The sequence below is a fragment of the Lissotriton helveticus genome, chromosome 3_1, assembly GCF_964261635.1.
Source record: "Lissotriton helveticus chromosome 3_1, aLisHel1.1, whole genome shotgun sequence".
Classification (NCBI taxonomy): Eukaryota; Metazoa; Chordata; class Amphibia; order Caudata; family Salamandridae; genus Lissotriton; species Lissotriton helveticus.
The window spans coordinates 515,403,777-515,475,865 of NC_136061.1; positions in this window are offsets into that span (position 1 = coordinate 515,403,777).

Genomic DNA, 72,089 nt, shown 5'->3' on the forward strand with positions numbered 1-72,089 from the left:
ATCTTTCTTCAATACGAGTTAACCTATCAAGGAAAGGAGAGAGAGATGACTCAATTATGGCCCACATTTTCACCCGTAGAACCTCAAGAGCTTCAGAGGGAACACCCAACCGGTCAAGATTCACAGTGCCATTAATAGATGTTATAGACTGTGGTTCTGCTATCAGTGGAGATGTCATAATCACTGTCCCGCTGTTCTTGTTGGTCTTCTGCACTTTTGCACTTTTTTGCCTTTGCAGCACCCCCTCCCCTCTTCCTCTTTGTGGATAGCTCCGGCATAGTTACCGTAGGTTCCTTAGTTTGAGGTTTAGATTTGGGCACAGACCTTGTAGCAACACGTTTTAGATGTACCTTCACGGCCAAATCATCAGCAGGGGCTCTATTTGGGACCTCCACTATTGCCGATAAATCCAGCGAGGCATGTGAAGACTGACTAACACCTTCGACTAAGCCACAAGAGTCAGAGCCTGGGACCATGAAGCATTCAGGCATACGTGCAGACTTCAGGCCGCCCAAAGATGAATGCTTAGTTTGTATAACATCTAAGGATAGATGACGCTCGGTCAGAGTGATCTCATGTGCAAGAATGGAGCTGGCCCCTATTAGAAATTGGTCCAGAGTCCCTGCGAAAGTGTAAGTATCCCAGGGAAACTGCATAAGATGGATTTCAAACAGACCAGCTGAACCGCTGGAGTTAGAGGGGGGGCCAGGCCCGGCCTCCTGCCGTCTCTAACGGGCTGAAACGGGCCCACCCATGGCCCGGGCACGGCCCGCACATGTTCCGTGTTGTGGTGGACCGGTGCAGGTTTATTGCTCCACCGTCGCCGTCTCCGTGTTACCCAGCGCCCGGTGTCCAGAGGCCAGTGGGAAATGTAGTCCGGTTGTTGGCCGTTCCCCTCACGGCTTTGTGGCAAAAGGCTATGTATTAGCCGCTGTTCCCCTCCTGGCTCGAAGAAAAGAAGTATTGCGGCGTTGCTCATACACCTCACGGCACCAATTTCCAATGATTAGGCGCGTCCTGCAGTGTGGAGGACAGGCGCTGCTTTATTGCTCTGTCGTCGGCATCTCCGCAACACCCAGTGCCCGGTGTCCAGGGGCCGCTGGGAAATACAGTCTGGTCGTTGGCCGTTCCCCTCACGGCTTCGTGGCAAAAGGCTATGGATTAGCCGCCGTTCTCCTCACGGCTCGAAGGAATGAAGGAGTATTGCGGCATTGCTCGTACCCGTCACAGCACCAATTTCCAATGATTAGGAACGTCCGCGTTGTTGAGGACCGGCGCGGCTTTATTGCTCCGCCGTCGCCATCTCCGCATCACCCAGTGCCTGGTGTCCAGGGGCCGCTAGGAAATGTAGTCCGGTCGTTAGCCATTCACCTCACGGCTTCGTGGCAAAAGGTTATAGATTAGCTGCTGTTCCCCTCATGGCTTGAAGAAAAGAAGGAGTATTGCGGCATTGCTCGTACCCCTCACGGCACCAATTTCCAATGATTAGGAGCATCACCTCGTCACAGCAGCATCTTCACCGCAAGGATTATGACCCTATTTGTGGTGATATACAGGTAAATCCTGTATTGTACCATATACCCATTGCATGGACTGCCTACATATGGGCCCGACTCCTGCAAGGGGTAGGTCGCATTTTCACACATTTATCATGCAAATGTGTGCATATGCCACATATGCAGTCAAAATGTTCAGACAGACATCAATACAAATGGAAAATTAATCACCACCATTGCAATATCTCTGTAGCCACACTGCCAGACTCGTAATACAGTGGTATGAAGACAGCCAGCGCTGTGGTCTCCTGGCATATACAAATTTGACATTCTGGCAGTCAGACCATCAAAATCAGGCCCTAAGGCTCTGGTTTGCAAATATGACACCTTCCAGAAGGTAAACAGACATAATACCGACTACAAAATATCGAATGGACAGAATACAGAAATCAAAAATATCGTTTTGAAGGTAAGTAATGTAATATCGAATGTTAAAAATATAGAAAGTTAAAATATCGAAGCATATAATATAGGTTATTAAAATTATCGAATTTTTTATAATATCGAATTTTTTATAGTGTTTTTTATGTTATCATATGTGTGAAAAGTGTGTATTTATGTTATAATTTATTTTAATTAATACATTTTGTTTTCTTAATTTTTGCGTAATTTAATTCCGTAGCGGGTTGTGGGTTTATAGGGGAATAGGGTGGGAAGTAATTTAATTATAATTAATTAAATATGTAAATTTATTTATTGGTAATCATTTTTAATTAATTGTTAAATAATTTATATTTGGTAATTAATTAAATTTTAATTGGCAATTAATTTTAATTAATTGATTAATTGCTAACTATGTTAATTTTACTAATTTATTTTCTGTAGTGGGTTGTGGGTTTATAGGGGAATTGGGTGGGAAGTAATTTGTTTATAATTAATTAAATATGTAAAGTTATTTATTGGTATTTATTTAGAATTAATTGTTAATTAATTTTTTATGGGTAATTAATTACATTTTAATTGCCAATTAATTATATTTAATTGATTAATAGCTAATTATGTTAATTTTACTAATTCATTTTCTGGAGCGGGTTGTGGGTTTATAGGGGAATAGGGTGGGAAGTAATTTATTTATAATTAATTAAATAATTCAATGTATTTAATTGTATTTATTTTGAATTCATTTTTAATTAATTTTAAATGGTTAATTAATTAATCGTTAATTTGTAATTAATTTGTATTAATAGGTAACTAATTGTAATAAATAACTTTAATTTGTAATTTTAATTGATTAATTATTATATTATATTAAATTGGCTATTACTTTTAATTAATTTTTTATAGATATTAATTTATATTTTTTTAAATAATATATGAAGTATTTGCTTTCCCTACTGTTGCACTCTCCGGAGTGGGAATAGTAATTTTAACCCCTACGCTATCCAATGCTTTCCCAACTGTTGCACTCTTTTGAGTGGGAATAGTAATTTTAACCCCTACGCTATCCAATGCTTTCCCTACTGTTGCACTCTTTGGAGTGGGAATATTAATTCTAACCCATACGCTATCCAACGCTTTCCCTACTGTTGCACTCTTTGGATTTGGAATAGTAATTTTTACCCCTACGCTATCCAACGCTCTCCCTACTGTTGCACCCACTGGAGTGAGAATAGTAATTTTTACCCCTACGCTATCCAACGCTTTCCCTACTGTTGCACTTACTGGAGTGGGAATAGTAATTTTTACCCCTACGCTATCCAACGCTTTCCCTACTGTTGCACTCACTGGAGTGGGAATAGTAATTTTTACCCCTATGCTATCCAACGCTTTCCCTACTGTTGCACTCTTTGGAGTGGGAATAGTCATTTTTACCCCTACGCTATCCAACGCTTTCCCTACTGTTGCACTCTTTGGAGTTGGAATTGTAATTTTTACCCCTATGCTATCCAACGCTTTCCCTACTGTTGCACCCACTGGAGTGGGAATAGTCATTTTTACCCCTATAGCTATCCAACGTTTTCCCTACTGTTGCACTCACTGAAGTGGGAATAGTAATTTTTACCCCTACGCTATCCAACGCTTTCCCTACTGTTGCACTCACTGGAGTGGGAATAGTAATTTTTACTCCTACGCTATCCAACGCTTTCCCTACTGTTGCACTCACTGGAGTGGGAATAGTAATTTTTACCCCTACGCTATCCAACGCTTTCCCTACTGTTGCACTTTTTGGAGTGGGAATAGTAATTTTGACAGTTCTGCTATCGTACGGTAATAATATTGGATATTATTTAATTATATTATGTTACTATATATATATGTTTTAACAAATATGATTATAATTTTTTTATAACTTTTATTAATTATTAAATTATTATAAGGTAATGTAAGTATTTATAAGTATATTTTAGTTATTAATTTTTAATATTAATTTAATTTAACATTGTTTTTAATAAAGTTGATATTTTTATAAACTATATTTTTGTAAACAATATTTTTTACTCGATATTTTTGTACTTACCTGTTTGTAGATACAAACTCGATATTCTGTCTGTCGATATTTTGTCACCGATATTTTTGCTAGTCAATATTATGTCCCTCGATATTATGTCAGTGATCCCTTCCAGAATTCCCCTTGCTGCATTTGTACCTCTTTTCCTTAGGTTTCCACCAGGAGTATAGATCTTCTTATGAGGGACAGGGCAATAATTTCTGTGATAAGGATGTACTTAGATGTCACACATCTATGAGAAATAGTTCTCTTACCCCAAGTTTTGTGTGGTTGAAATTGATTTAGAGGTTATGCTGGGAATGGCTCATTCAGGTGGATGGGGATGTGTCTTGTAATCTGCAAGAATGATTTCCTGCTTGTTGGGTCACCTTTTTTCTCAATCTATCCCTGGCTCTTTTGGAGGAGGCAATGGGCTTATTTTTCTCTTTTCTCAAAGGTCTGTGCTCACTCCTTTGGCTCTTTGACTTTCACGCTTGCTTGCTGGAATCTCATATGTGCAAGTCACACTTTTCTTGTGGATGGGGCTCTTTGACTTTGGTCAATGAGGCTAATGTTTCAGGGTGGAAATAGTTTGGAGCTTCATTTGTAAGACTGTCCACTAGGAACAATTGCATCATAGGGCCTGGCTATTTATTATTTAGACTTGTGTGGTCCTTGGAAATACATGTGCTCCCCGGCTAGGAAAAGATACCAGTCAGACATTCATGTACCTATGCACATTTTATGCACTTTGTTGGACCACAAAAGGAGAGGTGAGCTAAGGCTGACAGGTATGGAACCATAAAAGCCCTAGCAAATGTGAGGAGGACCAGATGTCATGTACAGGAAGCTGAATGACACTTACGCTCAATGGCCTCTTTGTGTGCTTGGTACTGGGCTTCGAATGTCTCTCTCAGTATATCACACAGCGTCACACAGCGTCGAGAATATTGGGATTTCATATATATCGTCAACACCGATATCAATGTCAAAAATACTCTTGTTTTATATATATATATATATATATATATATATATATATATATAAATGCAAGAAATACCAGTTTGGTAAATATCATTGGCTATAATATTGTTTTTAGAGGAAAATAATATGTAATGTATTTATTTTTATTTTTTGTAGTTATGTTTTTAATATGTTTTATTTTAGAATGTTTCTATTTATTACATTGTTTAAATTAGTAAGTTGTAATTGTTTCAATGATTTTTAAAATTATAGATTTTTTTCCAGTCGCAGGAAGATGGGTTAATAGGGGATTAGGGTGGGGAGATTTTTTTTAAAATGTGTATTTAATTGTTTTATTTAAAGGTTATACGTTTCATACGCAAATTGTTTTATTAATTTTAAAATGTTTTTGTTATATAAAAATGTTTGCCGCTCCATGTTTTCACATGAATGCGCATTCCCAATAATGGAGTGCATTGTCATTGTTTGCGCCCGGCAAACCTTTAAAAATGTGCTCCAGATGCAATGCGTAAGAAGGCCCCTGGTGTTCTCCTGAGCCCGCATCCCCATAATCATGCTTATCAATACCAAGCATAAATGCATGATGGGGCTGCATTTAACTAATTTTGACACCAGATCGGGACTGCCCTATGGGAGATATTCCTTGACTGCCCAGGCATCCTAGGACTGATGGCAAAGAGCATGAAGCCTGGGGAGACAATGACTGATATTTTAGACAGAATGAGAGAACGATGGGGGCAGGGAACAGGTCAGGCTTCGACTGGCAAGGCTTCCCAGGTTGCATTCTTCTACAACACCCTTAAGAGAAGCTACTCACCAAGATCCAGACTGGATTAGATAGTGTAGTAGTGTTAGACTCCAAACCTTGGTAGGAAATACTGGCCCACATACTACACTATTACCAGGAAAGACAGGAAAAGGACAGGGAAAGCAAGAGCAGGCCCAGAGAGACATCACCAAACTGATCCAACATAAGCTGAAGAAGACTGCCCTTGAGGGGGCTGCGCTATCCGTGAATTTTTAGATGGCACCCGTCTCAAACGGAGCTCTGCTTATGGATCCCAGAGGGTATCTGCCCAGCTCTGGTGGCCGAGGTCAGGGAGGCTGGGTCCACACCGGCCCCACAGAGAGCCACTATTGACACAGAATAGGCCACATGGTTTCCAGTGCTGCCTAAAAATGTAACATCATCAGAATGGATAGTACCCCACAGAAAAAACACCCCTAAGCCAAATGCAGAACAACAATCATGCATCACACAATCAGCTTTAAAGAATTCAGGCCACAGCCAGCTCATCTGGTGGTTGGCTGGGCACTGTGCAGTCACTTTAGCAAACACAGAGCTCAAACCTGCAGGTTACGGACCTAGCCACAGTAAGGTGGGTGAGCGTGTGGGGTGGCAGCATCCTAGCACAATCCCAAAGTACAAACACAGCATAGTCCATGGCCATCCACAAGATGACCCTATCCCCAACAGACAATTCTCAGTCACATTTCCTAACCTGCCAACACTGCCAGCTTTCAGGACAGCCATGCTATGTCGACTGGGAGTCCGCACTAGAATTCACCATCTGGGTTCCCACAGGGGGGCCAGGACCTCCACTGCTGCTGATCTCCCAGGGCAATGCTGGCTGAACACGCCCCACAGGGGGAGGACAGTCTGACATGGGAGCTGGGCAGGCCCCCCAGCCAGTGTATAAAACAGGCACCCAGGATCGCTCACCCAAGTCTAATTTTGGGCGGGTGATGTACATCTTCCCTGCCTCAGGGTTTACTGCCAATGGAGGCCCTTCTTTAGTTCCAAAACGAGGCGAATGCTTCAGAATCAGGGTCGCAAGCCAGGTTTCGCAACACACAGAGGGCAGCGATCACCACGATGACAGCAATATCACCAAAAACTCCGGGAAAATCCAATCACATGACCAAAGTCCATCACATCAATCACAACAAATTTATTAGCGTCACCACCATCAGGCCAAGCACAAAAAGTTTCAATGAGACCCCTGATTCTTGTTGAAAAAACACTGCAAACATACCCAGTCCCAGCCATTACCCTGCAGGTTCCCACTGGGGTCGACCTTCCAACTACGTCCAGTGTCTCTCTCAAAATTAAACCACGCCCAAAAACAGAGATAACCGCCTACAGGACAAGCACAAAGCAGCCCCAAAAAAATCCTATGCACTTTCTAATAACATAACTGCCATGTCATAGGTGACAATAATGTAGTTGATTAATCAAGTAGAGAGTGTTGGAACGAGTAAATACAATGCCAATGCGTACCATGATGTGTGCAGGTCCAACAATGGCAATACCAATAAATGCAATGCCAAAGTATGCCATAACCTGTGCCCATGAGACAATGCCAGCAATCCATTGTAGACTGTGTGTAATGTCACCAGACAGCACCTGACCCCGAAATACCATCAAACTACGTCACGCAAAGCAACACTGATAGCAGTGAGCAGCAAACTACCACGAACCAGCGCCGGAGCCCGGAATCCAGGAGTTCGGCCCAGGAAACCCGGAATACATCAGCAGCATTGGGGAAAATGTGAAGTAAAATAGAGAGCAATTGCCATGCCAAATTTGCAGCTGAGTGAGTCCAGAGGGGTTATTGACTGTAACCGCGTCAGTCTGCCTCAGGGTGCTGGCTCTGTGCGTAGTGTGTTGCAGTGCAACCTGGGCTCCAAGGGTCTAGCCGACAGCAAAGCAGCATATACTGACCCCTCACTTCTGGTTAGCTGCCAGTGATGCCAGAGCTGACTGTGGCCCGCTTGTCCCCTTTATTATGTTGAGGGCATAGACTGTTTACCTCCACCCAGGAGGTTAATTGAGGAAATCACAAGAGGACAGTGGTGAAGAGTCTACATCTAACACAAAAAGTGGACACTGGTGTTTTTTGTGGTCGTGGCAGCAGTCAGGTAAAAAATAAGTGAACATCAACATTCCATATTGCCCCCAGCAAGTCTTCAGGGGCCGGTGGGACAACAATTTTTTTTTTGTATTTTATTGATGAACTGCACGATTACTTAAAATCTTTACGGTATAAAAACTTGATGAACATTCCCACCCCCTCTCCCCCCCTCCCCGACGTGCCCCATCCACACATAAAAAGTAAATACCACTTTGGGTTAAAATGCTGACAGTTAAAACTGCGTAGTTGTCCAGAACAGAGTTCTTTTAAAAGGAGGAGAGTATTGGTTACTCCATTGTTCCACAACAGAAGAAGAGAGGCACGTGAAAGTTCGATAGAATCAGTTCATGCGCCAAAGCCGGTTGACGATAGATGGATACCTCGTTAGGCCCTTAAACCAACCCAGATTAGATGACTGGGGGGATGAATTCCAGTTGCTTTGCTGGCACCCTAAAGTAACTGTGGGCTGGCATCACTGGGGCCACAGGTAGAGCGCCGGCCCAATACTTAGAACCCTAGGGATTAGTGGCCATTAAGTGGGAGTCGAGTGCCATTTTTACCTGATGTATGAATTTCCCAACCCTGGCTATCAGACAGGTCGCAGAAATAGAGAGGCACCAGTCCGAGGCCTCTCTACAAGTTCTGTAGCCTAAGTTCCGTAAGGTCGGACGCAGCAAGCGATGACGGTCGCTGACCAACTTTGTGCAGCAACACAGCAAGTGTAGCCAGGATTCTCTGCGATAGTTGCATAGACGGCAGGCTAAGGCGCCATCCGTTCGTGCCCAGTTAGGGTTAAAGTCCGCGATCCTGAGGGCCAAGAGGCGAAAATACAGAATTTTCTTTCTCACATGGGCGGATACTGGGTCTTGCAGGTATGTTTGGGGTTTACCAGAAATATATGATTTATCCAGGGCCTGAGTTAGTGGGTTTTGCCGAAGGGATGCAAGGTCGAGCCCAAAAGAGATCGTCTGGACTTGGCGCTTAACGGCTTGGGCCCAGGCTGAAAATGGAATTTCGTGCAGGGGCAGGCTCCTCCTCTCGATTTTCAGTGCATCAATGGCTAGTTCCACCTTGGAGTGCCATGGGGAGCCCACTTCACCAAAGATTGTTTTTAGGGAATACTTTAAGGTGTGTTCTGGCGCTTTCGATACTCTAATATAGAATTTTAACAGGTCCCCCAGTAGTGCCAGCTCTGGTCGCTTAAGGCCTATTTCTAGCCTTAGCCCATTGTTCCTAGCATATCTGGGGGCCTGTAGCACCATCTTGTAGGCTTTCGCCTGGGCCGCATTGACCACTTTGTCAAATGCACCTGGGTAGGCTATATGCCCATACGAGATGGCGGGGATCAATTTTGCCCTGAGCACTGTCAGCATTGGTTCGACTGAGGGACTGGCCAAGCGAAGACTTAAGCGTCTTAACGACAGTATGGTTTTATCTGTTTTTGATTTAAGCTCCTTCAGGTGTTTGACTGCAGTGGCATTCTCGGAAACCCAGGTGCCCAGGTAGTTGTAGGATGAGGCGGTGACGATACGGTGCTCCCCCATGGACCATGAAGCTTCTTTTTTATGGGGGTATTTGCCAAAGATGACGATCTTAGTCTTGCCCACGTTGATCCGTAGGTCATTTGCCTTATTATATGTGGCAAGGCTGCTTAAGGCTCTTTGGAGCCCCACCCTGGTGTGATCCATGACCACCGTGTCGTCTGCATACTGGGGCGTACCCAAGACGAGCTTCTCCAATCTTGGGGGTGCTAAGTTGGCATCTTTCAGGGCTGTCCCCATGTCCGCAGTATACAAGTTGAAAAGCATGGGGGCCAAGACGCACCCCTGCTTAAGGCCAGCGTTGGTGTTGATTCTTGCAGTTGTTATTGTGGGACTTAGTTTCACCTTGACCCAGGTCCCCTCATAGAGCGCTTTTATTGCTTTTAGTAGGACTTGGGGTAGCTCCCAGGAATCAAGTTTTGCACAGAGCCGACCTCTGTTCACTCGATCAAAGGCTGTAGAGTAGTCTTTGAAACAGCAAAACAGAGGCGGCTTATTCCTCGTATTGGCCTTCTTCGCGAGGTAGGAAAGGGCTATGATGTTGTCGAGGGTGGAGCTATTGGCCCTAAAGCCGGTCTGTGTGGGCGGGAGAATGCCGTTCTTGTCCACCCAATCCTCCAGATCCCTTAGAAGAAGGCGAGCGTATATCTTTGCTTCTAAGTCGAGGAGAGCTATAAGCCTGTAATTGGCCGGGTTCGTGTGATCCCCCTTTTTGTGAATAGGGAATAGGATTGAGCCTTTCCAGGAGGTTGGCAGAATTGCGGTGGCAAAAGAGTGGTTGAATAAAGGAGTAAGTCTGGATACAAAAAAGGCTGAGGCTGCTTTGAAGACCTGGGCCGGAATCCCATTTGGGCCTGGAGCGCCATCGGTTCTAACGGCCTTGATGCACTTTAGGACTTCCGCCTCTGTGAACTTTCCGGGCCGGGTCGAGCTTTGGCATTCTGTCGGGGAGCTTTCGGGTTCAATTGTTGCAGCCGCCATCATGGACCACGCCAGGCTTCCGGGGATGGGCTGGTTTGGCTCACAGGTGTACGGCCCCTTGGCATACAGTTCCCACACTTTCCCAGCAACACTGTTTTCCTTGTGCACGCCTCTGGGGGTCAGACTATTGATAAAGCGCCAAAGCTTGCTGTTGTCGTTTCCCTTAATTAAGGAAAACACGGTCAGCCAATTTTGTTCGGTCTGCAGTCTTTTATGCTCCCAGACTTTCTTTTTGTAGTCAGTTCGCAAAGTGGCAATGGAGTGCCTCCCTGGCAAATGAGTGCCTTTCTTTTGTGCCCTAATTGCCTTGTTGAGAGCACGCTTACTCTGTATCAGGCACCGTGATTTTGAACGGCGAGACCCAGTATGGAATTGGCCGCTTCTTGGATGGTGATTGTTGCCCAGAGATTTCAATATGTCGGAGGTCAGTGTTTCCCAGAGGTGTGTGATGTTCACAGTGTGAGCTGGGTTTGGTTCTTCCTCCCTTCTGGCTACATAATCTGACAGTCTATGGCTGAGATTGGATGACCATTTTATTCTTTTAAGGACTTTATGATGTTCTTCGCCCGTGGTGGTTCCAATGACTTCTTGTAATTCCACTTGTTCCCCCACCAGATTGAATGTGGCGCGGAGGGGCCTTTGGTCGCTTTCATCTCTGTCATCCACTATGAAATTGCAAAGTTTGTGGGCCAGCCCTTCGTTGGTGAAAATGTAATCTATGGTGGAAATGTTTCTAAAGGTTGGATTGGCGGTCCATTCTGGGTGGCTCTTTTTTTGTGTTCTGTGGGTGGAGTGCAGATTGAAATTTGCGAGAAATTCAGTCAATAGGGCTGACTTCATGCTTGGTGGTGCCTCCGAGAATAGACCCAGGCCTCTGAAGTTGAAGTCGCCCGCGATTATTACATCTTGGTCCTCCCGGTTTATTAACAGGTCTTCCAATGTTGTGATAAGTGATTCCATGGCCTGATATTTAATTGGGTTCAGATAACAATTAATTAGTAGAAGGGGACGGGATTCTTGACTCGATGACAACTCCTCTATTGTGATGGCTTGAAGGTCAGGAGGCCCCAGTTTTAGTTCAGTTGTATAAATTTTACACGCATGACTTACGTAGATGGAAAGGCCCCCTGACGGGCGTCCAAAGATTGTCCTTTTAGTTGCTGGTTTAAAATGTTCATAAAAGCCACCAATGGCAGTCGTTGCCCTTCCCCAGGTTTCCTGAAAGCACAATATATCCCCCTGTGCAAGGTAATCAAGTGTAGCAGTGTCCCTAAAAATGTTGCTCAGCCCGGCGATATTCCATGAAATAATGGTTGGCTTGCGAACTAGTCCCCTGAGTGGGCTTGCACGGGCGTTGTTTACATTGCAGTTAGTTGGGTTAGGGACCCTGTCTCCGTGTGACCTCCGGAAGATCTGATACCTGCTGAGGCCGCTGCACTCTCCGTTGCCAGTCATTTTGCTGGATTTTGCTTTGGGACAACAAGGGAAGGAAAGCAAAAGTCCAGCTAAACTCTGTGGGCCTCATTTATGAGAAATGACGCCTCGCTGCATGAAAGCAGCGATGCATCACTTCTCAGTGCGAACTCCTTGCGTCATGATTGAAGCGTCATATTTATAATATGACGCATCATGGCGCAAGGAGTTACAGATACGTCAGTATTTCTGACGTATCTGTAGGCGCAAAAGTGACGCATTGCTGGAGTGTGTCACAAAAGTGACGCAACTCCAGCAATGTGTACTTTCACATGGGCAAGTCCCATGTTGTTAGTGCCTGCATCAGTCTTACGCCTGCCATGAAGCAGGCGTAAGATTTCGACGCATTAGCGGCCAAGAAATGGCGAAGTGAAATCTTATAGATTTCACTGCGTTACTTCCATGATCCTTTCTTGCGCCAAAACACCCCCTTGCATACATTATACCTGCGCAGGTATAATGTGGTGCAGGGGTTTACAAAGTGACACATCTACCTAGATGCGTCACTTTGTAAATATGGCGCAACAAGGCACATTTTTTACGCCACTGGTGCATCACAAAAAGTGACGCACCGGCGGCGTAAAAGTGACGCACAGCCTCATAAATGAGGCCCCCAGAGTATTGCTATGAAGAAATGTTCTGAATAAGCAAGTGTTATGGATGGTGCTCGGTAAACAGGAGCATCACCCCTAGCCAAATCAATTAAGGAATTTGTAGCAAAGCACTTTACGGGCATGCTGAGCAAAAAGGGGAGAGAAAACCCTCCCTCTGCTCCTTATGCCCTACCCCCAGCTCACAAGACATGAATAGAATAGAGTAAAACGAGTCTTGTTACCTTTTGGAAAAGGGGATTGCCCAGTTGGAGACAAGATTATGTTTGTCTCCTTCCTTACTCTTTAAGGGAACTGAGGAAGTAAACTCTAAAGAAGGGATCTTGGGGTTGCAGTGGAGCCAGGAATCACTTGAGTCTGCTATCAGTGATATAATACTGATGGCCTCAAAAGGTATGGGTGTAAGCCCACGCTATGAGCTAGGGGGGTCCTTGCTAAGTCCCATAATCACGATGGATGAGGATCCTCCACAGACGCTGCTATCTGACATTGTTGTCGGCTCATGCACTTCATCTTCGATGTTAAATACTGTGGCCCTAATGCAGAAAACCCTGCAGGGCATTTTTGAGGGAGTGGTATTGAACACAGTTGCGCTGAAACAACATAAAGTTGATTTACAATATATTGCCTCTGAACTGAAGCAGATAATGGCTGTATGCCTAAATTGGTGAGACCTGTTGGGGGGGGGGGGGACGTTGATTTTACCTGTCAGGGGGGTGGGGGGGGGGACTGGTTTATCTATGGTCACGACCCAAAGTGTATAAGGTATAAGTACAAATATCCGATGCTAATAAAGAAAATAGGCTGCCGTTATGGATATTTCTCCAGTCTGCGGTATCGAATACCGAACACATGTATAACAAAAGGAGCACAGGGTGTGACCACAAAAGGAGGGAATAAGAAAACTTCACGTGTAACGCAAACGTCCCTACCCATAGTCAGTAGTTCAGTGAGGAGGAACGGCTCGGGTATAGATACCTCTCAGGGTGAAGGTGAACTATTTGCCCTGCAGCTGGCCTATTCTAGCAAAAACATATATAAAAAACATATTTAAAAGAAAAATAAAGCGTCCTCTTGAACGGGCAAAGCGAGTTGGAGAGGCTCACAGGATCCCAGAGGGCCAGAAGGAGGTCACAGAGTTACAGTGGGGTCAGATTGTGGGAATAATTAGGGAAACTAAAAGAAGGGTGGAACCCCAATGGGGAAGAAAGGTATGTGAGCCCAAGGGTAGATTTGTCCCAGAAGAGGAACAATTGCTGAGTAAGGTGACGGAGGTGGGTGCTACCCACTACCTTGTGCCTAAGGAGGACTGGGGAAAGGAGGCAAACTCCTTATGTGTTTTTCTAGCACTAGATTTAGGAATCCAGCGAGGGAAGAGGTTAAAGAAGTTCAATATACTAAGTAGATCCTGCCTGCTCAAACTATTTTCCTCCTGCTCATGTTTATATGCAGTCTCCACAACTGATCTGAAACAAGTGGGCTTCCTGGAGAACAGAGACTGGAAGGGTGTTATGAAGATCTTGCTGTTTTCAGCGTTTGTTAAAGATACCCTTCCTAAACAGAAACTTAGTTGAAACTTCAGGGAGTAAAATTGTCTAGGGAAACACCCTTAGTCCAGGCTGCGCCCCAAAATCTAGGTTTTATGAAATGCCAGAGGAAATAAGACAAACCAAATTAGGAGGGTCACGTTTGCCATAGGCATAAAGTGGAAAATAGTGAAGGAGGACTCCAAGTATTCTTGCCCAAAGATGACGGATGCAGCTGAAGAGGAATTCCCTTTCGATTAAAATAGTTATGATTGTCTGGCTTGAGATGAGGATGTGGATAAATGAGCAAATCTAAGTAATGTGGATTAAGGATGGGGCCCCCACACAGCATTAGTTTGTTCTCCAGGAACTCCCATGGGTTTAACAATATCACGAAGCTATAAGTGTTTAGAGAAATAATTGAGCAGTCTACAATTTGGGTTTCCAGGAGCCATGGTAGTGCAGAGAACCAACGTATAGATGGCTTTCTAGTGGTCGATGCGAAGGCAGTAGATAGCTCCTTGGGATGACCATCAGGGGGTCTGGTAGAGTTGGTATCCACCAACATTGCCTCAAGCATATGGGACATACAGACACAAAGTTATTGGCTTATGGCTTGTGGGATGAAATTCACAAGTGCATGTAGGTGGGAAAAATGTATAATTATCCTGAACGTCTATATACATGTAAAACGTTTTTTCTAATTAAAGGAAATTATAGACGTGTTAGATGCACATTACCCTAAAGATCTGATCATTCTGACAGGAGATTTTATTCACAAACTGCTTTCTAAGACTGTGAAGGGAAAATATAAGGGTTGTTTAGCTGCTTTTAATACACGATGTGTCCATTCCGCACCCAGTGAGGCCTTATGGAGAGATGTAGCTTGTTAGATTGCCTTATATCAAAGGATTTTGTGAGTCTAAATGGTCGAGTGCCTGGGTACATCCCTGCAAGGAAAACGTTCCAGTATGGTCATCAGAATAACCCAACTGATTATGTGTTTGTTCAGCTAAGGGCATTCAAACTAATTAGAAATGCTGAGGATCTCCAGCTGTGGGGAGGGATCATTACCAATTAAGTACAATTTTTGACCTGGGTACTGTACCTAGGCAGACGAGGGGCCTCCCTCTAACGGTCAGATGGTCTAAGTGCCTGCGGACTAGGCTCTCGGAGAAGCATTTGAGCCATTTAACTTAAAGGCCCTGCAACTCAAATATGTATGACTAATATCTGGGACGGTATCTTCTGACCTGATATCCTGGTTTAATGAAATAATAAAAAGGTTGGCACTTGCTTAAAAATAGAAGTGTCGACCTTTAAAACCACACAAAATAAACGTAAATCCATGAAAAACGATAGGAACTGTTGGTTTTATAAAGGGTGCAGAATTTCTAAATGCAATATTCGTATGTCTCTGTAGTTTAAAGAATGGTTATACAAATCTGGTTGCTAGGAATAAACTCAAATTTGAGCTAAAAGGTTAGCATTCAGATAACAATCCTAATCACTTAAGTGGTGGACAAAATAATAAATGTGCTCTGTATATCTTAGTGCGTTTGTCTACTGTCTACAGGAATTTTCCCTTCAACGCTCCATCGACTAAGGGGCAATTTTTGATAAACTGTAATGACACCACGAACTCGTTATAAATATCTCGCTGCCATTTCCCTAATAAATGCGCCTTGTAGCAGAGTTTTCTGGCTTTTAAAAAATTATTTTGTCTACCACTTAAGTGATGAGCATTGTTATCTGAATGCTAACTTTTTAGCTCAAACTTGTGATTATACTTTGATTTTGTGTTGCTTTAGAGAAATGTTTTTTTTAGCATTACAGCGGGCCTGTTTGTGCCCTACATAAGTTCAAGTGTTGGTAAATAATTAATGTTCATTGCGTATTGTAGTTATTACGGTTTGCAGGTATGGTCACAATTGTGATTTTTGTATTGTGTTTATGTCTACATTTCAGAAATACCCTAATCTAAAAACATGAATAGAAACTAGATCCTCTTGGATCCAGAGGAGCAACACAAATCCACGTATTTGTGTTTTCGTAGTAAGTAAGTGTAATTATCAAATCTATTTTGAATAGGTTAGATTGAATGGAGTAATTAAAATCATATTTTTTTAATACCTCATTGACAACTTTTTGATACATATGTTAGAGATATGCTATTATGGACTTTTAAGTCTTGTGCTTTATATTATCATGTCTTAACGGGTGAGATCTTTTATCATTAGCTATGTACAATAACTTTAGTATTAGTAACTAGATCGAACATTCCTAAAATTGACAGCGGGATTAGTGCAAATATGAATGATATTCTGCGAATAAATCAAATACCACAATTGAATAATAAAATGTTTTATTAAGTAAGACCAGTTGAGAAGAATGCATTGCAGAGTAATAACTGAAGGTTAGCGCTATTCTTTACTCCTCTTTTTCAGATTGTCTTGTTTTAAAACTCAAATGGATCATATATAAGAATCCTTTAATTCAAATAAAGATATTAAAATGCTCCGTATTGTTTGAATTTTGTGAATATCTTGCCTATGTATTATTGTAGTATATTCCGATTTTTAACTGCAATTTTGGGTACACTCATGCAAAGATTTTGGCGCACAATGATGAAAATAATTTTTGTCTAATATGTCCATGTGCTTGGTTCTCAAGAAGGAAATTAGTCATTGTGAATAATGTAGGTCGTAGGTAGGTATCAAATGTTAAATTGTGCTCTATTCAAATTTCAACAGAACATCATTGGTCGGTTAAAACATTGAAAATAACATCAATTGGATCATCATGAATGTCACGAGCACCAGTATTTTGAAACATTCTATGTCTTGTCAATTGTAATATGGTTAGTGTGTTCAGTTGTCATTGCAGTATCATGTTGTTGTATTATATTTGTATCATGCTCTTCACAAATTATGTTGTAGAACATTAATGTTTCGATTGCACATTCTGTTTTGACGTTTGTTGCTTATTAGTATTGTGTGGTTCATGCATGTGTATAAGGAATTTATACTTATAATTAGGAAATAAAGTACATTTTTGTATACATTTTAGCCCTGAAGAAGACCATATGAGGACGAAATGCGTTGGCGATTGGCCATCATGAATTTTAAGAAATTGAGGACAGAATAAAGATTTTCATAACTACAATCAAAATCCATCAGTGTTTCTCTACTTTTTGGGAAGATCTTAATTTTACTGTTATCTGAATGTTAAGTCTTAAAATTTGTGGAGTATAAACAAGTTCCATTCACATTATTTAATAGTTGAGTGCTGGACCACCTCTTGTTCAATTTGTTCTAGTGGCACTTTTTTTGTGGAACATATGGAAGTCGTGTTCTGGGCCCCTGTGCACCATAGAATGCAACAATAGACCGAGCCTAGATAGGGTATTGCTGACTGGTGTGGAATCTTTAGACTTGACTCTCCTATTTCTTTGAAACTCTTTCTTTTAATTTTGCAGGACCTTCACAGGGATAATCTGGCCCAGGTCGCACTGGACAGTGAAGGCTCCCTTACCAAGAGGATTATTATAAAAAAATGGTTTTAGACAAGGGTGTGTATTGGCACCAACATAATTTTCCCTGTTCCTGCCCGAGCTCTCCAGAGTCCTCAGTTTCCCCAATGCATTTAGCCCCAAAATCAATGGCATGACTATTAGCTGTCTGTTATATGCAAAGTCGTTAGTGATTTTAGACTGAACAGGAATTGGGCTTCAGAGAAAATTTGATGTTTTGTGGAATATTGAAAGGAGAAAAAATGTAAAATAAACATGAAAAAGACCAAGGTAATCCTGATAGGGAAACAATTGAAAAACATGGCCTGGATAATAAATAAAGTCAAATTAGAAAGAGTTAAAAAATAGAAATATTTAGGAGTGTGGTTTTTCCCATGATTTAGAATGGAAGGACCACCTGGCCTTAACACAAGCTGTGCTATAATTGATCGTGGGACTAAAGAAATGTAATTATCACTACGGAGGGGCCTTCATTGCGACCAGTGCTGGAGTCCTATCAGTCCATGATACAGCCACAATTTCAGTAGGGGGCAGAGGTGATAGAATAGGGGGCAAAAAGAGTTGGCATATCGATGAAGGAGGGTGCATGAAAAAACAACCATATCTCCCCCTTCCTCTATGGTGCAGGCAGTTAGGGTGGAAACGGGCCTGATGGGGTGGAAGTGTCTATCACTGGCACAGATTATACCATTTTGGATATGAATAGTAAGTGTGGAAGTCCCGAAAATCGCCCTGTTATGTAAAATGGAGATATTACAAAGTGATCTAAACTGGGCCCTTGGAGTGAGAGGGAGGATTCAAAGCTTTTGTAGAGAAAAAAAAATAGAATTGGCAGATGGAACTAATTCAATAGGGCTGAACAAGGAGGGAGGAGTTGAAGAGAATAAAGGATCTTTTGTATCTGGGGAAGAAACATTCAGTCTCCTACTTGATAAGCTCATGGACGGGATGCAAGACCATTTCCAATCTAGAGAGACTCCCCAATACCAAGATGCATAGAAGCCTCCTAAGGTTTAGATGCATGATAAATCAATTTCTAATGTCAGAAAGAGGAGGTATTCTGTTAGGTGAGGAGAGAGTTTGTCAGCGTGGCCTAAATATAAAGGGAGATTTAATCCACATTTTAGTGGATTGTTTGGGGTTTTTGGTCCAATGGACTTCCTTTTTAAAACCTATTTTTATAAAATATGACAAAAAGGATAGGGAGCAAGTGATTAAATTATTGGTTGAAATGACATTTCTTGATGTGGCGTGTTCCATGTTTCGAATGTCATTACCTGTTGTTAACTTTTTACAGTTAAATTAAGAAAGCCTTATTGAATTTTGTGAAATCTTCCACTTGATTGTTAAGGACCATTTTAGTGAATGTAGATTTTATTGGTTGGATGAATTGACTTTTAAATATATTTTATACTGTGTTTTATATTGAACATTTTTGTTTTCGCATAGTATCTTGTTTTAAGAATCCTTGTGTAAAAGACTAAGGTCTAAACCAACATATGCTTTGAACTGAACTGCCTATAAATAAAAGAGTTATATGACAACATCAATGCTCATAAATTCAATGTCAATGTGTGTCATAATCTATGAGCACACAACTGTGATGATACTGGCTGTAGCAATGTCTATGTATGCCTTAATCCATATGCAAATGACAATGTTGTTACTAATAAAAGCGATGTCAATGTATATCTTGATCTAGGAATGCATAATTATGTCAATATCAATCAATAAATCAGTAGTTTATGACCCGCTACTCACCAGTGAGGGTCTCAAGGCGCTGGAGGGGGGGAGCAGATCCTCGTCAGTCGAAACGTTAGGCCTTGAGGTCCTTTCTGAACGTGTGAAGGGTTGGGCAGCATCTGATTGTGACTTGGAGCTTGTTCCAGGTCTTGGCTGCGATGTAGGAGAAAGCTCTACCACCGGATCTGTTTCTGCGGATACGGAGTTCCTCTGCCAGGGCGAGGTCGGCAGAGCGGAGGTTCCTCTTGGGTACTTGGAAACATACTCTGTCGTTGAGGTTTTTGGTTCCGATGTTGAAGAGGGATTTGTAGGCGTGGGTGAGGAGTTTGAAGGTGACCCTCTTCTCAATGGGAGCCAGTGGAGGCTTCGTAGGTGTTGGGTCATATGTTTGTGGTGCGGTGTCCCTAGGACGAGCCTGGCTGCGGTGTTCTGGATGGTTTGGAGTTTGTGTAGAAGAGTTTTGTTGATTCCGGCATAGAGGGCGTTGCCATAGTCTAGTCTGCTGGCTTTTAGTGCATGGTTGGGGGTCTTTCTGCAGTCGGGGGAATCCATTTGAAGGTCTTACGGAGGATGCGGAGGCAGTTGTAAGGTGGATGTGACAGAGTTTATCTGGAAGTTCATGGAGGGGGAGGAATCGAGGATTATGCAGAGGTTCTGAATGTGGTTTGTCGGGTGGGTGGCTTCCCGAGGGCAAAGGGCCACCGGGTGCTGTCCCAGGCAGAGGATCAGGGTCTGAGGATGAGGACTTCGGTCTTCTCAGAGTTGAGTTTCAGGCAGCTGTTCTTCATCCAGGCTGCTATGTTTCTCATTCCTTCCTGGAAGCAGAGCTTGGTGTCTTCTGGGTTCTTGATGAGGGAGAGGATGAGCTGGGTGTCATCGGCATAGGTTACAATCTTAAGTCGGTACTGTCTGACGATGGAGGCAATGGGGGCCATGTAGATGTTGAGGAGAGTCATGCTTAGTGAAGATCCTTGGGGTACTCCGCAGTTTATGTCAGTGGGATCGGAGAGGAAGGAGGGGAGTCTGATTCTCTGGGTTCTGACAGAGAGGAAGGAGTGGATCCATTTGAGGGCAGATCCCTTAATTCCTAAGCTGTTGATTCTGGCAGCCAACGTGCAATGTGAGACGGTGTTGAACGCTGCGGAGAGGTCTAGGAGGATGAGGGCAGTGGTGTGACCCTGGTCTAGCACCATGCGGATGTTGTCGGGGGTGGCTAGGAGGGCGGTCTCAGTGCTGTGGCTACTGCCGTAGCCAGACTGGGATGCATCTGGTATCGAGTTTTCTTCAATGAAGACGGTCAGCTGGGCGTTCACGAATCTTTCAGTGACTTTGGCTGTGAAGAGGAGAAGGGAGATGGGCCGGTAGTTTTTCAGGTCAGTTGGGTCAGCCGTTGGTTTCTTGAGGAGGGGGTTCACCTCTGCCTGCTTCCAGTTGTCTGGGCAGGTGCCAGAATTGAGGGAGGAGTTGAAAGTCCATTCTAGTTCTGGTGCAATGATGCCTGGGGCAGGAGTCCATGGGGGCTACTGAGTGTTTTTTTTTCATGGTTGAGGAGATGAGCTCAACGGACGCATGGGCCCAGGAGGTGATGGTCGGCTTCTCTGCAGTGGTGGGAGGTGGGTTGCTGTCTTCTGCTGGCTTGGTGAAGTTGTCATAGAGGGCCTTGATCTTCAGGTGGAAGTAGGAGCTAAGTTTGTCGCAGAGTTCCTGGGAGGGTGCGATGTTCGTGGCTTTGCAGGTAGGTTTAGCAAACTGCTGAATTACGTTGAACAGTTCTTTGATGTTGGATGCGTTGATCTTGACTTTGTCTCTGATGAAGGTCTTTTTGGTGTCTCTTATACATGGGTGGTAGTCCTTCAGAGTGCTTTTGTGATTGTTCTGTGCTCTCCTGGTTTTGCCAGGATGTTTCCGAATGTCTGCAGGTGTGCCTGGCTTTTTGGAGTTCAGTGGTGAACCAGGCAGCCTTCAGCGGGCATTCTTTGGCAGTGCGGCAGAGAGGTGCAGGCTTGTCGGAGCAGCAGGAGATCCAGCGGTGGAATTATCTGGCTGCAGAGTCGGTGTCGGTTGTGGCATTGGGGGGGTCTTGGAGGAGGGCGGAGTTCAGGTATTCCTCGATGACCTTACTCCATTTCCGTCACAGCAGAAAGGGGTTGGGTGCGGTGGTGGTGTTGAAATTGAAATTGACGCAGTGGTGTCTGTCCACAGGGACTGGTTGGTGTGGCTGAAGCAGATGTTTAATCCTCCCAGAAAGATGGGGTCGAGGGTGTGACCCGCTCTGTGGGTGGGAGTGCTGACGAGCTGTTTCATTCCTAGGTTGACGAAATTCTCGAGGAGTGTGGTAAAGTTGGGGTCCTGGCTGTTTTTGAGGTGGAAATTCAGGTCCCCGAGCAAAATTCAGTCTATGGAGGTGATGGCATGGAGTGCGATGAGCTTGGCGATTGTGGTTGCAGGCTGGGCACAGGGTTCTGGTGGTCTGTAGATGAGGGTGCCACGTAGTGTGGTCCTGGGGCTGGAATGGATCTGGAAATGAAAGTGTTCCTTGGTGGAGTGAGGGTTGTTCGTGCTTGATGTGGAGAGCCGGAGGGGGGTCTTGTGTGCGATGGCGAGGTCTTCTCCCAGGCGATGTGGGTAGTCCTCCCTCTGGATCTTGTAGCCGTCAGGACTAGCTGTGGCGATGTTGTGGCATGAGGTCCAAGTTTCCGTGAGGAATGCGATGTCCGGCGAGAGGGTGTCGATCAGGTCCCAGATCTCTACGGTGTGTTGATGTAGGGAGCGCATGTTGAGAAGGATGCAAGACAGGGTTTCAGAGGGACATTCAGTAGGTGGGCCTATGGCGGCTGTGGGCACCATGCCGACGGTGAAGGATCTTCGGCAGTGTCCGCACGAGAAATGCCCATGGTTCGTGGTGGGCGAGGATCTTAGTAAGTTATGGTGAGTGGTATCCCACCTAATCATGCACTGTTCACCTGGTGCGTTGCACTTTAAGCAATACTCAAAATATTATACCATGAATTCATAATGATAATTCTCACATTTATTCAACAAATACTTGAGGTGATTTATACAAGAAGCTTATGTATGTTATTGTATCATCATAACAATTCTCTCATATGCATATACAAAGCAATTGTGAAAGCAAAACAATCTATACAACATTTTCACTGTATTATGCATTTCAAATAATCAACATGAAGCCCAATGCATTTCGGCACGTTAGCTGTGCCTTCATCAGGGGCAGCTCTAAAAGGAAAATGAGAAAATAATATGTGTCAGTGTTTATATATTTGGAGACATGGGGGATGAAATAAGTTGTGATGTTTGGCGTACCTTAATGTCCAACTGCTAGTAACGAAATGTCCATGAGTACCAACACTACAAACCAAAAAGATTCTTATATAGTCAATAATGCTAATGTATGCTCATAGGTTGAATATTGAGCATTAAAAATGTCTATGTAACATACCTGATGATCTGAATGCTGAGGCTGTAATTACAAATAATGATTGTGGTTTAATATAAAAACCATAATATCATCAAGAATATTGCGTGAACCATGAAAACGAAAATGACCCTACCTTATCTTCATAAATATGTGAATTCTACACGAAAAAACGAAGACAATGTGTTATTCCCGACTGTGGAAATAAATTAAAGAAAAAACGTGCACTATGTAACGCGCAGTGATGGGTAACTGCCACTTTACCTTATACTGAATAGCGGGTCGTCTCTCTCAACGTTCACTACTGGCGTGTAAAGTCTTATGCGGAGTGCTCCCGAATCACTCCATTAAAATACATGAACATACACGTGGTGATGTGTATGTGGAAATCAAAAACGGACTGACCGCTTTACTAGGAGGAATTCATGCGCACCATCTTGTAATGGGAAAATTCACAAAGGCAATATATGATGCCCGACGATGTATACAACGTTCATTGTGTGTGTCAACATTCAATAATAACCTGTTGAATCTTGTGCTAAGTCTAGCCGTCTAGCTCTATTAAAATATCTTGAAATACACGCAATGATGTATATATAAGAATCAAGAACGGACTAGCCGCTTTTCAAGAAAGAATTCATGCGCTCCATCTTGAAATGGGGAAATTCACGAAGGCAATATTTATTTCCCAACTATAAAAATAAATGAATCAAAAACGTGCACAATTTAACGTGCAGTAATGAGTAACTGCCACTTGATCTTGGCCTGAACAACGGATCGTCTGACTCCACGCACATTGATAACCTGTTAATGCCAACTGTCTCCATTTTCATGTCCAGAACACACGTAGAGATATGCTTAAAAAATCAAAAACGGACTGACCACTTTACAAGGAAGTCTGCATACGCACCATCTTAGAAAAGGGAAATGCAATGATGATTAGACAACTGCCCTACTGCCAGGGTTGCTGTAAATTGTGTCCTAGGGTATGTTCCCCCATATGTGTTTAATACCCAGTGAATGTATGAAAATAAATAGTGTGTCATAAACTCTATGGTGCCAAAAGGTCACAGTAACATTATGCAATGATAGTTTTCACCATATCTACGATATAAAAAGTACATTTACATGGTTCATTGTATTCAAGATCGATATGCATTAATTCCAAAAACAAAAACAAACGAACAGAAGAGATGATAATGAATACTGACGTTTGCTCCCAAAAATATCAGTATAATATTCGTCAACAAGTTCACAAAAGATAGTACATTACTATATAAACCATTTGATATCATGATACCTCATATTTACTTCTGTGAACATGCTAAAGATAACCAACATCAATTCAACTTCAGAATGCATGTAACCTAGATAAAAATGACAGTCTCATTATATGATAAAGCAGTAGCGTAATGACCATAAATAAAATTACAGATATCCATGCTATAGATAACATGAAAGGTCATATTTGTCATTTAAACCCAATGGGGTCAAAGAACCCAGGAATTTAATCCAAAATATTTCTCTTCGTAATAATCTTTGATGATTATCTAGCCCTTGCTGAATTTTCACATGTTCAAGAATGAGAAACCTCAGTTGCGAAATGGTGTGTCGTTGTTCCTTCCAATGTGCCACCAATGGTGAAGTCAGATTCTCATTGCGGATGCGGCTTTTATGCTCTGTTATACGTACTTTGATTTTGCGTTCTGTTTTTCCTACGTATATTTTTCCGCATGGACATTTTATGGCGTACACAACATTGGTCGTGTTACAATCACTTGAGTGTTTCAATTGAATGGGTTTTCCTGAAGTTGGGTGTGGGCATGTATTTCCTAAAATTACATTATTACAGTTTGTGCAATTAAGACATCGTGTAGTGCCCTTGTGGTTTGTAGATTCAATTGGATGTGATTTCTTCTTTAGTCTCTCCCTTAAGTTTGGTCCTCGTGTGTATGCGTGTAAAGGGAGTTCTTTAAAGATACCATGAAAATCTGGTTCCAGTGACAGCAGTTCCCATCGATTATTGATAATCCTCTTAATCTGTGTTGATAGGGTTGTGTATTTAGTCACAAACACCATCCGGTTCTGTGAAGATTTCTTTTTTTGGAGCAATAGATCCTGTCTTTGCATCTGTTGTACCCTATTCAATTGCGTTGTGATAACATCTGGTGGATACCCTCTGTCTGCGTATTTTTGAGCTTGATTTGCTAATGTGGTCAGACACGTTTCTTCATTGGAGCATATACGTTTAATCCGAATGAATTGTGAAACTGGTAGATTCCTAATCAGATTCTTGGGATGGAAACTAGTGTATTCAAGTGCACTGTTTCGGTCAGTGGGCTTAGTGTACAAAGCTGTGTCAAAGCCATTCCGTGTTTTCGTGATTCTGACGTCCAAATAATCAATTGTATCTTTACTGATTTTGTGAGTGAATTGAATCCGTGCATCAACTTGGTTTAATCTATTGATCAAAGATTCCAACAGATCCTGAGTATCATTCCAAATTAAAAATATGTCGTCGATATATCGTCCGTACATCAACACATGCTTCCATTCATCCTTGGACATCAGATGTTGTGATTCAAAATGAGCCATATAGGTGTTCGCATACGCAGGAGCCCCTGCAAATCCCATAGCTGTTCCACTTAACTGGGCATAGAACTCATCTTGCCAGATAAAATGACTGTTATATAAACAGAATTTCAGCAGTTGCATCAAAAAAATTTTTTTGGTAGTAGAAAGCTGCTCCATTTTTAATAATGCCCATTCGATGGCTTCCAATCCTGCTTCATGGGGAATAGAGGTGTAAAGGGCCACCACATCGATAGTACACATAATCCAATGATCCTGATACCCTTCTTCAATCCACTTCAGTTTATTAAGGAAATCCGTGGTATCCCGTACATAAGAACCCCAATGTTGTACAAACTCCTGCAGATGGTGATCAATGTATTGTCCGAGTGGGTCAAATATAGACCCACATCCTGAAACAATTGGTCGGAACGGTGGGTTAGTGGGGTGCTTATGGATTTTTGGAATCATGTATATCCATGGACGTCTCGGGTGTTTTTGCGTCAAGAATGCTGCAGTCTGGTCATCTATCCATTCTTGTTGTGTGGCAGTTGTCAAAAGGGTTTGCAACATCTGTTGTAACGTGATTGTAGGATCCGATGGTAATTTAGAATAAATGTTTGTGTCCTTCACATGCTCATTGACTTTGAGTTCGTAATACGTTGTGTCCATAAGAACCAAGGCACCCCCTTTATCCGCTGGTTGTATGGTAATGTTCGGGTCTACAGACAAGTTGTTGATGATATTCAATTGATTTTTGGTTAGATTGTTGTGGTAAGTTTTTGTATACTTTAATGATCCTAAATCCTTTTTGACTAGTGACTCAAAAGCATCCAACATCTTGTGTGAGACTGGAGATTGAAAAACACTTTTTGGTTTAAATTGTCTTTCCGATGTATCCCGATTGGAATCAGTAGATTCTACCACGTTTTCAAAATAGTGTTTGAGTTTAAGAGTCCTCATGAATCTGAAGAATGCTCCTTCGGTTTCAATTTCATTAGTCATGATTGTGGGCACGAATGTAAGACCTCTATTTAATGTGCTCATTTGTTGTTTGGTGAGAACTGTAGACGAGATGTTGATAACTAAGTTAGTGTTCGGCCGCTCCTCAGTTCCTTTCCGACCGTTTCCTCGCCGGGTTTTCCTCTTAATGTAGACTGTTCCATCTGTGACGTTGGTGGTTGTGCTGGTGTTTGAGCCTGTGACAAAAAATCCACCTGTCTGCTAGTAGTGGCTTGACTAGACATCTCTGGAGGTATTATATTGCCATCTTGAGTGGTGCGTACTGGTCCCCTTTGGATGGATGTTTCCTTATCGGTTACAAGGCTTTCCTCTGAGGAACGTGTGGATGGTGTTGTTTTTTTAGGTATAAACTGTCGTCTAGCGTAGATATCAGCCCACGTGTACACTTCATTTAATTTATAGTCTATCGTGTCACGTTTATATTTCCTCAGTTTGCCCTCCTGTAGTTCTTTCTCATATTTGTCCAGTTTAATGTTGATGTTGTCCAAACTGATTTTCCAGGTGTCTGACTCCATTCTAGACTCAAGTTCTGATTTTAAAGTGTAAATTTCTTCTTCTAACTCTCGGATAGTTTTTGAAAGTTCCTCAATTATCAGTAGAATAAGATCCAGTGAGCACTTGTTAAGTATACTGAACCATTTTTCCATGAATTTCGAATTGAGATTGAATCGGAAAAGCATTGGTTTAATAGATAAGCGTAACCCTCTAGGTATCCTTTTAGCTCGGTGATATTGTATCAGCGTGGAAGCATGCATCCTCTGGTTTAATTGACGTCGCGTGATATACTCCAATTGTTTTAATTGTTGACTGATGGATCCCCCGTGTGCATCCATATTTCTCACTTCCTTAATTAAAGAGTAAATTTGATCCGCCTGATCATTGGTGTAAGCCATGGTGGTGGCCCTATTGTCCGTCATTCCACTTATTGTTTCAAACTGCATCTTAATTAGATGATGGGTGCCTCCCCGCGGGTGACTTGGTAAAGTACTGGTAATTGGGGTTGTGAGGAGCACTCCGTTTTAATCCAAATGATTGTACCAAAATAAATAAACTTTTCCACTGGTGCTATGATTATTCAGGGTAGTCAGTCCTGATTTGAATTGGTAAGTTATGGTGAGTGGTATCCCACCTAATCATGCACTGTTCACCTGGTGCGTTGCACTTTAAGCAATACTCAAAATATTATACCATGAATTCATAATGATAATTCTCACATTTATTCAACAAATACTTGAGGTGATTTATACAAGAAGCTTATGTATGTTATTGTATCATCATAACAATTCTCTCATATGCATATACAAAGCAATTGTGAAAGCAAAACAATCTATACAACATTTTCACTGTATTATGCATTTCAAATAATCAACATGAAGCCCAATGCATTTCGGCACGTTAGCTGTGCCTTCATCAGGGGCAGCTCTAAAAGGAAAATGAGAAAATAATATGTGTCAGTGTTTATATATTTGGAGACATGGGGGATGAAATAAGTTGTGATGTTTGGCGTACCTTAATGTCCAACTGCTAGTAACGAAATGTCCATGAGTACCAACACTACAAACCAAAAAGATTCTTATATAGTCAATAATGCTAATGTATGCTCATAGGTTGAATATTGAGCATTAAAAATGTCTATGTAACATACCTGATGATCTGAATGCTGAGGCTGTAATTACAAATAATGATTGTGGTTTAATATAAAAACCATAATATCATCAAGAATATTGCGTGAACCATGAAAACGAAAATGACCCTACCTTATCTTCATAAATATGTGAATTCTACACGAAAAAACGAAGACAATGTGTTATTCCCGACTGTGGAAATAAATTAAAGAAAAAACGTGCACTATGTAACGCGCAGTGATGGGTAACTGCCACTTTACCTTATACTGAATAGCGGGTCGTCTCTCTCAACGTTCACTACTGGCGTGTAAAGTCTTATGCGGAGTGCTCCCGAATCACTCCATTAAAATACATGAACATACACGTGGTGATGATCTTACGCAGTCGGCGTGGCCTCCGGTATCGAGAACATGGAGGGTGGCTGAATCCAGAGGTGGGGTCCAGGGTTCCTGACGGTGGTCGCGGTCGCGTCATGGACGGGCGCAGACGGGCTTTTGCCCGCCGTGGTTGCCATTAGTAGGGGAGGGGGTGGGAGCAGAGCAGTGGGAGGCGGCTGCAGTGCTAAAGCCAGGGACGGGGCCACAGGGGACGTGGGCGAAAAGGGACAGCTATGCAGTTATAGTAACATAAAATACGAAATAACAATGAGCAAACAGTCAAGCACCGATAACAATGAGCAGGCGAAGATACCACAGAAATAACACAAAATACCACAGAACTCAGCAGAGCAGCCTCGAATCCTGGAGAGAGAGGACTCAGACTCGGGGAGATCTGGCTGATGTGGGGGGCTGCTGGGGAGAGTGCTACCTTGGCCTGGAGGTCAAGGAATCACGTGCGCTCCCCCGCATTGGTCGCCATTAGTAGGGAAGTGTGGCAGGAGCAGAGGAGTGGGAGGCGGGAGCGGGGCTAAAGCAGGGGGCAGGGCCGCAGAGGCAGCAGCGGAGGGAAAAGTACACACAGGGGACGTGGGTGAAAAGGGACCACAATACAGTTACAGTAACAGTAAAAAACGAAATAACAATGAGCAAACAGTCCCCGATAACAATGAGCAGGGGAAAATACCACAGAAATACCACAAAATGCCATGGAACGCAGCAGAGCAGCCTCGAACCTTGTAGATGGAGCGCTCAGACTCGGGCGATCCGGCTGATGTGCGAAGCTGCTGGGGAGAGTGCTACCTTGGTCGGTAACAATATTATCAATGTAGGATATGACAACTGTACATGAGCTATTGAGAATGTCGATAAAGATGACACCAGGGACTACCATATTATTTTTAGGAGTTCCAATGAACTCACAGCTTTTTCTGTCAGATTTACCCAAGGTGACCTCTGCATCAACCCAAAGTCAGAGACAGGTGGTCAGGCAGGTGCTGCGACCCGCACCCACACCTATCAAATAACAGGTCACAGGTAAAGTTTCTCTTAAACCTAAAGATAAATGTATGTTCAAGGATTACCTGGATCGATCCCAAAGATAGATAGTTGCCCAACAAACATGACTGTCGCAATTGGCCCCAATTAAAAATGTTTGGCCTAAGCCTTGCATTCCCCCAAAATACCACAAAGATAGATGCCACATGTAGATAGAAGACTCGGGAAATCAGGGCATGACATTAAGACCACATGTAGTGATAATGTATTCCCCATGCCAGACATCTAGCCCATACAAACTGGCAAAAACTATCTCTCCTCAAGGTTGAGAACCATTTGTTTCCTTATCAGATGCCCATACCTGGTGAATTTACGATTATAATCCCTTTTAAGAATGCAGAAATCATGTTATGGTACTTAACAAGATGTATATAACCAGCCAAAACTTTGTACACTAGGAGACTTTCCTGAGACGCATTCTGTCGAGACTTTCTCAGCTGCTGTGCTTAATTAAACCAACTTGTTTCTGGTATGGCAAACGCATCATGCCTTTTTTTTTCCAAACAACACGTTCTATTGCCAAGTTTTCAGGATATATTAGGGCCATTAGAGCCATGGGCGCAAGCGAGCCCCTAATGAACTGTACTGCTTCTTCATCTTTATTGTAGCTTTGGTTCATTGGATGCCCAATCCTACTGCTAAATTTCAGTTCCCACTGACTTGCTCACATATGTATTATTGTATTTGTGCTTTTAGCACTTAAAGCATTATGAAATTGCTCAGGGGTTGGAAGCTACTCTATGTTTTTTTTATGCATTTTTCAAGAAATCCCATTCTTGTATGCTGTGATGCTGTAACTCTCATACATGGATTTATTTTTAGTTGACTATACTTTTATTTTATATACCTGTACTTTTATTTATGTTTTTAAATTGCTTTTCTGGCTGAAATGTCGAATATATCTTATTAAATTGAATTTGGCAATTAGGTGTCCTAGTGCTTGCTGTCTTCTTTTGGATATGGGATTATTACTAAGTGAACACACCCAGTGAGTGAAACATTAATCTGTGATTCATATTTTTCTGTTCCGTGTAGACAAGTTATTTCCATCGAGTATTGGCTGGGCTGTCCTTTTTAGAGAGTTGTCATACTGGTTTGCATTTGGTTGATCATAATGGACCAGCATCATAGGACTAATCAAGCACAACAATTAGTAAAATTGAGAAGGATGGCAGTCAAATTTACAATCATCCCTAAAATATTTGAGGAACCATTCGGTGTTGTATTCTACCTTAATAGCTGCAAAATGTTGTGCTTCCAGAACAACGTAAAAAAACCAATTGATAGACAGAATGTGGCACAATGTCAAACATTCACCACAGAACAAAGATATGGGCCTAAGTCCATTCCAGTGCGGACCAAGTCATATGCAAATCAGTCTTGACCCTGTTCCTCATGGGAACAGTCCAGCCTGAGCTGCTAGGCCAGGTCCTCCCTGGAATGGAAACAAGCCTCCTGGGACCAGTTTCGGGGCATCACTCCTCATTGGCCAGGCTAGCTTGACTCCACATCTGGGCATACCCTTTCGACTCGTGGTGACAAGTGCAAAAAGAGCAATTGATGGACAGAATGCTGCACAATGTCAAACATTCACCCTAGTATAGAGATCTGGGCCTAAATCCATTGTTGTAACTGGGGTGAATGTGTGCATCATTCAGCATTCAGACCATCATTTGTTGTTTTTTGTTGCCCGCGGTGGAAAGGGTATGCCCAGATGTGGGTCCTCTGCTCACTGCACCACTGGAGTCAAGCTAGCCTGGCTGATGAGGCATCAGCACCTCATGAGCGACAAGCCTCCAAGCATCTTAAAGCAACATCTGGACCTCGCCTGAGTGAGATCTGAATGCCCCAAATGTGCCCTTTCCATCGTCGACCATTGGTTGCAGTGTTAAGGGTGCCCAAATAGCCAAGATCCAAAACATGGGACTTAAAACATTTTGGGCTAAAAACTGCTCTGAGACCGGGATCAACCTGCTTGTATACATTCAGCTACATTCTTCTCCACAGCAACAAATCCTGTTCAGCAGTCCTTCGAAAAGTGGTATCCGAGCTTCTGGAGCTTTCATCGGCAACAGCCTCTAGCTTTTTAGAGATTTTTAACTTCCAAAATAGAGACTAATTCCAAACATGGAAATCTTCACTGCGACTTCGCCCAGTGGTTCCCTTGCGATGTTGCTACCTTCTTGTTGCCCTCCCCAACTGAGCTTAAATATTTCAGCACATTTTTCTCTGAGTTTCTTCTACATTTAAGGGTAATCACCAACTAGGCCCAATCCACTGCTTGTATTCTACTTACTCTCCATCGTGGTTGGCCACGTTTTTCGACTTTGAACCGGTTTCACATGAGTAGTCGTACGTGGTTGGCACTTTGATCTTTTAAATGCTAGTTTTTACCTAAAATTAAAAAATATCGAACTCTAGTTCTACTAATTGGATTTATGGAATTTTGGTACCAAATGATGTATTGAAATGTACTCTATGTTTCTAAATTGGTGTAAGATTTTTCTTATATTGTGTTTTCATGTTATTGCTGTTCGTGTGCTGCATAAATACTTTACATAGTGCCTCTATTTTATGCCTGACAGCTTTTGTGCCAGACTACAAAAAAGAATAAGCATAGGCTAATTTAGTGACTTTTGTGGTACACCCTGACAAGGATTGTGGGTGTTGCTTGAACAGAGTTTACACTCCATTTGCCAAGAACCAGATTTCTCGCAAGTTGCATTGGTGGCAAAACTTAACAATAATATTCCACTTGAAGACTGTTTAAATATTACGGTGCTACCAGGTTATAAAGGGAAAAATAATGAGGATCAAAGTATTGACAAGGTCAAACTATTTAGGGAAGTATAGGTTCATTAGACCTAACTCCACATATATGTTTATTGAATACATTTATGTCATGAAAGAAGGAAGATGTGGAGTGAAGAATAGTAAATCTACACTTACCTATATGCTGTTACCTTCTACAAGTGTCAATAAAGACAAGTTAGGCTTGTCATGTGCTAAAGATACCACAACTAGCATAGTTAAGCAGGCGAACAGCAGAAAAAATGCTTCTGAATCAGCACAATAGGTATAAGCAGGTGAAATTGCAATGTAACATACATACAACTGATCAGAACAACAATTGTCATGAGGAAATAATGCAATGAGGCAACACAACTAGCTGAAATGACAGGATCACAGACCTAATTAAACTTCAACAGAGAAATATTCAATTGAACATCTGGCATATTTGAGACACTCAGCTGTCGTAATTTATTAGCACTGCAGGCATAATTGTTCTGCTCTATTGTCACACTCGAGCAGTACCACAAGTGTCATTTTGGTGTGCAACTGCAAAATTAGGTATCAAGACAGGCTGTTGTGTATGAATTTAGGACCCTAGTATAATTTTCCTGATTCATGCCCATATATAGGCATAAATCACCCCATCCTTATATAGGCATAGAAATCATAGCCATATTTAGACTTAGCCTATGCAGTCCAAATACGGCATGGCTACTTCCACTAGTTCCGAAAAGCCACAACGATTTCTTGAAAAAACCCTCCTTCAGCAGTCAGGGACTTCCCCTTGCTTGAATATTGATTTTTCCAAGAACTCATGGAGTTTTCAAAGAACTGAGTCTTTGACGTTATTATGTCCAACCTTACATCAAACAAGGCACCTTCAAGGTATAAATATGCCCACATTTGCCAAAGCAAACACGTGGTGGTTTGGAGCAGTTTGACTACCTACTTGCCCGACGCCCTGCTACAGCAAGTGCCGAAGGAAGGTGACCCTCCAGCAGACACACTGAGAGAGATGCTGTCTTTTCTCTTGCCGAGAAATCCAGCTCCAGTGTTTGCAAGCTATCCTTGTGGGTTGTTGGCAAATCGAGTCCTGAGAGAGAGATACCAGACCTCCTTCATTCTAAAACCAAGGTACGGAGCTGATTAGACCCTTAGAGAATTCCTGGATTAGATTCTTGGCAAAAGAATACTGAAACTAAGCTACACCTCGCTTACTTCTTCCCTTGTACTAGACCTAGGTGAGGTACGCCGGGGTAGGCGTATTTTAGAAGCACCAGTTGAGTACTTTTAATCTTTATTTGTTAATGTATGTATTCTATGTATTTTATGGCTTAGAAACCATATCATGCTTTTACAGTATTATTTTATAATACTCTTCGTACTGTACTCATTGTACTTTGCAACCAGTATTACGATTGCAGCAGTTAATTTCCTCTGCATGAGAAAGAAGACTGTTCAATAAATACTTTTTATTGAAAACGCCTGTCTCTCTATTTCTCTGCACCTCTGGTGAAACGAATCAGGAACGATTGACTGAGTAAAATAACTATCTATTGTTTCCGCGACTCTAGAGAAACATTTCTTATTCTTGGGAAACAAAGTTGTCATGTTTATGCGGTTATCAGAAACTAATCCCTTCTTGTGTATTCGAGAAAGTTTCTAGTGATCTTTGAGTTAGCTGGCACTCACAATTAAGTCTAGTATATTCGACAGAGACCTAGTAGACCTCAGTCCTATGTCAAATCTATAGTATATATTAGTCCAATGCGCAGAGCCTATTGGGAATATAGAAACACACTACAAGGCTTAGATGCACCTCACAATATTGGAGCCTTTCCAAAAATGTGATGCATAACTTTCGGTCCTAAGTCAGACCCTAAGACAAGCTGAGGATTAGGGTGCAAAACTAAAAAATTGGTGAAGAAAAACTCTTAGCAGCTGTACCCTTACGTATTTGAAACTCTCTATGGGCATAATTGTCAAGACCCACTGGTGCTATTGAGCATCCTGCTCTGCTGATACCAAGAGACAACAACACCTGCAGTTATGAGTTGCGTCCAGGGTATAATCTAAATTCACTGTTGGCCTTATTAGGAAGCACCACTGCCATATTTTGGAGGCTGATTGGCAAGAGACATCCTTCAAAATGATGAATCGAAAAATGCAATACTTTTTGATGTTATTTTTTTTTGTTGCGATAAAAGTACTCAGGTAGATAACTCTTTGACAATTTTCCCTTCCTAGCAAGCCTATACAGTTGAAGTTATACCTTCTAAGGCAAGATATGCGCTTTTCATGTTTTTCTAAAATATGATTGTAGTGGATCGTACATTTTTCCTAGACATATACATTTTTTAGGGTGCCAAAATTGTGAATGTACAGAAATAGTCCTAAATCAGCGTTCTTTCGGGAATACTTACACTTATGTGCGTATTTGTTTACCCAGAATAATGGTATTTTGAATTTACCTCAGGTGTTTTGTACACTTGCATTGAACCGTATTACATAGATACACATATTAAAATTCTACAAACTCAATGGCGGTAGTGATGTGCGCTGCATACCTTTTCTCTCTGGCTTATCGCTAGTTTCATTTCTCCCTTTCTTGTATTTTATTTCTAGACAATCTTGAGTTTTACAGTTCACAATGTAAGCCCAACTAATTTGAATCATAAAATACTTGAATGTGGCATTTCAATGTTTATTCATAAAAAAGAATGCATCTAAGCTGACATTAAACCCAGAACGTGTAAGTGACATTTACTTTCCACTGAAATCCAATATTATTTTATGCGTAATTCAAAAGTACAGAATTGTGACATTTATACTATAGTTGTTCACTGTTATTGGAATCACAAGAGAACAAACCTTCCACACTGTAGGCTCTTAAGAAAGCAGCGATATTAAATGTGTTGGAAATGCCTGATTCTGTTAGGATATGTGGGTCCTCATTTACAAAGATTTGGTAGGGAAACGCCATAAGTCTTTTTGGGTGCACTGCCCTATGCCAATTTGATGTATTTAAGAGATACCATTCATGCCTGTCCTTTCATCCAGTCTGCACTTTGATGGCTAGAACAAAAGCAGGCCTCTTTGCACCGTGGGGCAAGGGTGTCTGCGTTTGAAGGAATATTTGTGTGCAGAAAGGTCTATGTGTTTTGCATAATGGAGACACACATAAAGAGAGGAAAAAACAATGACAAATTAAAGCATTTCTCCTTGCAATGTCAGCTCTGGGGAGGTGTAAGGTTTTGTCAGTGCCCCAGGTTTTCATGATTTTGTAAATCTGGGGAGATGGCAAAATCCATGAGTGTTTTGCTTGCAAACAGCCACCACAATGCCAATGGAAGGCCTCCTTGATTCAGAGAATGGCAATGCAGAGCTATGCGCTGCCTTGCCTTTCCACACATATTTGAGGCCATGCAAAGCCACACAGGGTGGCTTTGCCTCACCTCATTGGTGTGATTGAGAGGCATGCGCTACCGGAGCATCGAAAAAAGTGACACGTCAGCTGAGCAGGCTTCTTGTAAATAAGCCCCTTGGTACCATTGAATAATATAATTAGTACACATTTCTGATGGTATGTTTTGAAGCAAAACCTTTGGGGGCTTCTTTTATGAGAGGTGTGGTACACAAACAATGATGCGTAGTTCAGGTGTAGTAGTAGATTCTTCTTTATTAGTAGATAGGTAGGTGGTAAGTTACAAGGTAATAAGATATAAGGATAAAACCCCACCAGGAGAGAGCAACCAGCTCCTCAGCCTGAGATGACCAACTGACAATCTAACCTCAGTGAGGCACACTAACATTCCATGATGTCACAGGACATGATAAAGTGGTAGAGAGGAAAAGATATAGAAAGCATTTACCACACATCCTCTTCCGTTAGTGAACAACAGCAAATAAGAAGTTAAGACGGAGCAGAAGAATCCAGAGAAGACTGTAGACATAAGAGTAAGTCAATGAGATAATTAGAAAAGCAGGAAACACAAGCGTGGAAGCAGAAACAAAGAAAATCTTAAAAGAGGCATGTAGAGATATATTTATAAAATGCACAAATGGTCATGATTGAACTAAACACAAGAATGCAAATTACGTAACATGCCCATCCACCCTCCTTAAAAATCAGGTAGCGATCCCGGTAAACCAAGTAGGGTGTAACAACTAAATGACAAAATGTGTGCAGATGGAAATAAGCACAAATAAAAATGAACAAGCAACCTACACAGAAAAAGGGGAAAAGGCCTGAAATAAAGACTAACACTAGTCTTCATCGCTAATGCAAGACATGCACTACAACCTCCCCTTTAAGGGTATATCAAGAAAGGCAACCTTTAAACTGTGGAACAAAACAACTCCCCAAGAAAGGGTATACCAAAGGAAACTAACGCCCCTGGAACAAAATACACAGTAGCCAGACACTTACAAAAGTGGCGGAACTAAACCAAGAGGTAGCGCTGACAACGCACCCTGACTACCCACAAAGAGTGATGCAACTTAGACCAACACAGACAACCTCCCCTAACCAAAGGGTACACAATTGAACAATGTAGAAATTGTTCAACGCAACATCACTTAATGGCGGCGCAGACAACGCACACCACCTTCCCCAGAAAAGGGTACACAAGGATACTAATCTTTGAAACTTTTGAACAAAATAGTTACATGCAGACAACCTCCCCTAATAAAAGGGTACACCACGTGAAAGTGTGCAACGTAACTTCTCCAAAGGGTAACAACAAGACCCTAGGAAACAAAAAGTAGTCACTGACTGGCACCACTACCCTACAACTTCCCCTAAGTAAGGGTACACCATAAGTACTAACCCTAAGTACATGGATGGGGTATTAATAAGACACAAACACCCTAACTGCACAAGCAGGGTGAAACACAGGATACTCACTCTGTGAGACCAAAACTACAACGTCCCCTATATAAAGATATACAGGGTACCTCATAAGGTACAACATCACCCTAGTTTCAAGATATGGCATTGACTAGCCACACACCCACACCTAAATAAGGGTACACCGTAGGGCAAGATGTTGCCTTAGGAACTTAGGGTACAGCAAAAGACAACCACTGACCAAAATTACGCAAAAGGAGACAAGGCCCCAAAAAAATGGATGGAACAACCCATTAAGCACAACTTATACACAGCAGCGCACATTGTACATCGAGATACCAAACTGGAACATAAGTATAAAAAAACCCAAATGAGTATAGCTCCGGTGAGCGATATCTCACCCGAGGACTTCTTGGCTGGAATTGTCCAAAAGTTCTGATGAGTGACTGCACAACAGGAAACGTGGAGTGATATGCAGGCAAGTTCAGGATACTAATGACGTTTTCAATAAAATACACACGAGCAGCGTGTAGATCTCACTGAAGGAAAAAATCGTGTGTTATTGTTCCTCAGCTGACTATAACAATTCCAAAAAACAGATGCGCCGTGTAAACTTGAGACCACAACAGAGGATCGGCGTTGAATTTCCACAGAAGACCTGTTACTATGGTAACGAAAAATGGCTTCCTTCGTGACATGTGCACAACAAAGAAGAGAGATTGGTAGGAGTCACGTAACCAAGCGTGTGACCTCATCCGGAAAGGAGGAGACGAGTAGAACACCAGATTGGAGGCTTAAAGAGACATCATCGATTCTCTCCACCAACTCCCTTGGACATTCCAAAACATCATCAGAAAGGCAGAGGAGAGCAGGGAGTGCAGAGCGGATGAGGAGAAAATGCTCTTGGTGCTGAAAGAACGGACTTGACACCAAACAGGTAAACTACAGACAACTTGGTGCACTTTAAGCTTGAAACTAACAAACCAAGTAGGTATCGTACAAGCAGCAAAGTAAACTACGTGACCCTTCGCTCACAATAACAGATGCTGAAGAGTTGAAGCACACAAAACTCCTGCACAGTCACTTTAAATAATAAGAAATAAATGTCTCACCAGATTGAAATCAGTTTCTTAGCGTCATCAAAGATGAGGAGAACAAATGTTTGGCAGAGAAATAACAGCCTCAAATTCGTAATGTGCTGGCATGTTCGAAAGAAGGCAGTTAAACTGTCATAACTGCGTGAGCCATATTGAACACCAAAGTAGAGATGAAAAGAAATACATCAAAACCCAGGTTAAACACGTTTTTCATGTCGGGTCCGATACTACGGATAGTGGTGGCTGAAGTGAAGGGTAGTGCCAGCGCTGGGCAGCTGTGATAGGACACTCACTGATGTGGACAGTTGAGAAAGAAACTGCTAGCGCTGGGCGAACTGTCACGGTGCAAAAGCCATAGAGACACAGTAGGGTGATCAGGCCAGCTGAATCTCACACGCTTTTGTGGCTGGAGAAATTAAATTTCCAGATGACAGCAAGGTCGCAGTGGACTCCTTCACTTATCAAACGCCCAGGGTGCAGGCTGTCCAGGGTGAAGAGGACACTGGTGGGGTTTGCTGGGCGTTTCTTCGATTACATAAGAATATAAACTTATTTCTGTTTTAATTTTGACTGGATACAGAACAGTCCTTGGTTTTCTTATTGCTGAGTTTCAAACTTCTTCTTTTGCAGCGTAGGTTAGTCCAAGAAACATGGCCAAATTGTGGTACACAAACAATGATGCGTAGTCCAAGTGTAGTAGTAGATTCTTCTTTATTAGTAGATAGATAGGTGGTAAGTTACAAGGTAATAAGATATAAGGATAGAACCCCACCAGGAGAGAGAAACCAGCTCCTCAGCCTGAGATGACCAACTGACAATCTAACCTCAGTGAGGCACACTAACATTCCATGATGTCACAGGACATTCTGATAAAGTGGTAGAGAGGAAAAGATATAGAAAGCATTTACCACAAGAGGTTTGTGCAGCCTCACTTATTTTGACACTATGGCGGCAAAAGCCTCTCAATCACATCTATGAGGCCATGCAAAGCCACTCTGTATGGCTTTGCATGGCACCCTAGATATGGAGTAAGACAAAGCAGCAAAAGTCGCTGACTTGCCTAACTCTGCACAAAGGAGGCGTTCCATGGACATTGCAGTGGGTTTTCCCATGCAACACCCAAGAGTTTTGATGCTTCTCCAGATTTACTTAAGCACATAAACCGGGGCAGTGCCAAAACCTTACACCTCCCCGAACAGGCATAATGAGGAGAATTATTTTTATTTCTCATTGTTTTCTCTTTCCACGTGTGCTGTATTCTTCACCACACACAGAAAGAGGAAAACACCTCTCTGAATTGTTTTTGTGCAGGAAGGTGCCCCATCCTGCCCAAAAACAATCATGTCTGCAACAGAGGCCCCCTTGCAAGGGTGCCTATTTTGGCACTAGGAAGCAAAATGTGCACCAGCACAGCGGGAAAGGAGAGGAATCCACCGTATTTCATAAATACGGTGCATTCGGGCCCTTTCACATTGGCGTAGAGCTGTGCACCAAGACGTCTTGTTTCACTTCCTTACACCAATTCCCCATAAAGGATGACCTGGTTTAGGACTCAGATTTAAAATATTTGCAAGGGCAATGCATTTTTTATCTATTGATAATCATCTTCATATAGTTCAGTTTCTGAAAACCTTAATCATTTTTATACCATTCTCTTTTAGCAAGCCTAGATTGCCAGTGTTGGCATTGCATTGACTCAATTTATTTTCATCACACATTCGTAAATATGCTCGGAGGGGTGTATTTACATATAATCTTTATTCCACAGTCATTGATAGTTTCAGGGGATCTTCATGTACTCTTCTCAAGCATCTTGTCTCCATTAGTACTTATGGAGATTTTGGGCAAAGTTAACTGCACAGCATGGTCTCAGATTTTATTTCTGGGTTTTGCTCTATTCAGTTATTAAAGGAAAGTCATTTAGATGACAACCCCTTTAACAGGAAGAACATTTAATAATCTAAATGTTATCAACACTTTATAAAAGGCACTGAGAGAAATTTAAATTCTGCTGATCATATTATGCAAAAGTTCCTGCATAAATATGCTTTAATTAAATTGTTCTGCCAGCTAAAATGATGTGTGTAGGTGAATTTACCTGTAAAGACCATACTTGTATTTGTTTAAATATATGATGGAAACAGCCTTTTCTGGGGGGTCAAGCATGTCCCCCTTCCTCCTCTCCTTTTTGCTGAATTCGTTTTTGTTGGCTCTAGAACTCTGTGCACTTTGCCACTGCTAACCAGTGAGAAAGTGCTTATTTTTACTCTTTGAAACATGGTTTGATTGACTTATCCACAATTGGCCTATTTAATTTACCTATAAGGCCCCAGAGTGCACTACATGTGCCTAGGGCATGTAAATTACATGCTACTTAGGGCCTGCAGCACTGATTGTGCCACCCACTCAAGTAGCCCGTTAAACACATATCAGCCCTGCCACTGTAGAGCCTGTGTGTGCAGTTTACACTGCCATGTCTGCTTGGCATTTAAAACTCATTTCCAGTCTGGAACTCCCTTTTTATTACTTATAAGTCACCCCTAAGGTAGGCCCTGATAGTCATTAGTGCTGGGTGCTATACACTTGAATGGTAGGTCTTGTACTTTACAGTTTTATGTGTCCTGGTAGTGAAAAACTCCCAAATTAGTTTTTCACCCTCTCACAGGATGACATTGGGGATTTCTTATTACATTTGTTAAGTCATAATTCGTAATTGAGAGGGAGAAGATCTGTCATGTTTAATACTTATGGATTAGTAATGATAAATCCTCTTTAACGGTAACATCGAATTTATCATTACAATTTTAAAAAGGCCACTTTTCACAATTTGCCATTTTCCTGCCTTTAGCCCTGGGTGCTTGCAGCCTGTCTTTAATCAGATTGGGATGGGTGACAGCTGTACTTTGTGTATTCCCCCTAGACAGCCACACCAAGGGAAAGGACTGCTGGGCAGCTCAAGGACTGCTGCTCTGATGGACTGCTTTGCTGCCTTCTGACTTGTTTGCCTGGGTGAGAAGGACTGGTTCTGCATTTCTTGTACCCAGAGTGACTCCGAAGGTTTACTGCCTTGCCTTATGATCTTGGAACAGTTGCATTTCTGCTTCTGCATGGAGCGAACTGATGCATTGCATTTCGGAACCAGCACATTGCCCTTGGAAGTATTGCATCGCTGCTGAAGCATTTAGAAAACCAACACATTGAATTTGGGAACCAGGGCATTGCCCTCAGAGCTGACACATCTTCTACCACCGAAGCAGAGTCAATGAATCCACCCTCAGTACCAGTGCATCTCTGCCTTTGCGTGGAGAAAAAATGGTGCATTGACATCCCTGTGTGGGACATCACTGGAGCATTACCTTGTCTGCATCCCACAACTCATTGTCAATGAAACAAGATACTGTATCAGCAGACCAGTCCTGGTCCCTGTAGCTGTCTCATGCTCCTTCGTGGACGGCCTGAAAGTTTGACTTTGTCCTGGTCCAACGTGACCAGATATTTCAAATAGGCGCTTTTTGCTTCAAAGCAATATTTTACAGTTTATTCTTTCATATCTCAAGTTCTACTAATTGAATTTTTGTTGATTTTATTTTTCATTATTTATAAAATCAAGTTCTAATTTCCTAAATTGGTTTGCAATCTTTTGTGGTGTTTTCACTGTGTTACTGTTAGAAGTGTTGCGTGAATACTTTACATATTGCCTCTTAAATTAAGCCTGCCAGCTCTGTGCTAAGCTACAAGAGGGTGAGCAGAGGTTAATTTAGAGTGTGCTTGTGGTTTACCCTGACTAGGATTGTGATTCCTGCTTGGACAAGGTTCATACCACTGCCAACCAGAAACCCAATTTCTAACAATATACATAAATAATTTTCCCAACTTCATAAACTACATAATCTTGCTGCTATTTTATAAAAACAACTGAAGTGGAAAAAGAAAATGTAGGTCCCTATTAATGGTTAATTTTCTTACCAACAATCTTATTACATTGATTTCTCCTTCCTCATCCAAGGCCTCCCTGAAAGATAACTCTGTATAAAACCATACGGGCTAAGCGAAAGAAGACAGTATCCCCTACGCAATCGGAAATTATTAGTGAAACTTTCCAGGTACACACCAACAAGTTATGAAATGGTGGTATTAAATAAGGGCTTAACTTTCTGCCTTGAAAGTCATCACAACTAAATACAAGTCAAGATTGACTTGTATAAATATATATGGAAACTTAAATTAGCTAAAATACAAGCTAACAAGGAACAAAATGTAAATAAAGAACAATCAGAAACAACCCAGGCGAATGGAATTAACCAATAATCAGTATTGACCAAATATAATATTTAAAAAGTATGTTTGACCCTCTTTATGATTTTAATGATGAAGAACTTACAGAGGAAAAAGTTTTGGAACATCTTAATATTTAAAGAGACGAAAGAGTGGAAAGTGGGCTAAAAAGGAAATCTATATACTGCCCTGCTTTATATCCTGGGAATAAATGTGATCAATTCAGTGAGGCAATAATTGAAGAACTAGGCAAGATAACTAACACAAGATATGACACACGAACAGAATATCTAAGTAAGAGAGAAAGAGACTCAATCAATAACTTGATGGCCAACTAAGACATCATAATAAAACCTGCTGATGAAGGGGGAAACAATATATTGATAAACACCAAATATTACATGGAGGAAGCCTACAGGCAGTTGAGCAACACAGTGAAATACTGTAAACTTAAAACAAATCCAATCAACAAAATGACAATGGAACTAAACACTCAACTAAATAACTGGTACAATGAGAAATTCATCAGTTATGAAAAATTGAAAATATCAATGAAAGATTCCCACGTAATACCAATAATATATTTCCTACCAAAGATACACAAGACTCTCAACCACCCACCTGGGAGACCCATTGTCTCTTCATGTGAATCACGCTGAAAATCTTTCAATTTATGTGAATACGTTTCTTGCACCTATAGCCCAAAGCATGAGCATGAGCTCCTATATTAAGGATACAAGGGATTTTCTCAGAATTCTAAGTCAATACTTACTGATCACTATAGATGTAGTATACATATATACGTCCATAAAACACAAGGTTGGTCTTATGCCTTAAACTACTTCCTACGGCAAAGAAAATTCACAGAATTGAAATATACACAAATGATTGAAATATGTCTGACAAATGACATCTTCTACTTTAAAAAATAACTTTTCAAACAGCAGTGCAGAACTGCCATGGCATGTCCTTCTCCACAAACAATGCTAATATAACAATGGGATGGTGGGAGAAAACAATAGCGCGGAGTCAAGAGGATGTGGAAAAGGTAATCCTATGGGTTGACTTTATTGATGACCTTTTCCTAACATGGAATGGCACTGAACATGAATTTCAAGAACATTTTCAGAAAATAAACACAAATTAAATTGGGTTTTTATTCACTTGCAACACAAGCAAAAAAGAAATAGCTTTTTTGGATACTTTAATCAACATTGAAAATGATCAAATACAATCCACTCTGTATAGCAAAAAGAAAGCCACAAATAGCATTCTCCATGGTACAAGCTTCCACCCCAAGCCACTGATGGACAGTATTCCTAATGGGGAGTTCAAGTCAATGAAGCGAAATTGCTCAAACGTTGAAGATGCGGAAATAAGAATTCAGGAGACTATAGTCAGACTCAAAGCAAGGGGATACAGGGAAACTGTGAGTAACAAGTGCAAAAAAAGAATTGATAAAATATCAAGAGAAGAAACATTGATTCCAAAAATTAAACAACAAACTGAGAAAATGGAAGCACTAAGATTTATAACAACATATAGTAAGGAAAGTGGAATAATTAAGAGTAAAATGGAAAAAAACATTGGCATTTGATTGCAAGTGATCCAGACATAGGACAACTAATGGGACCAAATCCTAAAGTAACAAACAGAAAAATCAAATCCTTAAAAGATATCTTCGTCAGAAGCAATTTTACAGAAAAAAATTGGCTTGCAGAACAACAAAAAGGCTTTATAAAATGTAATTCATGCAAAGCATGTAAGATTGGAAAATATTTAAGTACAATCATGGAACCCAATGGAAACATCATACCTTTGAATTAAAAAATGACTTGCCCGACCCATTAAGTCGTCTACATAATTGAATGCAATTGTGGAATGAAATACATTGGCAGTACAATCTGCATGTTAAAAAACTTATCCTGGAGCTCATCCAAGCAGTGAAAAACCAGGACATGACATGACGTATGCCACTGCCAAACATATGGCTCAGTGCCAGAATGGCAATTTCAAGGCTATGAGCTATTACAGCATCCTCGCAATAACACCAGATGAGCGAACATGTCATGAGTGACGTAATATTTGACGTCATCAGCAGTGCATTGCGGGCGCGCGAGTTATACTTAGCTGAACTAACTATAACGGGGAAATTTCAATGATTTTGTATGAGTGAAATGTCCAGCTAACATTTGTGAAACCTATGGTTTTTTCAGTGAATTTCTAAGGTTTTTTAAATGCTAATTCCTAACTATAACGTGTGTGAAACCTATGGTTTTTTTCTGTGAATTTCAAAGGTTTTGTAAATGATATTTTTAAATGTATTAATTATTATATTTATTTCTTTTTATACAAATTTCTTACATTTTTATTATAAATATGTATATTTATTTTATTTTTTAAATTATATTTCATATTCGTAATGTAAAATTATAACACAACTAAATTCAAAAATATTTGTTTTATTAATTACATTATTTTTTCAATATATTAAAATAAAATTCTATATAATTCCTTTTTCGATGTTTTTTTTTGGGGGTAATCGTACCGTACGCGTACGTTGATCGCACCGTCCTTTGTACGGTAAATCGTCCTCTGCCCGTACCCACGCACACATTACGGATACGCTTTGACGTTACGCGTCGCATCAACGCTTCCGCGTGATATCATGTACAGCGCCCGTATGCATACGGTGCGAAAGTTTCTAATTGTTCAAAAACATATATTTATGTATTTAATGTACATATTAAGGGAAGACATTATCTGGGATAATCATGAACATTGTTTTTTTTAACTTTTATTAAGCATATATTACTTTTAAAAGCAATTATGGAAATCGCGGAGGTACGTCATACGTACTCGCAGTGTAAGAGCACCGTAAGCGCACCGTGAGCGTATGCAAAGCCATGTGACTTAAAAAGAAGAGATTTGATTGGTTCATAACACTTCCTATTCCAACTGTTGAAAGACCCCTCCCATTTTAATCATTCTACTTTGACTTTCTAAGAAGAAGCATCTCTTCTCTGAAGCCTGTCAAATTAGAAGGAAGACAGCCATGACAACACCTATGGAGTCATCTTCCAGCCATTCATCTGATGGAGAATTTGTTGCAGAAGAACCTCAGAAGAAGAAAAAAGAGGCACTCATTTGGACATTTTTTACTTTCCCTGAAGGGGAAAAAAAGGTAAATGCTCTGCTTGTAACGTGTGAAATATGCTAAACAGCGCTTTCCAGGGGCAATCCTGTAAAAAAATACTCATTTGGCACTGCGAGTATGGTGCGGCACGTGAAAACCTTGCACCCCAACAACTTTGCGAGAGCTGCAATACAGAGGTTGCAAGAGAACCCACCTGCTGCTGTACCAAGTACATCAAGTGCACCACCACCACCTTTGGGAAACAGTCCACACCCACAGATTGAACCTGATTTCGGTGAACTTAAAATCCTTTGCATTTATTGTGACAAACTTTTGTGTTACGGGGAACAGTCTATTGACCTGATAAAAAACAGGAAGCGGGACCATCGCTGTCCTCGTCATTAGTTTTTTTTTCATTCTTTTGTTCCTGTTGGACACTTTTTGGGTTCCAGTTCCATTTTTTTTGTTTAAAAAAAAAAAACTTGTTGAAAAAAAAAATAGAAAACTAAAAACACAAAAAAACTGTTCTTTCTAGAACTACCTTCACTGGTCAAAGAAAGAACTATCAGCCTGATTCATGTACGGGCCGTTTTGCGTGTCCCTAATAGCGATTAATAGCGACTCGCTATTGAGGAAACGCAAAACGGCATTCATGTACTTTTCGGGGAAAAAATAGCGACTCGCACGCGGGCGCTAAAGCCGTTAGCGACCTACAAAAAACGCAGAAAAATCGCTATTTCCGGCTACCTGCGATCGGGATTGCGACTCGCAATCCCGATCGCACGGGATTGCGACTCGCAATCCCGATCGCACGGGATTGCGACTCGCAATTCCGTGCGATCGGGAATGCGAGTCGCATTCTCGTGGGATCTGGAAAACGGGAAGACGCATTCCGAGCACCGTGATGACATCACAACCAGGAAGCAGCCAAATCCCACCCCCAAACACCACAGTGACGCTATCATTCGAGTGTTCACGACGGAAAGCTGCCGCTAAACCTCCGTTAGCGACTCCCTAACCGGCCGAAATAGCGACCGCCATGTCCGACGAACCTCTCCCTGGCCCCAGCACCAGCGCTGGCCGCAAGCGCAAACTAAAGTTCTCCGAGCAGGAGCTGGAGAACCTTATAGAAGGGGTGGTGGCCAACCACGACCAGCTCTTTGGTGCCAACTCCAGGAGGGTCCCAGAGCAGGAGAAGCGGAGGATCTGGGTGGGGATTGCCTCCAGCGTCAACTCTGTGGGCGTTGCGGACAGGTCGTTGGAGGAGCTGAAAAAGCGCTGGTACGACCTCCGAGGGCGTGCCAAGGAGAGGGTGGCGGAGCGCCTTGGTGAGGCATCAGGCACTGGAGGTGGTGGACCGACTGTCCCACCCAACACCCCCCTGGAGGACCAGGTAGAGGACACCTTGGAGAGGGAGGCATGTGTTGGCGTGACCCCTCTGGACTCCTCCCGCCCCACCCAAGACACCCAAGGTAAGTGGCATGCGACTGCGACCCTGTCCCCTATGACCGTCCCTGACCAAATAGGCTCACTCATTGGCCCTTAGTCATGCCTATGTTGTGCATCAGGAAATGCCCTGAAGCATTGTGGGAGACGTAGTATGTCCACAATGTAGTAGTACCACAATGCGGCCAGAAAGGTTCCAAAGTGCGCAAATCCACAGCCATCCAGGGAATGACACCCAGCATGCATGTAACATCTGCACGTCTGACAGTCACATGCACCTAATGAGTATCCACTTACCCTCACAGGTGCGGATGATAGCAGTGACAGCGAGAGGCTGCTGATTGATGAGGAGGCCCAGGAGGAGGAATCCCTACCCGATACCCAGCCACCAGCCCCTGCCGCTGCGCAAACACCAGCAGCCAGGCCCCCCACCGTACCTGCTGCTACATCTGCAGGCCCACCGGCTGCCAAGACCAGAGCCCCCACCGTACCTGCTGCTACATCTGCAGGCCCACCGGCTGCCAAGACCAGAGCCCCCACCTTACCTGCTGCTACATCTGCAGGCCCACCGGCTGCCAAGACCAGAGCCCCCACCTTACCTGCTGCTACATCTGCAGGCCCACCGGCTGCCAAGACCAGAGCCCCCACCGTACCTGCTGCTACATCTGCAGGCCCACCGGCTGCCAGAGCCAGTCACCCCACCAATGTGCCTCCAGTGCCTGCCGCACCTGCAACACCAGCTGCTACACCACCTGCAGCTCGTCCAACCAGATCTGGGCCAGCCACATCCGCAACACAGCGGCCGCACAGCAGGAGGGGCAATGGGCATCTCCATGCCTGCATGAGCGTGGAGCGCCGCATGCTCCGAATACACCAGCGCCAGTCGCAGCAGCAAGGAGCCATCCAGCTCCAGCTGCATAAGATTGGCCGCAATGTGGCGGGAGTCGGCGAGCGGATGGACCGCATGACGGCGGCCATGGACCGCATGACGGCGGCAATGGAGGACAATACTGCAGCGCTCGTGAAACACCGCAGTGTTGCAAGCAGGCGCCACCACCAACTGTTGAGCCGGCTGTCGACCTATAGTCGCTCAAATTATGTGGCAGCGAATGCCACCACCCAGCTGGCGCGGCGCTCTTTGACCCAGCAGCACCAACTGGTCCAGTGCTGCGAGGACATTACCCGGGTGCTGGAGCACTTGACCACCGCCGTTACCGCACTGCATACACCTGTGCTACCGGCCATTGTAGGGGGAGACGATGCGAGTGAGGGTGCCTCCAGTGTGAGCAGCCACTCTGCCACGCAGGTCCCCCCACCTAGGCGCAGCACCAGGGCTACGCCTGGTACAGCTGCCCAGGATGAGGAAGAGCCTCACAGGCGCCTGGGAATTACCGGCGCCAATGTCATTGTGTGAGGGACACAGGCGCAGGCTGACGCTAAGCCTGCCATGAACCTTCACATGCAGTATGCAGGAATACTGTATTTTGTAAATAGTTGTTACCATGACCCTTTTTTCTTGTGAATCAAACAAATACATTTATTTTGCTGCACACATTCGCCTTGTGTAATCATTACATTTTGCATGCAATTGTGATATGTGGGGTGGGGGAAGGGGGTGGGCTAGAAATTGTTAGCTGTGATGTGGTTGCGACGTCTGTGGCCTTCAGCTGGGTTCTCCCCGCGTGCATGGTGCGCATGTGCTGGTGGCCGGTCGTCCCCCTCAGATTCACTGCCTGAGATGTCAACTGGTATCCGGCGCTTGGTTGCAATGTTATGAAGCATTGCACAGACAGCCACAATGCGGCAGCACGCTGCAGGACTGTAATACATGGCCCCACCTGTCTTGTGCAGTATTCGGAACCTGCTCTTGAGCAGGCCAAATGTCCTTTCAATACAGTTCCTTGTCCGGATGTGCGCAACATTGTAGCGCCGTTGCTGAGGTGTGGCAGGGTTGAGGTAAGGGGTCAGGAGGTATTCCCGTAGGGTGTAGCCACTGTCACCTGAATGAGAGGAGCAGATGTTGATTGCCTGTGCAGCGCAGTTACTTCATAGCAATGTGACATTGTCGACAAAGTGTACTTACCAAGTAGGTGTCCTTCCCCAAACTCTCCCCTGATCAGTCGTGTGTGGAGTCCGCTGTGCCTGAAGATAAAGGAGTCATGGGTACTCCCTGGGTACTGGGCCACAATGTCAGTGATGATGGTCTTGGCATTGCAGACCATCTGTATGTTGAGGGAGTGGTAGGACTTCCTGTTGCGGTACATATACTCCGTGCCAGCTGGTGGGCAGATGGCGACGTGGGTACAGTCTATGCAGCCGAGGACATGGGGAAAATGGGCAACATTATAAAATTGTAGTTTTGTCAGGTCCAATTCCTGTTGGCTCGTGGGAAATGTGATGTGCCGGTGGAGCTGGCTGAGCATGGCGTCAACAAAAGTGTGGAGGCAGCGTGACATGGTGGGCTGGGATATCCCCCCAGCAGCGGCTACTATGCCCTGGAAACTGCCGGAGGCCAGGAGGTGCAGGCTGCACAATACCTGCACATGTGTGGGCACAGAATTGTTTCGCCTTGTTGGGTGCTGCATGATGGGGTCGAGTTCTTGTATCAGCCAGGTGATCATTTCCCCATTCAGCCTGTATTTTGCATAAATCTGTTCTCTGGTTTGGCCCAGCAAGGTGACCCGCTGCCGGTAAATCCTTGCCTGCCTCATGCGTCTCCTCCGTGCTGCTCGCTGTAGCCTTCGCCGCCTCACCACCATGTACATCCCAGGCATTGTGGAACGCCTAATGCTGCTGCTGAATGTCCTTATGTGTGATTGGTCAGGCCTGGACCTGTTGGTGATTGGCCAACAGTTTTTCAAATTTTAATTAATCATGGCTTTTATGGTTACCACCTGCTTTGAGTTGTCCTTAAATTGCGCCGCGCAAACGTGCGATTTAGCGCTTTTTCGCTAATGAATTTCTTTCATGAATGCCGATTGAGACAATATTGCGTTTCGCTATTCATTTCGCAGATTCCGTGGTTGGTCGCTATTTCCGTATCGCTAATGCTCGACTTCCCGGAGTCTGCGACTATTACAGCGTAATCGCTATTCCAATCGCTATTATTTTTTTGCGAATTCGCTATTTCGTACTTGAATGCCGATTCCGTGTTTTGCACCCGCAATTGCGTTTTCGCAGCCATTGCGGGCGCTATTTCGCTTCATGAATCAGGCTGTATATTTCTATGTTAGTGTGTAAAAGTTTGTCATACATACATTACTAGTGTATGGTGAATGTGAAAGTGAAGAACTATAAGGAAGTGCTACAGCATAAATCTATAAGGTATTTACCTATAGTATACTGTAGTACCTCCGAAGCACTTGAATGTAACATATGCATATACATATGTTACAAGTCTATGCTTTAATTTGCACTGCTGTGAAACTGCCTGGGTGAATTTGTATGTGTTAGGAGTGGATGTACAACCCCCTTGTGCCTCTTTTACACATCTGTTGCATCACTTTTTTGATGCAGCGGTGTTGCAAAAGATGTGCCATGCTGTGTGGTATTTACAATGTGACGCATATGGAAGGTGCATCACATTGTAAACCCCTGAGCCAGAAGGAGGCTTTCCTGCGCAGGGGGGCCGTGGGGGTGTTCTGGTGCAGGAACGCCTCTTAAAAGTGACTAAGTGAAATCTATAAGATTTCTTTCTGTCACTTTTAGGCTTATGCTGCGTCAAATCCCTGCATCTGCTTCTAACAGGTGTAAGAATTGACACAGCATTGTAAGCATAGGGCCCAAAGAGCATTGCTGGAGCTGCGTTGCGCTTGCAACGCAAGTCAAGCAATGCGCCATTTTCACAACACAAATACATCACATATCTGTGCCGTTTTTGCCCCATAATACACCACATTGTAAATACGGTGCATCCATTGTGGTGATGTCACAGTGCACAATAACTGGCATATCTCTCAATCAATCAATCATGCCATTTGTATAGCGCACTACTCACCCGGGAGGGTCTCAAGGCGCTCTAGGGATGTACCACTTATTGTACATCTGCTGATTACTGTTTGAATGTAGTGAATGGATTACTACACACTGATCAATGAGTCACTACAAAACTATAACACGAATTACAAAGTGTTTGGTGGAAGTGTAAGGATAGAGACTGGGGAATTCAACTTATAAAAGTTAAATTTGCAGGTGCATAGAACAGTGCATGCATAGTCTATAGGAGTTTGAAAAAGTCAATGCCCTAAGGCCCACTTTGCACCATGAGTACTTGAGTACTGTCTGAATGATTACAATTCTGCAAGGAGAGTGTGTGGTTGAATGTATAGCAGCTTTACTTTTAGAGCAGTGTATAGATAAGCACATACTGCTGTATGGTTCACTACAATACTGAAACAGTAGTGTGAGAGTGTTTGGTGAAAGTGTAATGATACAGACTGGGCAATTGAAGGTATAAAAGGCAAGTTTGCTGGTGTATAGAACAGTGAATGCATAGTCTATAGGGATTTGAAGCAGTTCATGCCCTAAGGCCCACTTTGGTGCATGACTACTTGGAAAGCAACTGAATGCTTACACTTCTACAAAGAGATTGTCTAGCTGAATATATAGCACCTTCACTTTTAGAACAGTGCATACATAAGAACATACTGATGTATAACTCACTACAATACTAAAATAGCAGTAGCAACATGTTTGGAGGTAGTGTCAGGATACAGACTGGGCAATTCAAACTTTAAAAGCCAAGTTTGCAGATGTTTAGAAAAGTGCATTTATTATCTATAGGTGTTTGAAGCAGTCCATGCCCATAGGCCTACTTTACTGCATGACTACTTGGGTAGTGGCAGAATGATTACACTTCTCCAAGGAGAGTGTAGAGCTGGATGTATAACTGCTACACTTTTTGTATAGTGTATAGATAAGCATATATTGCTATATGGCTCAGTACAATATTGAAACAGTAGTGGCAAAGTGTTTGGAGGGAGTATAAGGATAGAGACTGGGTAATTAAAAGTTTAAAAGACATGTTTTCAGGTGCATAGAAGAGTACATGCATAGTAAATAGGAGTTTGAAGCAGTCCATATACTAAGGCATACTTTACTACATGAATATTTGGGTACTGACTGGATGATAAGAGTTCTGCAAGCAGTGTCAAGCTGAATGTGTAACTGTTTCACTTTTAGAACAGTGTATAGATAAGCACACACTGCTGTATGGTTCACTACAATACTGAAACAGTAGTGTGAGAGTGTTTGGTGAAAGTGTAACGATACAGACAGGGAAGTTGAAGGTATAAAAGGCAAGTTTGCAGGTGCATAGAAGACTACAAGCTTAGTCTATATAGGGGTTTAAAGAGGTCCATGGCCTAAGGCCTACTTTGCTCCATGATTACTTGGGTACTGACTGGATGATTAGAGTACTGCAAGGAGAGTGCCTGGGTGAATTTATAAGTGGTTGGGTTTTGGCGCAGTGAATGGATTAGTACATGGTGTTGAAAGGGTCACTAGAGGATTGCAAGGGGAGTAGTAGGGTGTTTGCAGAAGTGTATGGATACTGACTGTGGAACTGAAGGCCTGAAACACAATTGTGTAGGTGGTTAGAGGACTACATGCATAGTGCATAGGAGTTTGAAGCAGGTCATGTGCTAAGGCCCTGGATTACTACTTGGGTAATGACTGAATGATTAGAGTACTGCGAGGAGAGTGACAGGGTGAATTTAAAAGTGGTTGGGTTTTGACGCAGTGAATAGATTAGTACATGGTGCTTGTTGGGTCACTAAAGAAATGCAAGGGGTATAATAGATTTTTAAGCAGTTATATGTCAGCTAAGACATACAGTAACCTAATGCTTCTCTCACAATGGTTGCCCAAATGCACATAGACTCACAGTGTGAATCTAGACAAGCAACCCTATTCCTTGGACTTTAGCAAAATAGACTCACTAGTCTGGAAGGGGTAAGGTGACTGCACAAATTCTAAATATTTCACTATTGCTCTCTAGTGTGAATACCTGACTCATTATGCGAGTGCATAAGCAATGACTGGCTTCTAATACTACTAAAACTTGACAATAGGATAGGCTTTTAAGCAGTTCTGTGTCAGCAAATACATGAAGTAACCAAATTCCTCTCTCACAAAGGTTGCTCAAATGCACACAGACTCACAGTGTGATTCTAGACAAGCAACACTATTCCTTGGACTTTAGCAAAACAGACTCATTAGTCTGGAAGGGGAAAGGTGACTGCACACATTCTACATATTTCACTACTGCACCCTAGTGTGAATACCTGACTCATTCTGCCAATGCATAAGCAATGACTGGCTTCTAATAGTACTAAAACTTGACAACAGGATAGGTTTTTTATCCAGTTATATGTCAGCAAATACATGAAGTAACCAAATGCTTTTCTCACAAAGGTTGCCCAAATGCACACAGACTCACAGTGTGAGTCTAGATTAGCAACACTATTCCTTGGACTTTAGCAAAACAGACTCACTAGTCTGGAAGGTTAAGGTGACTGCACACATTCTACATATTTCACTACTGCACTCCAATGTGAATGCATGACTCATTTGGAAATGTATACGCAATGACTGGCTTTTAATACTATTAAAACTTGACAACAGGATAGGTTTGTAAACAGTTATGTGTCAGCAAATACATGAAGTAACCAAATGCTTCTCTCACAAAGGTTGCCCAAATGCACACAGACTCACAGTGGGATTCTAGACAAGCAAGTCTATTCCCTCGACTTTAGTCGGAGAAAGATATTGCTCTTATTAAAAACAATTTTGTAGGAAGTTGAGGCTTAAAGCCTTCTTCTTTAATCAACCAGCACCAGAAGACAACGAAATAACGGGCTTGAGGAACAAATCGCAATTTGTAGCCTACCAAAATATCCCCAAACAAATTCAGGCTTTTGAACAGATTATTTTGGCTTCAATTAACAAAATGGAAAGGGGGAAGAAATATGTCCCACAGAACATAAGCCAACTACAGCGCCAAGCGATACAAAGTCTTAAAGATGACTCATCGCTGATAATCAAACAAGCCGACAAGGGGGGTGCGGTGGTACTCTGGCCTAGAGATAAATACATTGCTGAAGGCCTCCATCAAGTAAACAATCAAATGTGGTATCGAGTTCTATCGGAAGATCCCACAAAACAGATTCAGGGACTAATATTGGAGGAACTGGAAGTAGGAAAGGAAGAAGGGTTCTTGGGCCGCAAGGAATTTGAATTTCTAAACAAAAAGGCACCACGTGTCCCTATCCTTTATCTTCTACCGAAGATTCACAAAAGCTTGGCCGAACCCCCAGGAAGGCCCATTGTCTCCGGGGTAGATTCGTGTCTAGAGCCCATATCAAAATATGTGGACTTCTTTTTGAAGCCCTTTCTTATTGGTGTAAAGTCCCATCTGAAAGACACCACGGACTTCCTCACTAAGGTGGAAGGAACCGCCTTTGACCCCTTGAAAGAAATCATGGTGACTATGGACGTCACGTCCCTTTACACCCAAATACCTCAGGGAGAGGCACTTGAAGTCATCGAACTGTACCTTGAGATGCGGGAGCGACCCCATAGGGTCCCCTCGTACTTCATCCTAAGACTTGCGGAAATAGCTCTCAAGAAGAATTATTTCATATTTAATGATCACTACTACATGCAAGTCAAGGGCACGGACATGGGGTGTCCTTATGCCCCAGTAATGGCAGTGCTCTATATGGCGCAGTATGAAAGGAAATTTGTACACAACAACAACCCGTTCATTGGAAATATTGGACAGTGGTGGCGATATATAGATGACGTCTGGCTCCTTTGGCAGGGGAGCCAGACTGACCTGTTGTTGTTTCATGACTGGATCAATACAAGACATAACGACATCAAGTTTTCAATTGAATCAAGTACTACAAAAATGACCTTTCTGGATGTCGAGGTCACTTGCAGTGAGGGTGTCCTGAAAACGTCCCTGCATAAAAAACTGACCGACAAAAATACTATTTTGCACCACAAAAGTTACCATCCGAGAAACTTGAAAGCTAACTTACCTTATGGGCAACTACTGCGGATACGCAGAAATTGTACAGAGATCAGTGAGTTCGACCACCATGCGCAGACATTTTGTGAGGAAATGATCCACAGAGGCTACCCCAAGAAAATGTTGAAGCATTCGTATAAACAAGCATGATTCACACCACGTGAATGCCTATTACAAACAAAAGAAAAGAAGCCACTTGACCGTTTAGTGTGTGTCACCACTTTCTGTCCAGACACACATAAACTAAGGCAAATGATCCTGAAGAATTGGCACATCTTAGACGGGCTGGAATGTCTATTCCCTCGCCCGATCTTTGCATACAAAAAGAACAAAAGTATCTGCCAGCAACTTGTAAGAGCTAAACTGGCGCAGCCAAAACCGAAACATGACATTTTGTCCTGTTGGAACATGAAGCCGATAGAAGGGCACCACAGGTGTGGTAATTGTGTCGCCTGCTCTAGTACAATTGAGGGTAAAGAATTTGAACATCAGGGGGTCAAGTGGAAACACTTAGACTTCTCCAATTGCAAGACAAAAAATGTCGTATATGCAATTATATGCCCGTGCCCAAAAATGTATATTGGCAAGACGAATCAACAGGTAAATCTACGCATCAGCCAACATAGATCTCGGATCAAAAAGAAGGTGCAAACTGCCCCCATGGTTGAGCATTTCCTGGAGAAGTCACATAGTGAGCACGACTTTAAATGGACAGTACTTCTCGCAATAAGTACAGTACAGCGCCCAGCAGAGGCAGACAGAGTGTTGCTCCAAAAGGAAGCTTACCTCATTTTAAAATTTAATAGCACATTGACAGGACTCAACAGTATGTCAGAACTATCAAGGCTTTGATTGAAGAGTCATTCGCTTTGCTTACATTAAAAAGGGTTCTATTTATTCTAACAAACCCCATCTTAGGCTCCAATAACGGTATGGATGTGTATATCACAGGTAGTGAAGTTTCCTTACACCCTGCACGAAGTAATGATCTAATAAAACTACATGTCCCACAATTCATACAAACTGAGGACATTGGGTAAATACCCAACATGGCCACCGCGCGCTACTCCACTCTTCAGCAAGATGTGGATGGTGAAGACAGCCATCGGAAGCAGCTCGTGAACAGACTAAGGTAGGCACTCTAAACCTTTTGTGTTACTTGCAGTTTCAGTGACCGCATAGAGAAGCCATCCCTTTGACAGGCTTTTTATTGTTTTGTCGTTTAGTGCGCAAAAAGTTAAATCACTCGGAAAGGAACACCGGAATACCGGGACAGAGTCGACATTTCAGGTATGATCATGCAGAATAGATGACATAGCCGCCCGCAGTGATATACACGGCGCCCCTTGAGTCACTGATTAGTTTTTATTATCATTTTCACAACAGGATTTTCTGCACAAAACGGCGTGCGTGCAAAGGACTAAAACACTTCCAGTTTGAACAAGCAGGCGTAAGGTAGGGGGCCAATGAATCCTTGGCATTTCGCCCTCTTTTATGTAAACAAACAGCAACAGGATTGTTTCTCTTTCTCTTGATTAGGTCAGCCCGGTTGCCACAATCCCCTCCCTCTACGAGAACACGGACGCTGTGCAGCTAGGTAAACAAATTGCATAGGTAAATGCTACACTCATTTTGGGACGCTATTAGAAATCAGTCAAATGACAACATTTCTTTCGCTTCAGAATTAAGAGCTTGAAGCCGTGTCCACCAGGTTTTAGATGAAAAGATGCCCTGCATAAAAATTATAGGTAATTTTTCTCTTGATTTGTTATATGTAACAGAAGGCAACAAATTGAGGTACATGGGCTTTCAACAAAATATTATTGTAAGAGGGTTCGAAAACTAAATATTCGAACCTGAAATGCGTCGTCACATCTCAAGAGCAAGTTATATAATTGAATGATTAAGTGAAAAACGCCGTATTTTTGTTCTTACTCTTGATTTCACATCGCTTTGTTTTTTCAAGTTATTGATTTATTTTCAAAACAATGATGAAAGTGTATATTATGTATATATTGTCTTGTGTTAGTGTGATATTGCTTTGATTCAATGTCTTGTTGTCAGAATTGTAAATATTGTATAAATTTTCAAGTGTGTTCCCCCTTTTTCTGCTAAAAAAGAAAAATGTATTCAAAAAATAAGAATTTAAAAAAACAAGAATAATTGGTATAAATAAAAGTACCGTACCAGGTTTCATGAAGTTATACTTGGTCTCCATTTGATAGATTCTTCTGTAATAAGACACGAGGGTTGGGGCATTCTTCTTTTTTGATGTTCAATAGTTCATATGGTCCTGTCCCTCCCTCAGCCCTATCTAGGACCTAACTCCTTTGCTTCTACACTTATTAAAAACAAAGGCACCACATACAATCCCTCACAAATTAATAACTCTCCTTTCAAATGATTTATAGATTAAGAACTATGTCAGTCACACACTAGATGTTCTTATACAGACAGTAGTGCACTGCTCCTACCAAAACCAAAACATTGCAAACTTTCCCTCTCATTCTGCACACATATATATGTAAATATCAAATTACATTGCTTCCCACATTAATTCAAAAGCTAACACACATTTCTATTGGTTACACATTTCAACTCTTTCCAATTGAAATAACTTTGAACCCTACCCCCACTCTGCTTAATGCCTGTTACCATAGTAACAGTTCATGGAACACTCAACTGAACACACAGGTCACAAGATCAGTGCACAATGTTGCATATCCCAACAGCAAGTGTGCTTGACATTTCAAAATATCAGCTTATCCTACGTAATGTTGCTTTCACAGAGTTTTCATTAACCATTAAGAATTATGCTTTTGAAACACAGAAACATGCACCCTTTTTTCAGTATATAATGTTCCCAAACAGCCAATCAATTCTTTTTTTTAAAAACGGCATCTTATCCACCATTTTAGAAAACTCTTAGTTTTCAAACTACCAATTTCATATACAGACTACTTCTGAGTGCATCCAGACCTCCCTTCAAGATGCTTAGAGTGTGTATTGTGGAACACAGCTATATTTTCTGGAGCCAAATTTATGCAGAAAACAGAGGTATTGACGAAGACCTAGCTTTGCAAAATGTAGACATTAAATGGTTTGGACAGAGAGGATTAAAGTGGCACCAATTGATGCCATTGTTTAAATCCTTTTTGCATCTCCAACACCCTGACCTAATTATTGTGCACTGTGCTGGCAATGACCTAGGCACTTTGACTGGGGTAGGACTGGAAATGCTTCTGAAGGACACCTTTGGAGAATTGATGTCACTTTTCCCCCAAACTGCCTTTGTCTATTCTAAAATATGCCAAAGACAGAAATGAAACTGGTCCAATCAATTTTGTTCACAGATTGAGAAAGCTAGGAAACATGTTAATTAAGCTGTTTCTGCTTATCTCAGAGATTATAGAATGGGGTTCATTTACAACAACAATCTGCATTTTAATATGGACAGCAGCTATGGGAGAGATAGTGTACATTTTACAGATGAGGGTAACAGAGTCTTCCTCAACAACTTTAGACTCTGCATCAGTACTTACTTGTAGGTACCAAAATCTCCCAATAAACACAACAGGTCTTTTTAGAGCCACCCAAGATCTAAACACATAAGCTTGATATATATCTGAAAAATATTACTTTTTTTTTGCTTGGAGTCGCGCACCCCACGCGTTAGGAGTCGCGCACCCAATGCGTTAGGAGTCACGCACCTAACACGTTCACACCAGGGGGACGCGCTGGGAGCCACGCACCCAGCGTGTGCACAACAGGGGACTGCGCTGAGTGCCGCACTGGGTGCACGACTCCTAATTTTACCAACAAAAAAAAATGTGTTCCTATCACTAATTTATATTCTCCCCAGGGACCCCCTCCCCGGGGCCTATACACTACGTTGGTGACCGTGGAGGAAGCCCCAATGCCCCCACGGTCCCGCCAGCTCCCCGCATCTTTCGGAAGCCGATATTGCTTTTCCAACATGGGTAGCTGCTAACATGCAGCTCCCCTTGTGGAAAAGCAATCTGGTTTGAATTTTGAAAGATAGAGCAGGTTTCCCTGCTCTCTCTTTCAAAATCCAAACCAAGGGGCCGATTATGATCGCGGACGGACTTGAGTCCGTCCGCGATCACCGAAGATGAGGGAACGTCCGCATGGGCTGCGGCGTTCCCTCCTGTGCTATTAGGATGTGACCGCCACCCTGGCGGTCACATCCTCTATTTTTAACATTGCGGCGGGTGCAGCTTCAAGCTGCACCCGCAGCAATGTTAAAAATGCATGCATTGCATTTGTATGTAGAAAGTGGCAGGCACCGCGCTGTGCCTGCCGCTTTCTGCATACAAATACAGGGGGGTACCATAGGTACCCCCCATGTGCACCATCCACCCCCCCTTCACCTAGGGGGCCCACAACGGGCCCCTGCAGTGAAGATCCGTATGCTTTTCAACGGCAGTAAACCCGCCGCGGAAAAGCATATCTTGGCAGCAATCCTAATATGGCGGATGGTGTCTGAGAGACACCGCCACCATATTAGAGCTTTTCCGCCGTGGTTGTAAGCCAACCGCGGCGGAAAAGCAGCGGACGGAAACCAGGACCCACCAGCCATCCTAATGTGACGGTGGGTCTTTGGTGGGTCCGCTGCGGTTTTTCTGCATCCTTTGGTGGGTTCCGCCGGCCCGGAGGATGCGGAAATTCCGCAATCATAATAGGCCCCTAAGTTTGCTATGGCAGGGTGGGAGCCGCGAGGCTGGCTGACTGTCTGTTTAAGTGAGTAATTAAAAAAAGTGTCTCACTAAATACATGGGTTAGTAACTAAACTATGTGAATGTGAGCATTACTTTCTTTGTTTTTGAATAACCTGCTGCATCAGTTGGTCACTAACTACATGAGTGTCTATATTAGTTATTGATTAGTTGGCTGAGTATTTGTATGGGAGACTAAGTTTGTGTGTGGTTGGGTGGGGGGTGTGTAACTCTATGCATAGATGTGTGAGTGGTTGATTGACTAGGTGTATGGTTTAGCCCCATCGCTGCGGCGTGAATTTCGCCACAGTGCAGGGGGGCGAGGGGGTGAGCGCAGAGCTGCGGTGCTCATGACGGAACCACGCCGTCATGAGTCACAGGCGGCGTGTGCTCATGATGCGTAGTTCCGTCATGGCCCCACCCACTCATTAATTCACCCGCACAGGGGGGGAATTAATGCCGCATGGGCGGAAGACAGCTGCATGACAGAACCAGGCCGCCATGAACACACGCCTCCCGTGGCTGATGAAGGCGTGGTTCCATCATAATCACAGAACGGATTAAGAGTGCATGTGGAAACAGTTGTTTGGGTGACTGAGTGTGTTTATTTCTGTGTTGGTGAGTAAATATATGTTTCAGTGGTACATCTTCAACAAAGTACAAAAATAAATGCATTGTATGTGAGAGTTGGTGTATATAAATAGGTATATGTAAGAGTCAATGATTGTGAGAGTAACTGTATGGATATGTGTATAATTGTAATAGGTATTTTTTTTAACATAGTAACTATGAGTTACTATGTGTATGAATAAAAGAGGTGTTGTGTGTATAACTGTAGGTGAGTAAATGTAAGTGTGATTGATTCTTTTCATGAGTGAGTAGGATGACTGCATAACCGACTAGGATGACTGCTGAAGTGTCAATGTCCATACAGGTGTATGAGTGCATTTGATAGAGTTCTATTGATCAGTGACTGCATGTATAAGTGATTCTGTGGGTGAATGGGTAGTTGTGTGAGTAGGATTAGGAATCAGTGTGTGGGTATGTAGTAACTGGTATTGGTGTCTCAATGGTTTCAAATATGGTACTCTGTATTTTACAGTGAGTGATCAAAGGTTATACTAGTGTGTGATGAGGTGAATCAGATTGGATGATGTCATCAGTGATGTCATTTGAGATGTCATCAGTGATGTCATCAGTGATGTCACTGACCATGTCATGAATGATGTAATATGTGATATCATCAGCATTGCATTGTGGGCGCGTGAGTTATAGTTAGCAGAACTAACTATAGCAGAGGATATTCTATGGTTTTGTACAAGTGAAATGTCCAGCTAACTACCCCCTGAAACCAATGTTTTTTCAGTGAATTTCAAAGGTTTTATAAATGCTAATTTCTTACTATAACGTCCCTGAAACCAATGTTTTTTCAGTGAATTTCAAAGGTTTTTTAAATGCTAGTTTCTAACTATAAAGTGTCTGAAACCTATGGTTTTTTCAGTGAATTTCAAAGGTTGTTTTTATTGCTAATTTCTAACTATAACATGCCTGAAACCTATGGTTTTTAAAGTAAATTTCAAAGGTTTTTTAAATGCTAGTTTCTAACTATGCCTACAGAGGTAGGACATGTGATGAAAGAAGAAACAACTCACAGAAAGAAGCTAAAGAAATGCATAAAGAAGCAACAGAAGTCCACAAAGACGAAGTAAAGTGCAGAAAGAACCAACAGAGGAGCAGAAAGAGGCCTTGTTGCAAAATCATCCTGTGCCCACAACTTTTCTGACGGGTACTGCTGGTAACTGACTCTGACTAACCAGGCCTAGAGCCAGTGCTATGCTAAACGACATTTAGAATACAATGAAAACACCTATGTACACTAGGGAACACTATGCATTGGGGTACCCCTGTTATTAGCATGACCTCCTCTGTAAGCCCCTAGTACATAGTAGGGCAGGGGGATTAAAATTACCTCTAAGTCAGAGGAGCAGGAATATGCTACTATAACTAGTAGTCACTTTTGCAGAGTGGAGGAGAAAGGGTGCTGCCAAACAATGCTCAGGAATTCCACTGCGTAGGACTTACAGGAGGTACCAGGAGGGAATACTTGGCCCCCAGACTACCTCAGGACTAAATTGGACTTCATCCTGCATCCTGTAGTCTGCCACGAGGCACGTTTGCACAGTGTAGAGAGAGGGGGCCATGGCCTCCGAAGACGTCTTAGCAAACCCACTGTGTGGGACTTATTGTAGGTAACAAAAGAGGTAGTTTGCCCCCCAGGTTATCCCTGGGGGCCAACTTCCCAAACTATTACCTCCAGTCAGTCCCACACAGCAGCATTTTTAAGTACTCATACCATGCCGTGCCCACTTTGCCCACCACTCTACAAACACACTCCGTGGCACGCTCTTGGATGAGGATTAAAGTCCCCTACACTGCTGGGGGTCTTTTAGGGGCCAACTAGCCTACCTTTTACCTCCAGTAAGCCTCACGCAGTGGGATTGGTGAGAGGTAGACAAAGGGGGAAACATCCTTTACAACGCAACTTTTACCACGCAGTGCCTTTACGACGCAGCTTTTACAACGCAAACCATTACAACGCATTGCGCTGGGGGGCGCTCTAGGATAGGGAATAGTTTTAATGTACTATCCAACACCTTCCCTACTATCCACGGGGACTGGAGTTGGAATAGTAAATTAAACTATTCACTATCCAGCACCCCAAAGCACTATGCGTTGTAATGGTATGCATTGTAAAACTTGCGATGTAAAGGTAGGCGTTGTAAAAGTATGCGTTGTAATGTCATACATCCAGACAAAGGCCATGCCCCCTTTTTCCACCACTCTGCAAACATGCCCCCTGGTGCATTTTAAGTTGGGGGATTAAGTCCCCTTGAATCCTGAGAGTACCTTGGGTCCAACTAGCCCACCAGGCACCTCCAGTAAGCGCCACAGAGCTGCGTTGCAGAGAGGTGTAAAAAGGGGCTTTGCCTGAACCACCTCTCTGCAACGCTGGTCTGTGCTGCTTACTGGAGGTACCTGGTGGGCTAGTTGGCCCCCTGGGGCCCTAAGGATTGAAGGGGAATTAATTCCCCAACTTAAAATGCACCACGGGGTGTTTTTGCACACATGTCATCTCAGGCCTCGCCCTTCCCTTTAGCACTGTGCAAACGTGCCCTGTGGCCCATTTTAAGTTGGGAGATTAAGTCCCCTTGAATCTTCAGGGTCCCTGTGGTCAAACTAGCCCACCAGGTACCTCCATTATGCGCCACTGAGCTACATTGTAGAGAGGAGTAAAAAGGAGCATGGCCTGGACCACCTCTCTGCAACGCAGCACAGAGGCGCTTACTGGAGGTACCTTGTGGGGTACTTTGCCCCCTGTGACCCTCAGGATTGCGATTGAATTAATTCCACAACTTAAAACATTCCACAGGGCGAGTTTGCACATGTCCCCTCAGGCTCCGCCCCCTCCCTTTACCACTGTGCAAACTCGATCTGTGGCGCGTTTTAAGTTGGGGGATTAAGCCCCCTTGAATCCTGAGGGTCACTGGGCTCCAGTATGCGTCAGGGTGCTCCGTTGCAAAGAGGTGTTCAGAGGCCACGCCCTTTTTACACCTTTCTGCAAAGTAGCTCTGTGGCACTTACTGGAGGAATCAGGGGCCCGATGTAGGTAAAACTTATTTACCGATTCTTAATTACCGAATTTTACCGATTCGGTAATTAAGAATCAGTAAATATGAAGGGTGGACATGTAGGTCCATCCATATGTGTTTTTTACCGAATCGGTAAATATGTGTATTTACCGATTCGGTAAATACCGACCGGTAATGCTCCATTCATTCCTATGGGCTTTGAAGCCCATAGGAATGAATGGGGCATTACTGGTCAGTATTTACCGAATCGGTAAATACCGATTTTGACAAGGGTGCAGGGGGTGCAGGGGGTGTCACTTTGACACCCTCTAGCACCCCCAAAAAAGGTTCAGGGGCCATGTGGCAGGCATACCTGCCCTAAGGGCAGGTCTGCCTGTCATATGGCACAGGTGTGCATGCACATATGTGCATGCACACCTGAATCGGTATTTTACCATCAAATATATTTGATGGTAAAATACAGATTCGGTAAGGGATGTGGGACTCAGAAGAGTCCCACCTACATATCAAAAATATCGAATAGGTAAAAATACCGATTCGGTATTTTACAGATTCGGTAAATTTACCGATCAGTAAATTTACCGAATCTGTAAAATATGTGGCCCTACATACCATTTTGTTAATACCGGTCGGTAACGGCCGAAAATACCGATTTTCGGCCGTTACCGACCGACCTACATCGGGCCCCAGGTGTTCTCGTTGAACCCCAGGGACCATCAGGATTCAAGGGGACTTATACCTCCGACTTAAAATGTGCCACATGGAGTGTTTGCACACATGTTTTCTCTGGCCCTGCCCCCTCCCTTCACCACTGTGCAAAAGCGACCTGTGGCATGTTCTAAGTTGGGGGATAAAGTCCCCTTGAATCCTGAGGGTTCCTGGGGTCCAACTAGCCCACCAGGTACCTCCAGTAAGTGCCACAGAGCTGTGTTGCAGAGAGGTGTACAAGGGGACGTGGCCTGGACCAGCACTCTGCTATGCAGCCCAGTAGTGCTTACTGGAGGAACCTGGTGGGCTAGTTGGCCCCAGGTACCCACAACATTAAAGGGGAATCAATTCCCCAACTTAAAACGTGCCACAGGGCGTGTTTGCAGTGTTTCTGGGAGGGGGCGGCCTCCGGCACGATCGCAAGTTGTTTTTTAAATATTTTTGGGGGAAGGGGGCTGTGTGGCCCCCCTTATTTTTACTGTTTTTGGGCCCTGGGGACCCCATCCACCAGGGCTTGACCCCCATTAAAAAAAATATATATATATTAATGGGAAGGGGCTGCGTGGACCCCTCCTCCATTGGCCAATTCTGGGCCCTCGGGGCACCTTCTCCCAGGGACACTCCTTGCCCTTGGTACCCCATCCCCTGGGGCCTGGCCTCTCGTTGGGGACCGTGGTGTGAGCCCCAATGCCCCCACTGTCCCAGCCGGCACCCCGCATTCTGCTAGACCCGGCATTGCTTTTCCACATGGGGAGCTGCTAAGACGCAGCTCCCCGTGTGGAAAAGCAATCTGGTTTGAATTTTGGAAGAGAGAGCAATTTTCCTGTTTTCGCTTCCAAAATCCAAACCACACTTTGCTATGACAGGGCGGAGGCCGCGAGGCTCCCGCCCTGCCATAGCAAACTGCAGTGTCCTGGGGGTGGGCACCCTGGAACACTGCAGGAGTCTGCCCTGTGGGGTGGCGGTGCCCAGGGCCATCACATGCTCCAGGAGGGGGGCCGCACGACCCCCCTCCCAACATCTGAACAGCCCCGGGGAGGTGGTGGTCCCCGGCGTGTGCTCAAATCACCCCACAGGTATATATATTTTTTTTAAATAAGCCCCGGGGTGGCAGTTTCCAGGGCTGCGAGGGCTGGGGCTGGCGGTCCTCGGGGCTTCGGGGGGTGTGCCCCCGGAAATATTTATGAAAAGCCCCAGGGGGTGGTTGTCCCTGGGGCAGTGTGGGGGGATTGGGGCCCCCCACACATTTGTTTACTGCCCCCGGGACCTGGCCCACCTTGGGGTTTCAATTAAACACATTTTTTTAAAGTTTTCTCTGCCAGATTTGCACACCCAGTGCAAATTAGTTTTTTTAGTTTTTTTGGTTTAAATCTTTTTATTGATTTCAAAACAAAAAAGAAACCAGGTCCCCTGATCCTCTTGAATATTGCAGAAGAGAACATGTTCGCATTACTGAGTTACCATTGGTAAGAAGCATAGAGCGGGTCCGCCAATGAAACAAAGAAATAACTACGAAAAAGGAAAACTCTCCCCCCACCTCCCCCACCCGCTCCTGCATTTGTCCTCCCATCCCACCCACCCCTCGTCCACCTGAAATGAAAAGGGGAAGGAAAACATGAGGGAAGATGGCTCGATGTTTAGCGATGAGCCTTGCGGGTAATCTTAGGAGTGCTACTTGGAATCCTGGTGTCAGGGAGGCGAAGAATCCGTAGGTATCGAGGGCAAGTCAGCTCCCTCAATTCTGACACTAATAGTGTCAGGAAGGGCCGCCATAGTTCATGGAACTCCGACCCTCTGCCAGACAGTGTGAGTGTGAGTTTCTCCATACCCAGCACCAGTCAGAGTCTCTGGAGCCAACGAGAGTATGTAGGGAGTTGGGTGGACCACCAGTGTATCAATATGTTTTGTATGGCCGCCCCCAGGGCAATTGCTATCAACCGACCCTTCTGAGATTTGAGTGGGTATGTCAAGGGGTTAGGTAATCCCAATAGGACATAAGAGGAAAATTGCTGAATCTTTGTGTCGAAGTGTAGGTCAACATCATCAGCACCTGAGACCAGTATGACTGTATGTGGGTACACACCGAAAGAACATGTTCCAATGTGCCCACCTCTCCGCAGTCCCCCGGGCAGCGGTCACTTTGGCGAGGGTCAAAGTGGTATAACCTTTCTGGCCTATAATACCAATAAGTAACTATTTTGGTGAGCATTTCTGTGAGACCCACGTGGTAAGCTGAGTGTCGCGCCCTGTAGTATATGCCGTCCCACTCCTTGTGTGTTAGGGATCTCCCCAAGTCCCGTTCCCAACACGCGCGGCCTGCGTTGTGTGTGTATATGGTGTTGGCGAACAACATTCTATACAAATTAGAGATGATTTTTGTATCAGAGGCGCGGGTTACAACCCACTTCTCGTACGAGGTCAGCAAACGATGTGCCTGTGGCTTGACCTGTGGATGCATTGCTCACTGTCGGAGTTCAAGGTACTCCAGCCGTTCTGTTTCCGTGATGTCATAATGATCTTTGAGCCTCGGGAAGGTGATGATGTCGTCTAAGTCAAAAAGATGACCCAGGGACCTACAGGGTGAGGAGCACTAGGCCTGAAATGCGCAAGCGTCAGTACCCGGTTGGAAGTACGGATTGTCAAATAATGGTGTCAGGGTGAGACAGTTGTGAGGAAACATTGGTGTGGTCCCAGGTATATCCATAACGGTGCCAGTGATCAAGGAAGCATATATGTTTGGTGGCTGGTGCGACTTGCAGAGGAAGGGGATCCCCTGCAGAGGTCTACCCTCAACAGCTTGATCCTGAAATAGCCAGTGCTTCTCTGACTCCTGCCATTGCCACTCCACCAAGTATCGCAGCTGGGCAGCGTTGTAGTATGTTTGAAGGGTACAGAACCTGGGGGAGGATCGTCATCTTGGTTGCAGCGATTCTGCCTTGCCAGTACATCGTGCAATGCTTCCACCTTTTCAGTTATGTGCTTATGTGGGTGAGGAGAGAGGAGTAATTAGCTTTGGCAGTGGCCTGAAGTGTGGGTGCTAATTGAATACCAAGATAGGGTATTGCCGCAGTTGCCAATAGCACCGGTTGTTCCTCTTTTAAAAAGGCAAGGGTGTGTGGAGAGAGAGAGAGGTCTAAAGCCATGGATTTGTCCATATTAATGTTAAACCCTGATCCCCTGGCGAAGGCATCTAGCTCAATAAACAGAGCACGTAGGGCTGTGGCCGGATCCAAAATGGAGAGCATGATGTCGTCCGCATAGAGGTTTATAGTGTGGACGTCTCCCCCAAATTTGATCCCGGTGATGAGGGGATGCTTCCGAATTCGAAGCGTGAGGGGCTCCATGTATAGCGCGAAGAGAAGAGGTGACAGGGGGCAGTCCTGTCGCGTACCCCTACCAATAGAGAAGCGGGAAGACGTGTATCCATTAACACGGACCGTCGCCATGGGGGAGCGATAGCAGTTCAGTATCCGAGTCCGAAACTTCTCTCCAATCCTAGCAGCCATCAGAACCATTTCCAAGTAGGGCCAATGCACCCTATCGAAGGCCTTTTCAGCATCTATAGCCTGTAGCATATATTCACCCTGGGTGCGGGACGCTTTCTCTATTAAGTGTAAAATGCATTTGGTGTTGTCGCTCGTCTGCCTCTGGGGGATGAATACGGCCTGATCCGGCTCGACTATTTGTGCCATGTAAGGCGCCAATCGGGCCGCCAGTATGCTAGTGTATAGTTTGATGTCTATGTTCAAGAGTGATATAGGTTGGTATGCCCCGCAAGCTGTCCTGTCTTTCCCTGGTTTCGGGATGACAATGATGGCCACCTCCAGCATCTCTCCTGGGATGGTGCCGGTGTGGTCGAAAGTGTTAAAGAGGCTCGTTGGATAGGCGCTAGCTGGGATAAATGATTTGTAAAATGCGGCCGTGTAGCCGTCTGGGCCAGGTGATTTACTCAGTTTGAGACGGGAGGAAATTGCTGATATAACCTCCTCCGCTTGTATGGGCCTGTCCAGGAAAGCGGCCTGGGACTGGGACAGGGCAGGCATGTGGGCCGTGGCGGTATAGTCAGCACTGTGGTGAGCGTCAAGGGAGTCTCCAGCATAAAGGTCCGCATAGAAATCCCGGAACATCTCAGCTATGGCTGTGTTGTCCAAGATGATTTCTCCCCCAGGCAAGTGAATGGCTTGCACTCCCCCGGCACTGCCATTGTTCTCGTAGTTTGTTGGCGAGGAGACGGCCGCACCTATCCCCCCCAGTGTAGTAGGAATGATAGGTCCAGGGCCGCGAGTTGTTTCCGCTCGACACAAAGCTGTCGCCAGGCACGGGAGGCTACCATTCTTTGGTGCAGTTGCTCAAGCTCAGACACTCTCTGCATGAGTTCTGCCCCCTTCCGACTTCTCTCCCGTATCTGAGCAGAGGAAATCGCAATGAATTCCCCCTGTATGACTGCCTTGGATGCCATCCACTAGATCGCCAGGGGAGTGTCCGGGTTAGCATTGAGAGTGAGAACATTTGAAATAGCCCCCTGTATTTGTTCAGTCACTTTGGCTTGATGCAGAAGAGTATCCCGTAGTCGCCATTGCCTCAAGGATTGGGAGGAGCACGGCAGGTGAAAAGTAGCTAAGACCAGAGAGTGGTCCGATAGTGAGGCTGTCAAGATTTTAACGTCAGTGGCATACGTTTGAAATGAGGTCGAGCTAAGGAAATAATCTTAAGAGCGCGTATGTCTTGTGGGCCCCTGAGTAGAAGGTATAGCTGCGAGAACGGGGATGGAAATTCCGCCACAAGTCAAAGAGCCCTAGGTTACTAATATGGGACTGTCCCGCACGTGAAAGAACACCTACTTGCGTCCTCCGTTGGCAAGAGCAGTCGAGGTCATTATCGAATACAAGGTTAAGGTCACCCCAAAGTAGTAGATGACGCTCCGAGGTGGTGGCTGCCTCCCATAAGGCATTGTGGAGAAACTTAGCCTGTCCCTCATTTGGAGCGTATATTAACCCAATAACATCCCCCAATCGAGAATTGGCATGTGAGTAGTCTGCCTTTTATTTCTGCTTCTTTCTGTAGTACTTGCCTGTGAATGAGCGGGAAACTAACATGGCTACCCCTGCAGTTTTGGAAGCACTAGAGGAGAACAGCTGTGTGGGGAAGTATTTAGACCGGAGCCTATGATGGTCTTTAGATAGAAGATGAGTTTCCTGAAGGAGGCAGATGTCTGCCTTGGATTGTTCCAGATAGTTCAGTACTGCCCTGCGCTTGATTGAGTTATTCAGACCCTTCACATTAAGGCTGAGGACCTTAAAGGAATCGTGCGGCAACTTTAAGACAGAAGGGTCCTATGTGGCTATGCATATCCCCAATTTCAGAAGGCAGTAGGAAAGAGGGGGACAGCAAATCAGGTGGAGATGGAAGATATAGCGGAAGGGTGATTGGAGAAGGTAGACGAGGGAACCCATACCCAAAAAAGAAACCCCAAAAACCCTTGGACAAACCCCAAAACACCATCAATAACAGAAAACCCAGTCCCAACAGGAAAACAATGTTCTTGTAACAATGTCCGCCTTCCCGGAGTAGCCAGGAAGTCGTCGCAGTGGGGCTCATAATGTGAACAAGAATGATAGTTCGGAACCCCCCCCCGCCGCCTACCACAGATCCCTGAGTCACCAACTGGAAAAATCATGAGGAACTCGTTCACTCTGCTTGGCAAGGCCATCAGCGGCTGAGGTGAGAGCCTCCTGCTGCCCCTTCTCAATATCTCGTTTGTTTGGTTTCCGGAATCACCGTCTCCGACGAACAAGCTGCCATCCGTGGGCGACGCCTCCGGCTCTGAGTTGTGGCCTTGATGACATTTGTCTTCCTGAGGCACCGCTAGGCCCAGCAATTGGCAAGAGTCTGTGAGTGAGCTCATCTGGTGCAGTCTGTCTTGGAAGCGGAAGATAAGGCGAAACGGGTGCCCCCAAGAGTACGTGATGTTCTGTTGTCCAAGGTACTCTGTCACTGGGCGGAACTACCTCCTGCGTTGCAGCGTGAGCAAAGCTAGGTCCTGATATAGCACGGGAGAGTGACCCTGGTAGGAGATAGGGTGTAGGGCCCGTGCCTTGGCCAGTATATTTTCTTTGGTTTTGAAGTCCTGCAGGCAAACCAGGATGTCGGATGGTGGGGTGATCGGCACGTGGAGCGGACCGACTCGGTGCGCCCTATCCAAGACGATAGGGGTATCTGCCGGGGCTCCCAAGATGTGGCAGAAGAGGCCCGTCGGGAAGGAGAAGAGGTCCTTAGTGTCGTCCGACGGTTTCACCCCCCGTATCCTAATGTTGTGCCTTCGTGACCTATTTTCTAAATCTTCCAGATGGGTTTGCATATCAAGATGTTGGTCTTGCAGTCGGATTACCTCCTGTTGCAGAATGGTCAGTTCTGATGATGCGTTGACGCTTCTGCTCTCCAGGGCGGCCATCCTTTCCCCAACATTGTCCACATCTCACCAGATTTCCCGCATCTCAGCAGTCAGCTCCTTCTTTACAGTCTGTATATCGGACCGTAGGGTGTTGAAGAGCGACTCCAAGAACGATTTGGTGATAATGTCATCTCCGGCCTCTGGCCGGGGATGAGACGTCTCCATTTAGGGTGAGGGGGCTGGTGGTGCACGGGCAGAAGATTCTTTCTCAAAGAGCTCTTTCAGTGATTTTTGTTTCCTCGTCCTAGCTAAGGACATAGTCTCGAGACCTTCAATACAATGGCGATAGTGCGTAAGCAGCTGTGCCCGCTTCACTGCTCGGAGATGTCCACCCGGGTCGATGCTTAGGTGTGGTCTTAGGGGGACCCAGACGCGTCAGGCCACCCACCAGGATATGGGTCCAGGATGGATGGCACCCCCTATCTCCAACACCCGCTCCAAGGTGTGGACCGGCCGTCGGGGAGTAGCGCAGGATGGGTTCCACCTCCAAGGAGGCCCGCCGGGCAGCCGCCACGAGAGGAGGAGCAGCTCCGGTCAGTGGTTCCAGTGAGGCGCCTAGCCGCTGCCCGGGACGCGCAGTGCGTCTGCTCCCCGTCCTCCGCCACCAGCCCGGAACTCCCACTCGCTAGGCCAGCGCAGACAATATGGCGCCCTCGTCCCGGTTCCAAGCACTCCAGGTAGGGACCGAGTCAGAAGAGCTGCACAAAAGGTAGGGCTCCAGACTATGCAGGATCTCTATGGCCTCTCAATTGGTTGCCAGGACCCTCCAGGCGGGAAGAGACAGTCTCTAAGCCACTGCATGGTCCCTGGGATGATGGTGGTAGGCAGCGTGGGCGCTTTGCAAACCCCCCAGGGCACGTCTCTGATGTAGGCCCCTTCCAGCTCGCCTGGGACCTCGGTGCCCCCACCACGCTCCTCACCTCCCCGGGCTGGTTCTCAGTCGGTCGTCTGGGGCCAGGCCTGTAGGGCGTCTTTTCCAAGGCACCTCTTCCCTGCTGTGGTCGCTGTCGCGATCGGTGCCAAGCATGCCAGGGCCCCGCTCAAGCAGTGTGGACCTCCATCTTCGATCGGCACACCGCCATGGTGGTCACTCTGGGCACTGGCTGCGAAGAGTTGGGCTGGTCGACACCCCGGCCGAGCCGCAGCGTTCTGGTGGGGGTGTATGCCCTCTGGTTGGCCCCGCCTCTACCAACACCTTTTCAGCCTGCCGCCGCTTCACTCACAGGCGGCTGGTGGGTCCCCACCGGAAGGCAGAAAATGGCGGGTCTGGTCCCGCCCTGGACCGCTGCTACAAGCCCAGCCGCACCCGGGATGGCTCCGTCACCCAAGAGAACTTCCCAGGGACTAGGTCGGGTTCCTCCAGCTGATCTGCGGCAGCGGACCCTCCTCCTCGCTTCCTCCGCGTCAGGTAGAGGCCGGCACGCTAGGGATGCTTGCCTCGGCGGACCCGCTCTTAGGCCGCCCCTGTCTCGAGGCCTTCACCCACTCGCCGAGGGCTCTCTCCTCCGTCACCGTCTGCAGGCGTCTGCCGCAAG